Genomic DNA, 68,152 nt, shown 5'->3' on the forward strand with positions numbered 1-68,152 from the left:
CTTCTTCTTCTCATCTTTTCCGTTTCTCTCACTCCCATCCTCATTACTCCCACTCGAAGATGAATCGTGATCCGTGTCGAACTCTTCCCCGACGTCGGATCCTCCCGAAGCCTGCAATATAAGCTCAGTGTCATACTCCCCGTGAGTTCTTGGAGAGCTCCAGGATTCTCGCGTAGGCTCGATAAGCATAAGTTTACAACCGGGGTGCTCCGAGAGACCTACCTTGTCGGGGTTGAAGTCGTCATCGCTTTCGTCTTCATCATCATCGTCGTCATGCTCTCGTTTCTTTGCCGCGCTTTTCACCCTGTGCAAGTAGGCGTCTGGACCGGAGTCGGCTTCCTGGTCCGAATCGTACATGACCTCGTTGGCAAAGGTTTCTTCGGCTCCACGCTGTTTGTTGCCGATCTTGAGCTTCTTGCTCTTGGCAAACTCGTACAGTCGATCGTACTCGTCTTTCTCAATCGACGAGAATACATGAGTTATCTGATTCCGCAACTGTACTTCGATATCAAAGGATCGGGTCGAACCGCCGGACCGAGCGAAATAGACTGACGAGATCTCCTCGAATCGGATATGAACTGGAGGTTTGTGGACGTACATGAAGCCCTTTTCAAGCGGGTACAGTAATCCATAGGACGATTTGTAAGTGCACGTGATAGCCGGTGTGCCATTCATGCTCTTGTAGTTTCCAGGCGTTGTGATCTTCCGGTGGACCACAGCCTTGACGATTCGACTGAGGGTCTCAAAAACGGGTCCACTCATCTCCTTTCGAGTTTGCCATCATACTTCTCCTTGAGATCGCCAGCGCTCATAGAAAGTGTTATATCTTCTTCGTCCTCTTTGTTGAACATCAATATCAAGAAGTGGTATCTTGTTTGACCTTGCTTTATCGGGGGATCGAGACTGAGAACAAAGTGCATCTGACGTCCATCCTTGTGAGGGAGAAGAAAAATACGGAGTATCGTACTGACAGGTATTTTGTAATCGAAGGTTTTTCCATGGAGCTGGATGAAAGTCGTGAATATCTTGATGTCGTAGCGACCTGGAAGTGCGAAAGGGACCTATAGCGGCGCGAAATGAATCCTCCAGAGAGTAGATATGTATCGATCCTCGATCGCCGTTCTCACCTCTCGGCGTGAGGCACTGAACGCCATTGAAGTTGGCAATCGCGTCTCCCGTAGCTTGTGTGATGCCAGCCCTCGACATGACTATTAGCTTTGAAGGCCTCGACGGCATCGACGTCTGGATTCGGATCCGTAGGGACGTAAAACCGCATCTCCATCATGCACGAGGGAGCGTCATCGTTCGGTTGGAACTCGAGAGTGACTTCATTCTTGCTCGTCGAACAATTCGACACGTACGCCAGCGGAATCTGCGCGAAGTTCCGAGAAAGAGTCAGAATATCGGCTGGTTCCGATTCTGAAAACAAGCTTGCGGGATAGGAGGATCACTTACCTCGAAAGCTGGTACTTTGTCGATATCGAAGGACAATACTACCGGATCGAAGTTAACTGTGCCCCAGTTTCGACCCGTTAGAGAGAATTCCTTAGTCTTCATATCCAAATTATAAAACTCCTATAGGAGAAGGATGAATTAGTCAGCTCATGAATCTCAGAAGCCCAAAGTACTCGGCGGTATTTTCTCAGCCGTGAGGACGGCATACGTTCAAGCTTCTTCGTTGGGGAATCAGCCATTGGAATGATACCTTGAAGAACTCTCTCAGTTTCCCTCTCTCGTCATTCTGGAAACCTCCGAATCGATAGAGGGACGGGTTTTTCGTCTGTATTCTGAGACCGTATGCACCGGCTAGTCTCTGCCAAAAGACACTTTTGACCTGGTGGGGAAATGGAGAGCTCAATACCAAAATGCCCAAAGGGATCTCACCGAGTAAATTTTGCGGGCCGACCTCGATGAGTTCCCCACCCGAGCTTCCGAATCCTCGGGACAGCGATATAAGATGAAATACTCTATTATTAATCGTTATCACTTGGGAATTTGATTGGAGCTGACCTCGCCATTATTTATCTGGTCCACCTTGCCAGTCTTGGCGTTTTTGAACACGATGTTCTGGTCGGTGAGCTTCAACTTTCCCGGGGCCATAGCGCCTCGATCCTCTTTCCAAACATAGCCGTATTCGAATATGGAGTTCACCATCTGAAAAATCGAGAGTTCTGATAAAGCGTGGCAGGAAGCGCTTCCCTTTTTCGCTGATCCTCGAGCCCCGGCGCTAGAAGCCGTCACAACTTTCACAATCCTTGCAGAATAATCAGGACTGAGCGGAAACTAACGACTACTAGAAGCGACTACGAGAAGCGATGCATGAATGAGCGAGCTTAAGCGAGCAAGGAAAGAGCTCGGATCCCCTCTTGTGCGGTCAGGTATGGAAAGTGATTTGAGAGGAGGAAGACTTGAGTATTGAAGGTATCTTATAGGAAAAGCGAATCCCGGTCAATGCGAATCGATCTTTTCCATAAATCTTCAGCGGCTGCCCAGTGCGAGGGGAAATCTGGCAGGATGGGCAGGTAATCAGGAATAATGGCCGCTCCCACAACCACTTGCCCGAATTCGGCGTACATGGTTATTCCGTTCTCTCCGCGAGGGCGAATTGGCTGAGGAACGTCAGGGAGAACTCTCGTTTGAGACCCATGAATGCCATACTGGCAGACCGTCGCAGGTATGAATGAGCCCTAGAGATCAGGGGCAGGAATCCCGATAGCTCCCTCGTCCTCCAAGATGATAGCGGAGGATACTTACTGTCAGATTTTGTGCTCTAGTCAGTGCTGGCACTTATCGGGAGTAGAGGTTCAGACCTCACGAGAAGTAGTGATGAAATAGACACAGGGATTGAGGTTAGGATACCTGAGAGCGGACAGTGATTTATTCTGTGGTTCGGATGTCTTTATGTACCTATCGAATGAGAGAGGACCCTGCGAGGGGTACAGTGATGAATGAACAGAAGCCTGTCTATTTAATTGATTCTATCTAGGGGTTCTTATGACTCTACGATGCGGGGTTCGAGTTCTGGACGGTCTGGAGGATACAGACGGGGTGAATGTTAGCTGGGGTTCTGATGAGGCGTGGTTCCGGGGTTACTTGATTGATGCAGGCGAAGTATGGATTGATGAGGGGTCGGATTGAGACGGGGACTGAGATTCACCATATTCACTGTCGTTCATTTTTAACAGCCGCTCTGATGGTGAAATCGAAGGCCGAATGATTTCTTTGAGCGTTGATTGATTGAGTGAGGAATTTGACCTGGTAATCCTGATTGATTGATTGATTTTATTTCGATCTTCCATATGCATATATATATGGTCCCTTTCATTTCAGGGGTAAATTTTTTTGCATTCACAGATCATTCATCCGCCCACTTCGTCAAGATATTTTTCGTCCTCCTTAGATCATTCGCGGTAGTACCAGGGTGAAGTCCAAGTCGGTACGAATATTCTTGCGGGTCGAATCCTCCTTCCTCGCATTCCAGAACGATGTGGGTGTCTGTCTCTGGAGCTCCGCATTTGGGGCAGCTTTCGTCGATACCGAATACGTGCGAAGGCTTCTCCGAAGAATCAAACTGGCGTAGCCTTCGCACGACGTTTGCTTTGCCTCTCAAAGGCGATGTAATTCACAGCATACATCGGATGTGAACTTATCATAGGACCGAAGCCTCATAATAATGCTCATAGCCTTCAATCAGGTGCAGATCTCAGCCGTTCTCGAAGGATCGTTATCGGCCCGAGGTCCGTCATCTGAGAATGGGGCATTCAAGCTGCCGCGACACGAATGAAAATTATGATCATTGCAGCATGCTACACCGCTGATTGCTGCCCAATCAATGAGTATTTTGTATTTTCTGACCCTTTGACCCGACACAGCACTTCAGCGCTCCCTCACAGACTTGCAATCTCACACTATGCTCTCGTGCAGATGGCCAAATGGGCACATGGAATTGTCCGAGGCCGTGATCTTCTCAAATGGTCGGCGCATTAATCTTGGAGTCGTTGTGATTGAAATAGCGACATCATCAAGGGACATGTGTTTCTGATACGAAATCAGAGCTCCCCGATATGAGTTCTTTCCGGAATTTTTGTGTTCCTTTCCGCGCTGCTTCGAGGAGCTCCTCACATGAGCTTCTTTTCGAGAGGTAATCTTCCACAAAGAGGTACTTCGTGAATCTCTCATCGACTTGCCTCTTCTGACAGTATCTACTGGCGTGTCGTGCCTTGCTGAGGGCGCATTCCGCTTGAACGCTGGTCGCGTGTGGGGTTCTCAAGGTTTGTACGAGGGCGACTGGCAGGGCTGTGTGACCTTTCTTGTGGTACCTGATCACTTACTCCGATGTTGGCGGTCGCCGTACTCAGCTTTACTCTTCGCGGTCGCTATCAGCGAACGTCTCGTAAACGTCTCGAGGCCCTTCTTCCTCTTCCCTAGCGACCCCTTTCGAGCGATGGCCCGGCTCCTCCTCTTACTCTCCGTCTGTATTTCGCGATTTCTTGCGACATGCTCCCTGGATCGAGGAACGTACGAAGCAGACGTTCATCACCGCGCTCGATTATCTCTTCTCTGGCTCGAAATAGCAATCTATCGAGGTCAGTGACCTCTTCCCTTCTGTGGGTGGGTCGCGCTAGCCTCCAAGTGACCCGTCGTCTTCGCAATATTCTGATGCAGAGAGCTCGATAGAGTGTTCTTGCGAAGTCCGACGACTCAGTCCGACCTAACCTAACTTTGCCCATCATCGCCCGCAGGATGAATATTAGTTTCCCGAGTGGCTCTATGCGAAAATAGGCTGAACTTAACTGGATACCTGGATGGGCGGAATGTTACCTCGAGAGCCAGATCGGCTCTCCTTATGGTCGTAACCTTGCGTGACAGCTGCAGCACAGCTTCCTTAACGTGGCCTGGAGCCTTCATGATTTCCTCGAGAGTGAGCATCTCAGCCGACGTGATGGGAAACGTGAGGTTCCGCCTGCTGTAGAACCTTCGTGAAGCATGCTCCTGTTTGACGAAGTTGCGCACCATTCGGAAGGTCGAGTTCCACCTGGTCTTGACGTCGAGGAGCGGACTCACTCCCGAAGCCCCAGATTCCTTCAGGAATTCATCCTTCGAAGCGTGGCTCGACGTGAAGACTCGGGTTCCATCTCGGACCCTGGCGATGAGGTTTCCGGCATCACTTTGATATACCGGCGGTCCTGCAGCTAGTCTTCATCGAGCTCCTCGAGGAGGATTTCTGTAGAATTCAACGAAGGAACCGCGTTCGCGTCAGGTTGGAACAAATGAACGAATGAGCATTGTCTTTTCGAGTCGCATTCGACTGCGTTCCCTCACAAAATGACGCAAAATACCTACTTTCTTGCTCGACGTCGCTTTTCGATATCCCGGCAAGGCTCCAATTCGATGGCTCCGTCCCGGTAGTCTCGTCCTTCTGAGCTGCTGCTTGAGTGTTACCTTTCAAGGCATCGAGGACCGCAAGATGCAGCCCATGCGCAAGGCCTAGCTGAAGATAGAAAATGTCGGGAGCGACGCGTCTCGCCAAAATGGAGGCCAGCTTCTTCATGACGGCCGCTCCGTCTGTGGTGATTCCTTTCACGTCACCTATTGAGAGTCCGAGCCTGCTCAAGGCACCGAAAAGGATCTCATCGAGATTCTCCGCGGTCGCACGCTCTCGGAAACGCGACAGCACCTCTACGGAAGTGTGGTTCACGCACGGAATAATCTCGGAACAATGCAGCGTTATCCCTGCAACCAACGGGGAGCGCTATCAGGATTGAGGAAGGGACTGAGGAAACCCGGACTACATGCGAACCGCGCTACATGTGGTTGTATGAAGCTCTCAGGTTCGGAGGACCCTCAAGAGAGGAAAAGGCTCCGCGAGGACGTATATCACGTGCTGAACCCCGCCGAGGAGGAATTCGAATGATAGTGGGTTCATCTGACCAGAAACTTCTTCCTGGGGCGCCTGCTCATCTCCAACCGTTGACAAAAGTACCAATCTATGAGCAAGGCACACCAACACCCACCCAAAAATCTTCGGTTTCGCCATGTCCAGAGGGACGTCCAGAGCTTCGTGAGCGGGAACGACGTGTGCCCTCTCCGTCTTCGTCCCGCGACTGAACATAACCTTGAAGGAACAAAAGGCACAACATTCACTTCGAAAGAAAGGAAGAATTCAAAAAGTAGAAGCAACGACCTTGAAAATGATCATGATAATGATCGATGAGGCCTCCCCAAGAAAGCAGAGACAAGGTGCGGAAGACGCTGTCCTACCCCGAGTCCGGCGGTCTTGAAACGAAATAACCCCTCCTTTCTTCGCCATTCGACTCCTGGCGACCTGAAAAAAACACAAGGCGAGACGCACGGAGGACAATTGAATCATGTATTTTCAAAACATCCTAAGTCCACTCCAAAAAAAAGACGACGAAGTGAAACCTGTCTGTAGTTTGCCCTAGAAGGTATCGATCCAGGCTCGTGGGGTCATTTGTGAAAGCCCTCGCGGAGAGCTTTCAGAAAAAAAAATATGAGACCTTACTCCCTCTCTATGTGTGTCTTCAATAAATAAAATGAGCCATTGGACTTGGGATGTTTTGAAAATACATTTTTTTTTCAACTCAAATCTGCTCTGGAATCTTCCAGTCCTCCAGAATGGTCGTAGGAGGCATTCTCAAAACGCCTGTAACTTCCGACCGAGTGGACCAATAGGGTCGAACGGGGCGGCGTTGGAAAGCTGGTGAGCTAGGCTACATTTTGAAAGGAAAACAAGCCTCCTGCGACTATCCTGAAGGATTTTACGGCGATTTTGAGATGAGGGAAAAATTCATCCTGGGAAGTTTTCAATCCAATGTTATCTCCATGAGGGAGGGGCCTAATCTTAAAAGGGCTGTAACTCCCGAACGGGCGGAGGTACAGTGTCGAACGGGGCGGCGTTGGGAAGCTGAGGACCTGAGCTACATTTTGAAAAAAAATCAGCCTCCCACGACTATCCTGGGAGATTCCAGAGCAGATTCGAGTTGAAAAAAAAATGTATTTCCAAAACATCCCAAGTCCAAAGACTCATTTCATTTATTGAAGACACACATAGAGAGGGAGTAAGGTCTCACATTTTTTTTCTGAAAGCTCTCCGCGAGGGCTTCCAAAAATGACCCCACAAGCCTGGATCGGTATATTCTAGGGGAAACTACAGACAGGTTTCACTTCGTCGTCTTTTTTTTGGAGTGGACTTGGGATGTTTTGAAAATACATGATTCAATTCATGAGTCGGGTACAGGGATACGAGACAGAAAGCAGAGGAAGCTATCCCGCTACCTATATTCTTCGCGGCAGCCTTCACACGACGGTCGGCGCGTCTTGAGGGGGAAAGACTCGTTCCCTCATCGGCGCTCAATTTGAGGTTACCTGAACGGGAGAGTTAAGAGTTTGATCACTCCGGAAATGAGATCTTTCCAGACGGCAATACACATGTGTGCCGACGAGGGGAAAATGATCACGACAATGATCGATGAGGTCTCTCCTAGGAAGCAGGGACAAGGTGCGAGGTGCGGAAGCCGCTGTCCTACCCCATTCATTTTCCGCAAAAGCCACGTAGTCGAGTCCGGCAATTTTGAAGCGGGAGCGACCGCTCCTTTCTATGCCACTGGACTCCTGGCTACCTGTAAGGGACACAAGGCGCAACATTCGCGTCGTATAAAACGAGAAATTATCCGAGGGGAACCTCAGACGGGAGCGGGAGAATATTGGATCATGAGTTCGTAGAGGTGATAGCAGAGTAACACTTGAAGTGAGGACGAGGCTTCCCCCTTACCATCATCCATCGCGGAAACCGTCATACGACATCGGGCGCCACTGAAACGGGATCAACTAGCTCCTCGTCTATCTCCCGAGTCTAGGCGACCTGAAAGGGAGGGGTCCAAGCGCTAAAGGGAGAGGATATGGAACCAACTAGAAAGGAGCGGTACACCCCATTTGGCCGCGGGACGTTTGGCCGCGACCGTTTGGCCGCGGGACCGTTTGGTCGCGGGACCGTTTGGCCGCGAGACGTTTGGACGCGAGACTGTTTGGCCGCGGGACCGTTTGGTCGCGGTACCGTTTGGCCGCAGGACCGTTTGGCCGCCGTGGGAGGACTTGAGAAAATGAGCGATCGGAGGGGACGGCTCTCAGGAATTTTGTGCGAAAGATCTATGAGGGAAGGCTTCAGGGTTTGTTACAACGAGGAAGTCGGCTTCGTGGTCGGGATGCAGAATACGGATGTATCTCCCTGAATGTATGGGTATTCAGCTCGTCTCTATACATGGCATACCAGAGAAGACCCGAGTCGAGTATCCAAGCGTTGCGATTTTCAGCAACCTCAATCCTGGTCTCGGTAGCTGAGGTTCTCAACAAGTGGAACGTCCCCAGCTTCCTTTGGGAAGCGTGCATGCCACAATTGACGGCATCAACAAAAACACGCAAAGTTCAGCAACATCCAAACATTTGAACCGAAGTCCTGAGCTAGGAATCCTCCAACCCGTTTTCTAATCTCCTAGAAGCAGCATGTCTGAGTGCCCGACAATAGTCAAGTCTTCCCGCGGGAAAGACAAGCTTTGACACCAGGGTTTCATGTATGTTTTCGATAGGGTCAGTGCCGATCAGAGCACACAATTCTGGCGCTGTCAATTCAGACGGGAGTGCAAGGTTCGTTTACGCCGAGAAGTAGCCACCGGTGAAGTTATCGAGATCTCCGGATCACACAGTGATCCCTCAGATGCGGCTGCCGTGGAGGTTGCTCACAGACGCACCGAAATGAAACGTCGGGCCGAGGAGACTCAAGAGACTCCAGCCCAACTCATCGACCATGTTCAGAGTGGGGCGTCTGCAGCCGTGCAGATGGAGTTCCCGTCGCGCCGTACTCTGGCCTAGGCGGTGAATCCTGTGAGGAAAGCCTGCGCCAGTGCGCCTGCTTTACCGACGGACCGCAGTAGGATATTGATCCCCGACGAATACGCAGTGTACGAGTCGGCACCAGGGCACTCAGAGTCGTTCCTGATTGCGGATTCCGGGTACGGCGATGAAGATCGCATCCTAATTTTCGGTCGTCAGTCCGTAGCTGAGTGGATCGGTCTGGTAGAAAAAATATACGTCGACGGGACATTCAGCTTGTCGCCTAAGCTCTTCCAGCAAGTATTCGTTGTTCACGCAGAGCGGTCGGGCTTCGTCTTCCCCGTCTGCTACGCGCTCCTGCCGAATAAGAGCCAGGCTTCATACACGCGCATGATTCAACTACTTTGTACCGCTTGGCCCCACTTCAAGCCGACCAAAGTCTCTTTGGACTTCGAACTCGGCTTGAGCAACGCCTTCAGAACCACCTTCCCCGATGCCGAGATGAACGGTTGTTTGTTCCACTTGGTTAAGAACATGAAGGGGAAGTTGATGGATCTCGGCCTCATGAAACGCTATAACCAAGACGCGGAGTTCGCTCTATACGCCCGTATGATACCAGCCGTGGCATTCGTTCCCCCGGAGCACGTTGACGTTGCCATAAGTGAACTGGCACCGGAGTTACCCGAAGAACTCATGCCAGTCCTCAATTACTTCGAAGACAACTATGTTGGTCGCCTAAGATTGGCACCCCGTAGAGAAGTATCTCGCGCCGATCCGCGTTTTCCGATCGCTATGTGGTCCGTATATCAACGCACTCTGGATGGGGATGGCCGAACGAACAATTTTGCCGAAGCCGCCCATCGGCGGCTGCAAGGCGAGTTCGGAGTAGACCACCCGAGCCTGTGGAAATCAAATCGATGGTTTGCGAAACGTCCAGCAGGCTCGGGACGTCGACTACGGACGTTTCGTGGCTGGTCATCAACCGGACCCGAAACGGAGAAAGTATATCGCAGCTGACGAGCGCATCCTGAAGGTTGTCAATGAATACAACAACCGAACGACGATCGACTTCTTGCGGGGGGTAGCGAAAAATTTTAGGATGGAGGCGTCCAACGCGATAGGGGCTGGGGCTGGGGCTTCGATGCGCTAAGGCATCCACGTTTCAAGTTGGGGTTTGAAACCTCCATCGTGTTTTCTTTGTGGACGATGACCGATGATTAGTGTAGCCACTTCTTCTTGTTAATCGATGTGGTTGTGATAGCCTTTGAAACGTGACTGCGCACACGTACAAATCTTTGTGTGAAATCAAGCATTCCAAAAAGTATGGATTGCTTTGTTGATAAGAGCAATAAATTAAAGGACAGAAATTTCATTGCCGCTCGAAAGTTAGTATTCTTCGAAAGGTCCCGTGAAGACTTGTTCATGATGGAAAGGAGAGTGGATCGCGCTTAGTTCGACCGTAATCGGTCAGCCTGAGCGCATACGCGCACCAAGTCATTGCATCCGAGAAAGGGATTACCGTTCGGAATCCACGGGTATGCAGTATAGGCACTCGATAAACTTTCCCAAGCTAGGATCCATGATGATATCGCCGTACTCACTGGAAAGTGTCTATACTCCGGAGAAAGTATCTGTTCAAGTCAGCGCTCGGAGGGAGAGGTTTGGTCAAACCACATTTCACGTCACGAAATCGATGCACGTTGGCATAAACACGAAGGGAATCTCGTTCGATTTCATGCACATCAAACGTGACATGAGCGCTACATTCCGCATCATATCACCGCTCATGTTTTTTCGCGTGGAAGGTCTCCAAAACCTCTGCGGGTATTTCCACCCATTCCAGACCGCGGCCAAACGGTTCCGCGGCCAAAGGGTCCCGCGACCAAACGGTCCCGCGACCAAACGGTCCCGCGACCAAAGGGTCCCGCGACCAAACGGTCCCGCGGCCAAATGGTCCCGCGGCCAAACGGTCCCGCGGCCAAAAGGTCCCGCGGCCAAACGGTCGCGGCCAAACGTCTCGCGGCCAAACGGTCGCGGCCAAATGGGGCGCTCCGGAGCAAGGCCGATGTTAACAACTCTGGCAGTCAACGAATAAGAGCCTCCGCGAAGCGGTGAGTTTTCTCGATTAAACCTTCCGATATTGTTGGAACGTCGCGCGTCGTTCGAGCGGGGAGAACAATGAATGCATGTTCGATGACGGATTTTCAATTGTTGGCTACGGGTAGTATAAGTCAGGCCTTCTACCCAACCGTCCCTAACTTGACGCCAGTAGCGGGGAACCGTGAATTAGGCCGTGCCTGTTTACTTTCAAAGATTTCCCGGGTACTAGAAGAGTGCTTTCTACAACGATGAACTCGGTAGGCTTGACATTTTTTGGTCGCGACCCCTAATAAAGAGTTGGTGATTTCTATGCCATCCAAGGACGATGAGGACTGCAAAGTCACTTTCCGCGGGGCGCGTCGGACACCCACGTGAATTATTGCGGAGCCGTAGGATGCCGAGGTGACTCATTCCGGAGCGCATAGGGCATAGGATACCCAATTGACTTCACATCTTTTCATGAGATTAGATTCATAAATTTGTCATAACGAGATATTTTCCATGATCGACGACAGACCACCTCCATGAAAAAAAGTTCCCAAATCTTTGAAAATGTGGAGAAATAAGACGACCACAAACTTATTCCAGCCTCTCCTGGGTTACGGACCCATCCTCCTCTGCATCTTGATAGTGATCATCGCGTTGTTCGCACCGAGAGGTGAGTGAAAACCGTATTTCGAGAGAACGAGCTCATACTTGAAATATTATGCCCCTTTTCCCAGCGCAAAGTTGTCGTGGAAAGTATGTCATTAAGCTAAGGACAGATTATTTTTCCCTCCCAGCCCAGGTCCACGGCTCGCGTCGCTCATCCCACTTCTGACACCATGTAATGATATGAACTACGGAGGAACGGAAGACACAATGGAGACGATTGAGTGATCGAGGTAGAATGATTTATTGTCTGCTTCTTGTTGTCAACCTACGACGAGTGTGGTTGGTGTGTGGGATTCCAGAAGCCCACTCCAGAGCTCTACATTAAAGGATGTATATCACATTTTCACTCGTAGAACGAGTTATTGAAATTATTGGCCACTCGAGCCCTACTGAAGATCTTCAAAAACAGCACCCAAACGAACCTTGTTCGGTTGAAACCGATAGTTTGCTCGCGTTCTCTACAAGCTGCTTGAGAGAAAGCTCTCGCGGCGCACTGATCTGTTTCTGCGGACTGACTTTCAAGCCGACCTGGAACACGAGCGAGAGGAACGTCTCGTTTTGAAGAGCTTGGGACTGCTGGCAAGAGAAATCAACCACCGGCGTGTCGCGATCCAACAAGAAACTATACATCGATAAAGCTTCGATCGGAGAGCGCATCGACGGTCGTTTGTATTGGTTGACTGAAAGAAGGGAAAAGATCAATCATGGCGAAAGCCACATTGAAGGATCTTTTCAGAAGCCCAAGCCGGTAGGCGGTGCGGGGCGAATGATATTCTTCCGGTATACGTATTCTCGACTCCGGGAACTTACTCAGCTTATGTGGGTCATCTCGAGAAGGACCTTCTGTATCCAGAGCACGTCTGGGGTCCTGCCTTGCTTGCCAAGGTTCTCGAGGATAGCCTCCAAGCTCAACTGCGGTCGAGGTCTTCCGCTATGTGAGGTGTCGTTGTCAGATTCCGAAGCGCAACTCCTCATCGGTCTGCCATCGAAGCTGGTGTTCGAACCCTGAGAGCTGGATGAGTCTTCGGTCTCGAAGAGCAGTTGATTGATATCGTTGGAGATCATCTGCTCTCTATGTGATTCCATTTGGAGATGCATCACTTTCTCCAAGACTTCAACTCGTTCCAGATGAATTCCTTTCTCCCGGTAGTGATCGATCACTGATCCTATGGGATCTTCGTTCTTCGAGAATTTCTGATAATTCTCGAGGAGTCTGTGCAGGGTCTTGTTCCGTTCTGGCTCGTTCTCGAACGCATCGTCTTCTCGATCTCGATCGTTCGAGTCGCCGTGGTTATTTGAGTTTCTACGGTTGAGACTCGACGTGCTGCCGTTCGAACTCGAATCCGTGGACATATTGGATTCTGAATTATTGGTGTTGGAATTCTGTCCGTCCAAGGATCTCTGTTCACAGCCGGGTGTCGACGGACGCGGATGTCTATTCAACTTGAGGTAACGATTGATCATCGCGTTCATGAAGTCTCCAAAGCGCTGCAAGAACATCTGGTTTGAAGAATTCTGATGTTGTCTCGCACCCCTCCGACTACCATATGGATATTGAAGACACCGTAAAATCCTGAAATGGCACGGTAGGGTGGACGGTGGACTGGATGATTCGTGGACCCCGGAGTAGACCTCCGTGCGAGTCCGATCACCACGAGTAACTACCTCTGTTCCATGATGGCGACCCATCACCGAACTCACGACGACGAAGTTATGCGCCGCGCGTAACTGCAGGTTTCCGTCCTCCGTACACCGTCCCGTGATATATTTATTGAACCTCCTTATGGAAGATTATATCAGTTTCATGCAGAATATCTTATGTTTTATGCTGACCTCCGAAGAGCTCAACGACCATGTATGACGTCCGAGCGCAAACCGGCAGGGTTCGCGACATCAGCATGCACCGGCGGACAGGATATCTTATCATGGAATTCGGCACCACGACCCACAACGGATTGGGGTCGCAATCGGTTTAGTCCAAACCTATGGAGATATTGCGTCGAGGCGGAACTTTCCGCAGAAGCCGGAAATTACGTATTCATCAGAAGAGCTTCGATTATCGGACATTTTCAAGCTAGAAGCGAACATAGAACATAAGTGTCCGGTAAAATCGAAGCTCCACTCGTCAGTCATGTGGTGGGCATGGAGTAGACTTTCCCGACTTTCTAGTCACAGGGGAAACTGTAGTTCGCGATTACTACGACTACTCATTCGGAATTTCGATCCGGTAGTATATGAATACGTCAGGCTTCCCGAATCGACAGATGGGGACTGCACTCGATGAAATGCCGTAAGGAGTCGCCAACGTTAGTAAGCCAATGCTGGACTACGGAGTAGTAGGCGGATCTCGATGCGCGGCCGACTACTCCAAGGCCATATTCCTAAGCGCATGTTTGAAACATGAGCATGCCATTCCCTGGCACACACTGACGTGAGTCTTGCGATCTCCTTTTTTTCAAACTCGATCGAATGAATAGATCCTTCACTTGAAAATAATGAATCTCTTCTGTCGGAGTTTCTTCAAAAAAGGATTGATGGTATGGTAGTCTGCAGATACATATGTGATTGTGTGTTTATGGATATATGGATATCTTTCCGGTCAGTGCTCCGCTCTCTTTGAACGGAGAAGAGTGAGGGCGGTCTTAGTCGCGATCCTGGAAGTTCTAAATTGATACAACGTCGGTGAGTCGTTCCGTCCGATTGAATCTGAGTATAGGCCCTGCGATAGCTGTAGTATTGCAGCTTTAGATAAAGTCGTTCGGACTCGCGTCATCTGTCGGCGGAAGATTGGCTCAGAAAATTTCGAGGAGAAGGAAAGACATTCTGGGTCAGAGGCGATACGTGAGGAAGCTACACCCATGACTTTATGATTGTCTCGCAGCGGCGAGAGATCTCTAGTGCGGGCTTTGTTAGCCGACTCCCTCCAATCCAGATCGAGCGGATTCTCCAGGGGGAATAGTCAGCAATTCGTTAGGCGTCGCCCTGAGGGCGATCGGATGTTTGTACTCGTGTAGCGCTTCATGAGGGCTTACACATCCCCCTCCCAATCCTGAGATATAACCTGGAGGTGACGTCAGACGGAACTCCTCTAGACACATACAGGTTTGCTCTCTGTACTGTGGGTACTCTCCTCCCCTGCTCAATGACGTTCATCAAAAAGAAATTTCTCGATTGGAAGTGAAAGCAAAGGGATGTAAGACATACCTACATAGAGGGTCCAGTCTCTTTCAATTGTTTCATTTTGGACTCCGGGAAACCTCAGAAGTCGCGGAACCTTTACGTGGAGAAAATAAATTCCCTCCAAGGTCTTCGGGTCTTTGAGTTCTTCAACCCGAGTAAATGTGAATCATGAAAGATTCCTCCAGGCACTGGGCCTCGATTCTTAGCGCCTGCGATCCGTGTACAGTTCCGTCTTGCTGTGGGTCCTATCAGTCGCTACTCACTCAAGTAGAAAGAAATAATGAGCGCGATCTCTACTGCGCCTTCGCTCCAATGACCGCGTTCCAAGGACGCTTATCTGCAGCACTCCCGTAACGAATTCGCTCATGTAGTGTAAGATCGATCGTGTCAGGGAGTCTTCGATGCTTCGAAGAAACTCGTTTGAATGGAGCAAAAATTCTCAGTCATCCTGGAGAGGCGAACATCGGAAAGCTGTTCTTCTAAGCGCGGTCAGTCAGCGCGTTTCTGCAATGCCGAAAGCGATCGACAGCGGAGGCAGAGACCACGCGTGATTTGGCGGATGACATCGAGCGCCACGATGCTTGACCTGTTCCGGCTGAAATAACTCATCTCATTGGGATTCCCGAGAGCCCGCGGAAAGCGGCGCGAAATTTTCGAGGATCTTGCGAACCTCTCCGGGGGTTCAAATTTGGCGCGTTACTCTCCTCCATCGAGAGGGGTTCGATCTTCCCTCTCTTCAGCTCGAGTTATCATCCTCGTCGTCTTCGTGGTTGTCAACGTCGTGTTCGCGGATGAGACATTTGTTGCCGTTCCCCTCACTCAGGATTCCGTAATTTCTCTGGGGCGATCGGCCGTGGCCAGCTTGCCCGTCGGCTTGCTTGCCCATCTATCCGTCCGTCTGCCCGCCTACAGCCGCCCGCTTACCATCCTTTCTCCCACCCTGGACAGACAAAACGGACATCGACGGCAGAGCGGTGCCACACTAGCTGCTGGATGTCAGGCGTAGTCGCTGCGGCGGCTGTGAGCGGCAAGCGACCACTATTGAACTCTTTCCCCTCGAACGAAGGAAAGAGAATTTGTTCTTCAAGCAGCTGAGCTGTCAAAAAAGTGCTCTGCCCGCCGGATGCAGCAGCTCGTCCCGTACGTCGGACTCGTGTCGTGCGGTGAGTGACGTGACGTTAGTGACCCGCGTACCGGCCAGTGGACGTACCCCCGCCGCTCAAGCATTCAACCGTGCCTGTCGGCTCTCGATCCGGCAATCAGCTGACACGGAATTCGTATGCTATGCGACTCTTCCGACTCCGATCCGGCTAGAGCAAATGGTGAGTCTCACTCAGAACCGGTTGGTGAACCGCTCCTCAACTATCGGGTCACCGCGACAAGCCGGGGTGCCCAGACATCGACGTGATGCCGCATGTCAGGTGTTTTTTTAAGCAAAATTTAGGGAGTTTGAATTTCCTGTTCCCCTGGGCCATCGCTGGAATCATCTGAGGAATTTCTCGGCTCCAGGTGGAATGGACGTTACGCGAGTTCCGTGACGGTATCGGTTGTTTCCAAAGCGGAAAATTCCCGCCGAGACGCTGCCAGTGACCGTTTTCTCGGCCTCTACCGCTTGGAGACACGGATGAACTCAGATCGTGAATGGTTTCTCTCGGTGCATTCGAAAGCAGTATGTGGTTTGTCGGCATTATCATGAGATGTCAGCGCCTGAAGTCCTCCTTCGCTGTAGGTACATCGAACCGAAGAGATCATCTGTCTAACGAGCGCTAGTGGGGTTAATTTTTCCCTCGGATCCCTGAGCGGCGCTTCCGAGAGCGTCCGACTTTTACTCGGGCCCGGTGACCTTCTGATGGTAGTGATCACAGCGGAATCACACTTCGATCACCGAGATGGGAACCATCTGTTGCTGTCGGTCCCTCGATAATGTCCTCGGTCGATCTATAATTCAAATCAGTGACTCTATTTAAGCTATCTCGCTCCGTTCCGGGAAGACTTCGAAAGTGAGAAGGGGAGCTTTTAGTCCCAAATCCGACGCCGCGAGTTAGATATTGTGGGATTCTCTCATCGGGTCGCGGCTCAACTTCCAACAAAGTGCCAAGTCGAATTCCCACTCCGCGATGCCTTCAGTTTGGGCTTTCTGAAGTTGAACTCTCGATGACCGACGGACGGGAGAAAAACGCAGTTTCACATCCTCACCGTGTCGATATCAACAGTGATAGCCGACGAAACTACTTTCTCATCGTTTCATCGGTGAATCTTCCGCACTGTGACATCATGCGGTCCCTATTCTTTTAGAAATCCGATGGTGAAATTCGTTCCTCACTTTGGGCTGTACGAGCTAGAAGATCTTCAATCCGTCTTCCTAAAGCTTTCCTTAAGCTCAAACTCGTGTGTGCTGTATCGTATGCGACGAAAAGCTGTCACTATGCCTCGTGTCGGAGTCGATTATGTAACAGAACAGATTAGCCTCCCAAACAATGGACGCGTTTCCTTTTCACACGGCCTCTCCGCATAGTTGCCCGATATGCAGACATCCTGATGACATCATAAAGTATCCTAGAGTTCCAAGCATCGCTTTAAGCGTGATTATGGCTCCTACTTGGGCTGTGGAATCTCGAGGTTCTCCTTCGTATGGAATTGATTTGGAGCGTTCGCGTGGCGCGTATTTCTCCATCTATAAGCTATCGATGCGCTGAATCCTCGGTCGAGGTCGCGTTTCTCTCGGCACTCACGAAACCCGCGCGCAACCATGAGGACGAGGCTCTGGAAAAAAATCTGACAGTCCGAAATCCGAGGTCGAGTCAATGATGATTCTGAGGGCTCTTGGAGACCCACCCCGTCGGGAATTCCGATGATCCGTGCACCACGATTCCACATTGTGGGCGGCTCCTGATGATCGGGCAATCGTACTCCCTGATCGGAGCATCTATGATTGCATCTCATGAAGCCCGGATCTGAAGATTTTCCAGCACAAATTCCTGCTTCGATGCTGGATTCCTCGAATGAGCAAAGCAGAAAGATCGAGTAGCCAAAGAATATCACCCGAGAGGCTTCTTCGACGCCGGGAAAGCTTCCACGTTCAAGTATCATGTTCGAATCCCTAAGAGTCCGCCCGGAGCCCCGCGGAACACTCGCATGGATTCCTGCGATTCCTGAGTTTTTTGGGATTCTCGAAGCGAATCCCATGGATATACATACCTATATTCAGATGGAGTTTCAAGCAGACAAAGGACATCAAGTCATCAGCGCATTTGTACGGCGGTCCGTCGTATTCTCGTAGAACGATCGGGCGATGAATGACAAGAAGAGGTCCCCAAATGTATTTTCTCCGATGTCACATGCCTCAAGTGACTAGTCGGAAGGATCGTCTGCGACGTGATCGAAGGACGTTCGGGTGAGCGTGTCGAATCCCGCGTCTGTGAGTTACGCACGACTCGATAGAATTCCATCCGATCCCATCTTCCGCGAACAGGCCGTCTCTGTCCGATGTTTTCGCCCACGCGGGAAGGAATCTCGTAGACTAATTGACAATCGAGAGGTATCTATTCATTTGAGAACGACATTCCCGACCTAGGTAGCCGGACTAGATCTGATTACAGCCTCGGAGGCACTCTGATCTCGAATTCATTCGGCGACTCCTGTCGCTGAGAGATCTCGGAGCGGACAATTTGCGTGGAAGTTCCCGAGCTTGAGTTGCAAAGCGATCCCTACAATTTTTCATTGACATGGTGATATCGGCGAAGGCAAGCATTTATTCAAACTGAGTTTGACTGAGCAAAACGGATTTCTGTTCAACAAAAGGAATCTTCCACTGAGGACTCGTAGACGCGAGCAAGAGTTCTTCAATTCGGTGAATGAGCGGGTCAACGAACTGCGAACGTTTATAATGGGGAAGCCAGAGCAGAGGCGACGCTCCCGTGTTTGTCTGCTGGTCCTTCTATCCGTCCGTGCGTCCGTCTTTCTGCTTGTCACTAAACCGCATTCAGAGACCGCATCCCGTGGAAATGAAAAACTGCTCATATCCGAAGTTCCCGGCGATAGAAGCCTGCAGCAGTGCTCTATGGCATAGCAAACCTACGACCTATGACAGAATATGCGAGAAACTTTGCACCGGGCAGAAGCTCGACAGAACAACACCGTCCAGTACACAGTACATTATCGATATGAGCCTTGGATAGCCAAATATGGCCTTTAGAGCCTCGGACATGTGCTTCACCCATAAACCACACCTCGTGAGCCGGAACTCGCACCCGCAGAGAGCTTTCCAGCCTTCTTTGAGCTCCCAGGTGGAAGCTTCGGCGGATGCGAAATGTATTACGCTCGTAAATCCCGGAACTCGTTTCCCCGGATAAACAGGCAACCGTAACCTTCCGATGAGTGGCGATGAGGCTAGGGAAGGCCTGGTTGAATCGAGCCGCGGATGCGTCGATCAGTTCACCGACTCCAGTTTTCGGGATCGTAAGACATTCATCTCGTTTCCGGTTGTCTTGACAGAAAATCGCCGTCTCCAATCACGAAGGAAAATCAATTGATCCTATCTCGACAGAGTGACGAGAACAGAACTGTTGGCTTGATCCATTCCTGAGTGCTCCCGCAAAATCTTCATCAAGAGACACCTGCAGATGACATGGAAATTCCTGAAACCAATCCTGAACGAGAAGCCCTTTCCGAAGGATAACCTGTCCTCTCCTTCCTCCTCCCCGTGAGCCTTCGGTCTGCATGGGATCTGCTCAGCGAGCGCCACAGAAGTCATCCATTAATTTGATTGATCTGTTCATTACCGGGGCCGCGGATTCACTGCCACCCACAGATAATTCCTGATTGAGAGCGTTTGTCGCCAAGATGGGGCCGCCGCGATTCACTCCGGGACTGTTCCGAGTGGAATCAATGAGCTCGGAGCAATCTCCGACGACTCTGTTCTCTCCTCCCAGGAAACCAGTCCTGCCTTATCTGAAGCCGAAGCGGATCTCATACTTGAGACCAAACAGATCCCCACGCGGACGATAATTTTTTTCAATCTGGCTCCGGCCGCCTGGAGCTCGCGGCTTGTGAAAAAGTCGAGATTTCATGCAGCGAGCTCCACAAGAAGCCGTTTTTCAACGATGAGTCTCCTGAAATTTCGTCTCAACGATATGGCGGGGTCGAGCTCATTCACGACAGCGTGTTCTGCAGACTTCCTTCGTATTGAAGCCGAAGGATCTCGCTTCTCGCGACGCTGCGCCGTTTGGAAGATGAATGTTCGACACGGACGTCACAGATGGCGATTCCTATCACGACTGACGACTATAGCGACTACCGTGGTCATGAGCTCTCCCATGGTCGTGATTGATGTTCCGACCTTTCTAATGAAATTCGTAAGTAGCCGGCAGAGGATGTTCCGAGGATGAGGTTGCGTGTAGAGAGACGCGAGCAACCTGCGCTCGCGGTAAAGCTGACTGAGAGACCGCAGAAGTGAAGGTCAAAGTCGAGGGGTTCCGCATCTCTTTGAATCATCTCGTGCTTCTCCTTTCGGCCATGAGGTGAATCAGGAATCTGAAATGTCCGTTGGAGCAGCCTCAAAGCCCTCGTCAGCGCCGGATATATTTTAAGGATGCGAAGATTATTCGGTATGGCCACTTGTTAGCTTTCCAGCCACGACGCCGGCGGTCGCCTGCATGTCTGAAACTGCAAATCACGTCCCGAACTTCGGTCGTAGGGGCGTGATTCCAAAAGTCGTCTGCGTGTCTATTAATATCAACTTATGATGAGAGACTAATTAAGAACGTTCCCTACCACGTACACGCGTGAGCCACCGACATTCGCATTAGAGAGTGGAATTTTTCAGGAGCTATGTGGGGAGCCAGAGGAGATTGTTGTTTACCCCGAGTTCACAGACAACACGGAAGAGTTCCGAGAGCTTTGAATCCCTGGAATCCTAAGGTTTCCTGGAATCGATTGTTTTTTTCGAAGTTCGCTCCTCCGGAGTTCCGAAGTTCCAAAGTCCAGCTCCCCAGCCGCAGGGATCAGGTTGGACAACCAAATTAAATCCAGGAGAATCTTTTTGAGCCTTCCGTCTCGTGAATACTTTTCCGACGAACTCCTCCAGTAACCGGGTTCTCTCACCCGGAACAAGGCTCGAGGGCACGGCAGTAAGCCTCTCGAATAAAATCCTCCACAGCTGTTCGTCCCTCGTCTCCTTTGTCAGGGTTATCAGCAGAGCGGGGAAGTTCGAAGCAAGATTGGATTTTCACCCTTGCTAAGGAAAGTCACTGTCACAATGCATCTCGCTCATACTTGGTTTTCGGTTCGGAGAGGAAGATGAATATCGAGATCCCCCGCAAAGAGGTCAACCCTCGCCTCTCCGTAAGCTACGAGGGGAAGGGGGTCTCTATCGCGGAACAAGGAAGGATTCCTCCAACGTATATCGGCTGAGTCGGCCGCTAGGGGCAAGTTGGGGAACGACTAATTGAGTCGTCTTCCCTCTGACAGAACTCAGCCCCGCCAGGAGTCCTCGATGATGAGGGTAGCAGGTGTCGCTACCAGTGTCGGATCCAAGAATTATTTCAATCTGAGAAAGAGCGTCCTCTTGGGCTTCATGAGCACGGGAGGTGGATGGAGTCCATCCTTGGGGTCTCTGTTGCCCCCATATCCCATCCCGCGTTTCAGCTGGTGGTGGCTCTATAAAATTACGATTGTGATGGCAGCAGTGAACGTAATGGGCAGTTCTCATCCCAACAACCAGCCCGGACCGGCCCATCATGTGCGGTCCCGTCCGCCTGGTGGGAGATGTTTTCCCCTTGTTCCCGGAGGATGGTCTCTGATGCTTCGCTGCGAGTATCCCGCGTCCCCGAGCAGGCAAATACCCCCAGAGCAGCTTATATCCACAGTAACTAGACGGGAATATCCTGCAGATGAGCCTGCGTTCATAAGCTTCTCACTCAGTGGGAATATTCGAAGAGACCCGCTGGGGATCCGTCGTCTCTCAGTCAGACGCCAAGAGTCTCTTCCCGGGAGCGAACAGGATGCTCCATAGAGACAACTAATCTCATCGGTCGATGTACGGAATTCTCCGGAGACCAGCCTGATTCTTCACCGCAGAAGTATTCAGTGCCGGAAGTGGCGCCCAGAAAATGGGTTCTGATTGTACAGAGGAACCCCGCTTAACGACCCTAATCCGTTTCGCGGGAAGGTTCGCTGAGCGGATAGTTCGTTGAGCAGAACAGGATTCTCCATAGGAACCCATGTTGAAGAAGTTAATCCGTTCTGAGAGAACATGATGGGTAGACGAAAAACGGTCGCACAAATGGTCAAGTTCATTAATACATCATTTGAACATAGCTTTGTTTCATGTTTCATCATACGTTTCGAAATCTCTGGACTCGACAATTGCCCCGAAGAATCGATCTAATGTACCTCGCCCGTAGGTGTGACTTGACCTCGTCGATCAAGTTTCTGTTCGTGGGATCCAACGTTCGTTGAGTAATTGTGGTTTCGGAGTGCCATCTGAGGAGTAGATATCATACCTCCTCCCAATGACTGATGATGTTTTTCAAATCGGTCGCTGGGGCTTCCTCGAGGCCGACCTCGTCACCATACTCATCGCTCGATGAAAAATGTTCGAGATTTTCCTGCCTTTCTCGCTGCAGCTGTCTCAGATCTTCTACGATTAGGTCTTGATGCGGCTCGTCAATGAGCTCTCGAACATCCTCACCATCGACATCAAAACCCAACGACGAAGGGTGCGATTACATAGCTGTCATCCTTCGGCTGAATCGACACCTCCGTTTCGTCTTCGGAGCTGTGATCGACTTGGCAGTTCGGCCAGAGAAGCTTCCACGCGGCCCTCAGAGTTTGTACAGGGACTTCTGCCCAGGATTGAACGACGAGTTTAACTCAATGGACAATGTTGAAGTGATTCTTCCAGAAGTCTTGAAGGCTTAGACCTGTACCCGCGTCAACGTCGGATACTTTCTGGAGTAGGGCGGTCGTGTGAAGTTTCTTGAACGAGGCAATGATTTGTTGATCCATTGGTTGCAGTAAGGGCGTTGTGTTTGGGGGTGAAATCTTGATTTCGATGAAATGACACCTATGCAAGCCCTCCCGCAAATTTGAATCATGGCCTAGAGCATTGTCCATAGGGAAATGTTCGCTAAGCGAGTCGTTTCTTAAGCGAGGTTTCACTGTATATGCAAAACAGGCGACTGATTCGACATTGGGTCACATCCAGGACCTGGCTCTCTCACACAAATAATGCGAAATCCTGACAGGTATCATTCAGGGCGCGGTCACTGAATTCAACAACACTCTCCCGGAAAGAGGACGGTATTCTCAGGTTCCTCTGTGCTCGGCAGCCGAGGAGGAGATATTTGATCACAGCTCGAAATCTCCGGCCTAGCTCTGGCCGAGGTTTTTGGGAGATTCCGGAGAGATTCGGAATCGAGTTCCCAACCTCCCAGTGATTTCTCCGGATTCACCGCGAGTTCAGAGGCGGCTCTCTCTATCAATCTGCGGAACCGAGGCGGTAGCGCGTGTCAATGGATCCTAATGTTCAAGCACGCGAGTCTCAGATGCTCTCTTTGTCTACAGCATGTTTCTTGTTCGTAACTGGTCGATTTCACGCCGAAAAGAAAGTGAGTTTCTGATTATTAAGCAAGCTGCTCCTGTTCATGTCGCGCTCTGCCTCATCCATTGATTCATATTTTCATCCATTTCTCATTCTTGTCTTCGAAGGCAAACGCGATATTTTTCTGGCGAAGCTGGCCACGCCTGCTCGAGGCTCAGGGAGAGTCTTCCCCGGGCAGCTCTGCATACAGTCGATGGCTTTCGACTTATCCGAGCCGATGGCCTACATATGTCTCGAGACCCTCCACCTTCGCGCCAGGAAGTAGAGGGAGTCCGAAGCTCCAAAAATCAAGGAAAAGGCTTCGACCACGAGAAGGGGTCGGAGCCGAAAATCGGGGTTGAAGTCAGTTTCGACGCCCGCGCCGCGCCGACGGAGAACCTTCGAGAGATTCTTCCCTGAATCTCTCGGGCCGCGCCCCGGAGTGCGTCTGTGTAAATAGTCAGGGTGCAATTCGCATCAGATGGGACTTCGATACCGTTCACACCCAGGCAGGAGTAAGGAGGGCCGACAATTAGCGCCGTGTGGGCCTTCCGATCAAGGCACAATATCCAGTACGTGCACGCCATTGTATCAGCTCTGGTGAATCCCCGCTCGTCTCTTTGTCAGCGTTCCCTCCTCGCAAATCTTCATTCATTACAATCGAACGTGGCGTGACCTCCTAGTCTCATTTTATGGACTGTTGTTGAAATCACGCCATGCTGCTCGAGCTGACGTTTTTTTTTCGCAGCTCGTTTGCCCCCGTTTTCTGAAAAGTGACACGTGACACGTCCCTTACACGCGACGGATCCGACTCGTGAAATCCCACGGTCCTCTGGAGCAGGAGGAAAGAACATTTTTGCTGATTTCCGGCCAGAACTGATCGCGCAATGATGTTCTGACCGAATCTGTGCGCATGGCCAATTACCTTCACCGTCTAGGACAGTGGTTCCCGAATTTTTTCGGCCCGTGGCCCCCCTATGAGCCTCAAGCATGGAATCCGTTGACCCCTGTGGCTCCCTTCCATAGGATCTTATGGAGGTCCGAGGATCGCCGTGGCTCCCAAGGGGACCACATGGCTCACTTTGGGAAACACTGGTCTAGGACGATCGAGACCGGTGCTCAACTGAGCTGGTGGCTCCGAGAAGCTTGCGTGTCAATCGCTCGGGATTGCGCGCGAAAATCCGGAATTTCGGAGCGTTTTTACGAACTTACCCTTGTCAGATTGACGATGGAATTTCCCCGGCACTTTCCCGCGCTCGGAGGACATTGCTAGACTCGAGAGCTCTCGGGAACTCACCGGTTGGAATCCCTAAATCTCCCGAGCTTTGCCGTTACGGAGCGACCCATGGACAAGATGAGGCGACGACGTTAAATGGAGCTGGGAACAAGATTATGTGCGTGGGTGTAAGCATCGAGTACGCATGGTGACACGTTTCGCCGAGCAGAAGATATATCGGATGGAGGAGCTTGTCCTGGGTAAATACGCGGATATGTGTACTCAGGCACAGTGGCAACAAATAACTTTGTACTAAGACTAGTGGATCCCTCTTACTCGCGAAGACTGGGAACGGAACACATGGACGAGAAGGAATTGGGTCCTCCGAGTGAAAGACTCGGTCCTAGTATGTGCCTTGCCGCTCCGAGCGTCGAATGAGATGCGGCATTCCCATGGGAGTTTCTGTCGGAGGGATCCCCATTCTTCCGTTTCCTGATGTTCAACTTTCCTTGGATCATTCCCATGCTTCCCCTCGTCTTCCAGGCCGACGCCTAGTCTTGATCGGGGGCACTGATTTTTGACCCACGAGCAACCCCACTCTCTCAAACATTGAGAACAGAATCGGAGTCACTCCCCGAACAGATCCATATACTGCAGAGTCTCGCGGTATCAGCCCAGCCGGTGTTCTATCTCGGAGTGTGGAGATTGGGACAGATCAAAATTCCACCGGGTTACTCGGTCGAGAGGTTTCACTCAGAGGACCTGAAAACCCGACAGTTCCCGCTTCAGCGGGTCAGGATTCGGACAACGCCGCGGCGACGTACGCTGGATGGGGAGCTTCTCGTTGTGCTTCGACGGAATGGGTCGCTGTGAAACGCTGCGAGATGTCTCTGTGTCCATGCTCCTGACTCGTGATCTTCAATCTCGAGTGAAAGAAAATCTTTCAGACTGAGTCGACCAATTTGGATCGGCAGTGCTCGGAGACTACTATTTCGCCATAGCTGGAAGCTTCCCTAAGCCGCTTTTGTGCGCAGAAAGTCGATGGCGTATCCCATTCAGATCGAGAGCACCTGGGAAATGTCATCACGAACCGATGAAGACTCACTGCATTGCGGGACTCCATCATCCGACCGTATGGTCAGAGAACGCAATTATTGCAGTAGACCTCGCCGTGGAACATTTTACACTATCTCATTTACGAGCAATCTCCGAGATTATTGAGAACTATACCTCGAGCTAGACGTTGATGAGGTCAAGGTTTTCAATAATAGTTGACCACAATCTGTTATTGTTATTCTCCGTCGCCGCGACCCGCTCCACAAGGCGACACTCCATTCGAGTGGGTCTCTGTTATCACGGCATCCATGGGACAAAGAGTATTTGTCGCGATGGCGTGAGCTCCGGCGCAGCTTGCCGCTCTCCTGTCGGAGCAGGCTCATCAGATGACAGAAGCAGGAGCGGAAAATCAAACCTCGCGGACTCGATGAATTGGCTCAGCTCGACCAGGGCTGACACATGTGTGAACTCGTTCAACAGTGAACAAATGCCTAGTGGAATTGCGGCGGCGACGTCGAACACGGCGAGTCAGATCGAGGCGTCTGCGTAGTTACAGTGTTTCCACGTGGGCAGCTGTCGCGCAGCACAATGCGAGTGTCAATAGGTTCTGCGTAGTTTCTCGAGAGTACTCTCCGCGAGGCGGCTCGTACTGAATATTTCAGACACCAGAGCACCGAAGAGTCTAGTTAAGCCTCCAGAATGGAGAGGACGTCATCTGATGGTATGCGGGGTCTTGATCTGTTCATCCACGGTATAAGCGGATTCCGACCGCCTCTATCCTCTATGTTAGAGGAGGACCAAGGTATCGATCCGTCCCGTCAGAGGCTTCTGATTAGCGCTGCCCATGTTCAGCTCATCGGTAAAATCTGACACATATCGAACGGTCCCCATACCTAGCCCTGGGTGTAGATTACAGCCCGTCCTCGATCAGGGTTGGGATGCTGCCTGACGACGGGACGTCTCCTGAAATCGGATGGAGGGCGGCTGGGCGCAAGGCGCATCCATCGGATGATTGAGTCGATTGTCGTCTGAAAATTTGCCCGGGCATTCGATTGACGGAACTCAGTTTCCGAATGCCAAGTCTTAGGCATTCTATGAGCGAGTATATGAATTCTCGAGGAAATGGTTCGAGAAATGGAATTAGGAAACGCGGAAACGAATCCCGACGCCTCACACCGGAGTCGCCTCCTTGGTGAATGGGTAGGCCCTTCAAGGTTGAATTAGCCGCGCCAAGCGGACAATTTTCTGCTGAAAAGCGTCGCCTCAAAAGTCCGCCTTTGTCGCTCCGTAGAGATTTCGATGGCCCCTTTCACGCATCGTGAGAAAGAACGCGCAGCCATCATTCTGTTCAGCCGGGAACGTAGGAGAGCTAAAGGAATGGAGTCAAAAAGTCATACGAAGCACCGTACCGCTCGATCCCTAACAGGCCTACCCTGGATGAGAGTCCACGATCGGATGGCATGCAGCTGCAAGGAACTCATTTTCCGAGTCCGATCGAGCAGGCAACTCCATTTCCCGGGAAAATAACGAAGCTCGATTGAGTTTCGGCCCAGATGACTAGAAGCCAGCGAAACGTTTCGGAACTTTGTTGCCTATATGCTTCGCGCAGCAGGAAGCACGGTTGATCTCTGAGGGAATCGGTTCCCCACAGGGCAGTATAGTGATCGTGGAGACGGCGACAAAAATCGTGACAGCATCTGGGATACATCTTGATAGCGTAAGAATCATGTTAGAATGATCAAATGAGCTCGGCCAGATCCCTGCCTGGTGATCGCCTCGCCGCGCCGTTGGGTCTGTCCGACAAAATGAGACGAAATCCGACGGAAAGGCCTCTCCCATGAAGGAACTTTCGGAATGAATAGTCATCCCCGTAAAGGAGAGCGTATTTTTCGAGAAAGGTCCCCCTCGGACGAAAATTAGATAGGGGACAGGGGCGGGAAGGATATGGCGATGGAAGGAATGAGGGACGAGAAGGCTGGAAATGGGGATCGAAACCAGAACGCATGGGCTATTTCCTCGGAGCTCTCTATCCCTGTGCGGTTGAATTCATTTATAGCTGCTTTGTCTGAGGAGGTATCGCCATTGGAGAAAATTTCAAAATTTCTGCTTCCGCGAGTGTGTCGCCCGAACAGAAGCTCTTGTATAGACTTGGAATTAGAGACAGACAGGAGCATATGGCATCCGTTCGCTCCGAAATCGCATTAGCGCCGACGTGAACGGGGTTTCAAAGCGCCTCTACCTTGATGGATCTCCGGTCCCTGCTGCTCTGGCGACTTACTTGCTGAGGCGGCGGGAGCTAAGAGCAAAGATCTGAAGACATCCTGGCCTCGATGCCGCTGGCTTATCACTGTAATTTCTTTATTCCAGTCTACCCGGAGGTTTCCACGAGCACCTCTTGTCTGCTTCGGCAGTCTTCAACGAAGCGAGCGCGCGAGGCTCACGCTGAGGTTCCCAGAGGATGTTGAAGAACTCGCTGTCTCTCGTTGACGAATGTCGGATTCCACTCTCGTCGAGTCTCGACCTAAGCAGCTGTAAATTCAACAAAATGAGACACTCCGGAGCAGCACCCCTCCCAATCCTAATCCTACATTCGCGGAGATGGACGGTTCTGTCAGTCATCCTGATAACAATCTTAGGATTTTATTTCTTGTTTCCTTCGGAGGCCTTCTGTAAAGAAGGTGGTCTCCTGCGATCGAGCCAGGTGAGTTTGGGGGGAAGAATCAGAGCTGACACTGATCTCTTGGACTATTTCGATCGATTGGAATATCCGCTGACGTCAGTGTGAGTGGAATTTTGAATTGCAGAGAATCCTCGTAGATTCGATGGGTGGTCGCGCAACATACGATAATGACATGCCTTTGATATTCATCGGCGGGATGCCGCGAAGTGGTACCACATTGGTGCGAGTGCTGCTCGACGCTCATCCGGACGTCCGTTGTGGTGAAGAGACCAGGATCATCCCGAGGTTGCTCAGTATGAAGCAGCAATGGACGAAAAACCCAGTCGAAATGAACCGGCTTCTCGAAGCTGGAATCACGGACGAGGTCGTCGATCGAGCTGTTTCTTCTTTCATCCTAGAGGTGAACAGAGTTCTTAGGAATCCGGCGTGACCCTGGGCGGCGGTTTGACCCGAGATTGGATTTCTCGTCGAAGAATATTGCGATTCGATCGAGAGCAGGCCGGGGGTCCATCGACGACTATTCTCGAGTTCCTGCTAAGAGTGTCCTCTCGGTCCTCAGGTGATTATTGGTCACGGTAAACCTGCTCCTCGACTCTGCAACAAAGACCCGTTCACTCTCCGAGCTGCGACTTATTTACATAAAATATTCCCAAAAGCCAAGTATATTTTGATGATCCGGGACGGACGTGCTGTTGTGCATTCCATTATCACTCGGAAGGTGAGCTGCGACAGCGGAGAAAATTCAGCCAAGAGTCGACGTGCATCAGCCGAGAGTCCTCGACTTCATGAAGGCTAAGAAATCAACTCAGCGGCAAAATGAACGTGCCCCTTGATTTTCAGGTGACTATCTCGGGTTATGATCTGACGAGCTATCGCCAATGCCTCAAGAAATGGAACCAGGCGATGATGAGCATGTATAGTCAATGCCAACACCTAGGAACAGAATGGTAAGCGAATTTACTTCTCCTATCTGGAAAAAGCGCAGAGACGCATTCATGTTCGCTAGACCCTAAGAGAAAAGCAGTACTACTCATACAATCACAAGTGGTTCGGAGAACTTGATTCAGATGGCGTATTCGACGCCGTCGTTAGCGTTTCACGGCGACGGAGAACAAAGTCGAGGGAGCGTAGAGATCTATTCCATGGAATCCAGCATCAAGCTATCCCACGTCAGGCGTCTCATAGACACAACTTCCCAGGTGTCTACCAGTGCATTACGAACAATTAGTTCTGCATCCGAAACCATGGTTGGAAAAAATTCTCCAATTCCTCGACATTCCATGGAGTGATACTGTTCTCCACCACGACAAACTCGTCAACAAACCAGGCGGGATTTCTTTGTCAATGTGAGTAAGGTGGTGGAGAAATGGAGTGAAGGCTTAATCTCCATCAATCGTCAGCCTATTCCGTGCGACGAAATTTCTCCTATGGCCCCCGAGCTGCGATTGATACAGATCGTGTGGAAATCTAAACGAATCTGAGTCGAGCTAGAACCTAAAAATCACACACGACGCGTTCGTGCTCTTGTTGTTGACTCAGCGCCCCGGCCGTGGATCATCCTGTCTACTGACTTTCGTGGATCTGTCACAGACAGACGAGAAGTCACTGATTTAGCTGAGCCTGCTTCGTTGTAGGGAACTGATTGCAATTTTCTCGCTGGAGCACTACTAAGCTGAGAATTGTCCGATGCAGGTTGGAACGGTCGACTGACCAAGTGATCAAGCCGATCAACATAGAGGCCCTCTCAAAATGGGTGGGAGCCATACCCCAAGACGTCGTCAGAGACATGGCCGAAGTTGCTCCGATGCTCGAATTTTTAGGTGAGACGCGCGAACTTCGGTGGCCCCCGAGGTTCCATCGGGATTTCGGACATGAATAGAGTCTAACTCCCCGGAATTTCCTATTCAGGTTACGACCCGAAAGCGAACCCACCCGACTACGGGAAACCGGACTCCTTCGTCATGAACAACACCGCGCAGATAAAAGAAAATCTGAACGAGTGGCGAGCGAAGGAGGGGATGGTTGAGAAAGAACGTGAGGCCTTGCGCAAGAGGATCGCCGAGAATCGCGAGCCACGCGTGGATGACGCCGGAAAAGATTGATACAGTCGGAAGGAGCATCAATCGCACCTCATGAAGCTCTTCGGAGCCAGCTTCGGCCTCACGCGGGCTGGTCCCTGACGAAGCGTATTGAGATCCCTCTCTCCCTCGGATGATGTCTCGGCATCCGCTTTGTCTCCTGATTCACGGTTCTACCTCCTCAAATCAAGTGAGACAGTCATCGACCGTCGGAAGACATCAGCTCATTATCTGTCATGCTCTTCCGGAAACCCCGTTCATGTACATGGAGGCAGTTTCGTTTCGCACGGGGCATTAGCGTCGATTTCAACCTTCATGATTGGATACTCGTCTCGAATTTCAAATTGTGCGAAAGGTGGCAGGGAAACTGACGCGAGATATCTCCAGTTAATTTTGTGATGCCGATCTCAGGCCAGATCCTCGCACAAACCTACCGAGAGTTCCATCTACTGGTGGCTTGGCACGATATACACAGATAATAAACTCGAAGTCGATCGAATTGAGCGCATGGCGCTGAGAGAGGGACAGGGATCCAGAGAGTGGGTCGTCATACCATGGACCGACTTCGACAGCGAGCTATCAAACTGAATTCGGGAATTGCCGCGAATAGCTGACAGATTCGAATCTCGTGTGATTTGAAATGAATGATGAATGCTTGGCGAAAGGTCCTTATGTGTTTCCTCTGAGCAGATTGAAACGTTCACCCAGATACGCAGGATTGAGTCGAGGGGCTTACTGGATATCGTCATCTATTCGGGCCGTGTGGAAGAGTTCGACTACATGATGGAAGGAAAGGTGTCAGCCCGCAACCGAGTCGCGGTTTATTTATGTCATTCCAGCTTTTCGCGATACCTGACTCGGAAGGATCTTCCTCTTCGACTCGGACATGCTGGGAAACAGCTGGCGGTCCTTGAGTGAGTCTGCTGCCTTTGCTCGAGAGACCGGTAAGGAAACCGGTAATTCCGCTGCGGAGATCACTTCCCCGAAACTGCGCTCATATCATCTCGCATGGAGAGATTATTAGGTCGAAAGGCATAATGTGACTCGCGATCGCTGTTTCTTGAGAAAGCAGCTGCCATGGCGGGCAGAAAGTCGATTTTCAAGGGTCTCTTGATCGATTTAGACACCTCTTCAATCGAGCAACACTTGTCCCATCAGAACTGCTTTTGTTCCGCGATCATCGAGTCCACAATTGTTGTTTTGTATGTTCGCCTTTCGTCGGGCAAGATGTAGCCGGACCAGCTGCATACATCTTTATGGGAGCTGTGGGAATCTTCATGGAATCATCGACCATGTCAATCACTATTCGGAAAGTGAGTGCTGAAGTGATTTCGCGGCTGGATCGCTGCGTGTGCGTGGCGATAAATCAAGAGAGTTGTGTATTTCGCGACCGTGGAAGAATTCAGGGACCTTCGAATCGATATTCCCGATGGGAACTTCTCGTCGGCGTGACAAGCTACGCAGAGTACGAACTTCTTACCAGCAGGGTTTTGCGCGGCGGTGCGGTCGGTATACCGATTCGACAGGCCCGGAAAATTCGCTGAATTCGCGATGAGTTCGAATATTGAGCGGAAAGTCTCGAAAACCCCCGAGACCGTATGGGGAGGGGAAACTTGTTGAGTGCCTACCACAAAGTCTACGGAGCTGCTGTGAATAAGCCGAGTGTTGGATGTTACGCCAGGAACTTGTACCATGGAGAGCGATGATTGTGTGTCTCGATAATAAACAGTTGAAACGTTGGAATCATTCTGCCAGAAGGTGTTCTATTGATCGGAGTTCTGTTTTACGCGGTTAGAATGTCACACTCTCGCTCGAACAACGGTGTGGTCTAGTCATTCCACTGATAATGAGAAAATCATCATCACTTATCGCATCATCATCATCTGCTATAATTGACTAGCTGGGCACAAGTTCTTTCCGTCCCGGAATCTGACCATCAGAATTCAGGCCGAACGCTTTGCTTTCATCTGAGTGGATTCTTTGCCGCAAGTTTCACCGAGGACTTCAGCGACCCGTCGACGTCTGAATTGACGCCGCTAACACCGCGGCCGGCGTTGCCGTTTTCCGTCGTCGACGCACTCTCCTAGTTTTATGGCTGACTCGCTCAACATGGAAACTCAGAAACGCACTCTCACACTCACTGGAACAGTTTGCCGCTGTGGCCGTAGTTGAGAACAAGTGCAGCTCGCCGCGGAAATGTTGCCAGGTAGGTAAGTCAGCGATCAGCTCGATTCGGCTCGAGAGTCGTAATCTCCAACAGTCCGGTCACGATTTCGCTGTCACGCACGGAACCGAATTAGTAGTGAGAGGGGTCACGGCAGCTTTTCAAATCATGGATATTGAAACGACGGAGATCACAAACCCGAACGAGCACAAAGCTCTTCTTTCGGCTGCGAATGGGTATCGATTCCCCCATCCGCGATATCGATTCGTGTCGCACTCATACACAACGGACCTCGGACCATAGGAACATCCGTTGATAGCACGCAGAAAATCTTCCACGGCAGACGGAAGATTTCTTGATACTTTCTCCGGGTATACGCGGAAAACGAAAGAAAGCCGCAAATCATTAGTTACGCTCCCTTGACAGAAACTAAGCCGTTCCACAACGACTGCTGTCAATGCCGCGTAGGTGTCTTTACACTCTCCCGTCATTGGAAAAGCGAATCCTACAACGCTTCTACGCGTTGTCACGATCAATCCGCGGAAGCTGTCCGGCCACCGCAGTAGGTCTACATATGCTCCGGGCTACATTCGAGCGAAAAGTATGTCGCACTCGCAGATACTCCCGTTTTGCTCCAAGGCTCAGACTCCCAATTTCTCGGAAATATCCGGTCGACGATGGAGATACAATCACGGAATGGGTGGAGAGATCTCTCTGGTGAGAAACTATTCTAATTGAGTCGTCAATTGAGCGTTTCGCGCCCAATAAGGCAGACCGGCGACTTATTTGATGTAGGAGAGCCTCCCCTCTCTGACAATGTCCGACAGTCGATTTCAGCCGAGATAAAGGTTCCTCTCAAATTATTCCTCTTCGCTGCGAATATGCCTGTTGGAGGTTGGACAGTACTCATTGTCAGATGTACATCACTACAGTATATCATTATTCATTTACCTCCTCTCTTGAAGACTAAGTGCTTATTGACGCAAACTCTCGATATGCGTCTGCCAAGACGCCCCACATAGGGGTGGGGATGGAGGCATTGAAATTTCTAAAATCCATATTTTGCAATACTCGAATATTCGACCCGGAACAAGAAGTACGTGCATCCATCTCAAGGACCATTGACCATTTTCAGCATCTGTTGCAGGCTTCCGTTACGTTGGCTATAGCCTGCTGGCTGGTGGAACCTCGTCAGCGACCTCTTCAGCGACTCGTCTTCGTGAGTACAGACCTCGTTACGAAGATTAGGCTTCAAATTCGCCCCAGCCATCTCCGGCAACGGAAGGGCGTCTCTTTGCCCTATCAAGTCCGCCCGCCATGCTGATGATTGAATAGCTCGAGCCGTGTAGGTCATTCTGCCACGGGAACGACGGTCCGCGCCTGATATCACCAATTGACTCGAGAAAAGTTATCTTTATCCGTGAGGATGCGACTGCAGTTCCGCGCGAAAGTACTCGCTGTAATGCCGAGTCCCCGACACCGAAAACTAATGATGGCGCTTACACGGCGAAAAACCGAGAAGTCAGAAAATGAGAACATCATCCCCGAATCCGAGCTTTGGGTGCAAAGAGCTCCGGCCCTGTTCGGCGGAGGAGGCGAGGAAACGAAAACTCCGAGCCTGACTTCGATGGAGCCGTGGAGTCGTTGTTATGCTCGCCTCCGAAGCGTCGATACGGAGACCGAGCTGGACCTAAATGAGCGCGGAATTCGGTCAGAATTAATTGCTAGGCAATGTTCTGCGCGATCCGAAATCGAATATCTCTCGATCACCTCCTCCAAGTCTCTTGGACCATAGGCGTAGGGTTGGCGATTACCACCGGTGTCGGTCGACTCTTCCTCTTCTCGGGGTCGGAATCTACCCGTTTGTCCAGATGATGAGGGTAGTAGTGGCGATGATAGTGGTGGTAGCAGTGCCCGAAAAGCAATCAGAGGGTTTTGATTTGTCGAGCTCGGCTTCGTTCGCTAGTTTGTGCTCCTAGCCTGCCATGGGCGCCTTACTAAGTCGTCAACATGGCTTGGCGGATGGCGAGGAAGCGAACAACAGTTTTGTGTATAGGTATCCACCGAAAAACGGTGAGTCTCTAGCGACACTTCCGTGAAACGCCTTATGTCGCCTGACCGTTCCTCGGGTGATTCCCCGAACCTTCCGAGATTCCCCCCGGGCGCTGATGGATGCAGCCGTCTCTGGTAGTGGGAGTCGGGGTCAAGCATTCCCGGCGGTGGGATGGCAGCTCGCTCCGGAGTCAAGCAGGGAGCAGGGCTTCGAAACTACCGCACTAACTGAAACCGAATGAATCCTTGGGAACATGGTTGTTGCGAAACTTGAACTGGAACTTCGCTGCGAGCTGCCGTAACTCTTTTCTGGGTGCTGAGAGCTCGTGGAACTTGCATTCGACGAGAAAGAATTTTGATACTCTTCATGTATCAAAATAGCTCAACTTTGCTCGTGGTCTCATGGATTCCGTAGAGCTTCCATTTGGTCGACTGTTTTCCGTCTTTCTGGGTAGGGCTCTTCCTGTTTCTGAGACGAGCGATCGTTGCTGAGAGTCGATGGATGAAAAACCGTATTATTGCTGTTAGTAACCCATGGATATGACAGACATAACCGCAATGAATGGGGGGGAAACCGATACGCTCGTCTCGCGGATTGCATGACCTGGCAAACGGATATCGTCGTCAATCGCCAGACAGATTCCCGCGTTCTCGGTGGACGTTGAATCCATTGTACTCTTTGAAGTGCAGGAGAATCAACTACAACGGTCACAATCAGGATCGAACTTCCGTTACTCTTCTGAAGGCTTGACCGCTGTAGCGGATCTATAGTTTACTGACCCAGGACTTCCCTCTTCGCAAGACTCGATTTCCCGGCTATAATGAGAGGAGTTCTGCTCCCTAGGACTACTAGGAACAACGAATATGCCGGGAAATATCATCGATCGACGAGATCGATCCTCTCTATGAGTGACCTCCAAGGGAAACCTTTCCGGGAACGACCACCCACCGCCAAAGTCCCATCCCGCTTCCCCTCGCAGCGCTGCGCCGGCCGCGGCTTCAGATCCCCCCTTCCCCCGATTTCTCTGAGACTGTTCCTTTTGGCTCGACCAATTAGGACGAAGACCAATCAATCGGCCAATCAATTTTCCAGGAAATTACTTCGCGTCTCATTTTATCATGGGAGGTGAGCGATTCGATGCCTCGCAGCCTGAAGCATATCTCTTCGGGGAGAATTCCGATCTGAACTTTCTCGGCAGTCGTCCGATGCCGTTTCCGTACCCAGCGCCGCAACCGAACGAGCCAACGAGACCTCTGCGGTGTCTAATCAACATCAGGAAAGAATCTCTCCGTTTCATCAGGTTCGTTGGCCGCCCAATACGGAGCCTACCTGGCATTTCAAAACCCAGGATCTGCAGGATTGCAGACTCGTACACTAGAATTTTCCTGCTCGATTTGAGGAAATCAACGAAATTTCCAGGGTCAAGGACAAGGAAAACTCTTGTCCGAACGGACTTTCCGAAGAGGAGTCGAACAAGAGCCCTCAGACTCCCTCCACGAGGTACAATCTGGAATTCGTTTTCGACTCGGAGTGCCGATGCGCCATCACTGTCCATTATTTTTGTACGGAGGAAGTAACGCCCAATGGCATAACGTGAGTGGATCTACGGTTATCTAGGAAGGAATGCTCCTCAGCGAGATGAAGAAGCGAGCGATAGCAACCGAGGCTCGTATTCCGCATGCACAAGTTCTTTAAATTGAGTTTTGATTGAAATCAGGTACTCGCCTCGTTTCCCGACCATGTCCTCAGAAACGTATCATTACAAACGAGGATGTAATCAGCAATTCCAACAAAGTTCACATGTTTTCGATCCGTCGAAGTATTCCGACTCCGAACTCACCTACAATAATTACACCTTACTAGCGGAGTATCAAGGTGAGTGATCAAGCCATGATCAGCCTATCATAGCTCAGCGATGATCCGCCAATAATCTCACTCAATCAGACGGATATCTTTATGAGCATCCGGTATGAAATCTCAGGTATAACCGCTGAGCGTACGACTGCGATGCCCGATGGCGGTGAAGTGTTCCCGGTTGTAATCCAATGCGTTGCCGAAGAAGGTGAAGAACCTAGACAAAGTCACGTTTTGCTTGCCGGTGAGTCTTCTTCCTGAATCCACTAATCGCCCACTATCCATTCCGTCCGATTCTTCCCTGTCTACAAACGGAGCGGTGAATACCTCCGGCAACCAGGGGGACCGTAATCCTAATGAGCTGCCTCTATTCATTTGCAGTCGTCGAACGCGCTAGCGCAGCCCTCGGATCTACGGTCGATTCAGTTACGTACACCTTAAAACCTCTCAAACAGAAGCTCTTTGTGGACGGCCTCGTGTATCTGCTGCAGGAGATTTACGGCATCGAAAACAAGAACATCACACCTCACGTAAGTCCTGCGACGCCCGAAATAGCTCGACGTGAAGGCGTTATGGGATTGATTCAGACTTACGGATAGGTCCCCCTCGGTCCCCCTTCTTACGACCGGATCGCTCTTTGCAGCCGGACGATGAAGCGGCCAACGGTGCGGTCGAGGACAGCGATTGTGAAGAGGGCGGTTGTGAGTGCGTGATTTGCATGAGTGAAGCGCGGGACACACTGATCCTGCCGTGCAAGCATCTGTGTCTATGTTCGGCTTGTGCCGACTCTCTTCGATATCAAGCAAACAACTGCCCCATTTGTCGCGCCCCCTTCAGAGCCCTTCTGCAGATCAGGGCAGTCCGCAAGATGCTCCTGAGTTCTCATCCTTCGGCACAAATTAGCGAACTTCAACAAGTTGGGCAGGACGTCCCTGCGGGCTACGAGAGTATCCCTCTGATTGAGGCTCTCAACGGCCCGACGAGTCAGAACCCAACCTTGACGGTTCCTCACGATCGGGAGACCACCGGCAAAAAATCGAAAATGCATCGCAACAAATCAAGCTCCGCCGGATCGCTCCGGCATCAGAACGACAATCTCCAAGTTCCAACGGAGGGAACTGTGACCGTGGCGGGTGGACCGAAGGAGTCTCCGAGGAATCGGAATCTCCAGCACCACCATCGGAGTTCCTCGGGAACCGTGACCGACGCTGGAGCTCTGACGAGAGCGGAAACAGCGCCTCCCGGGAGACATCGCAAGCATAAGCCGCACGGAAAAACGAAGAACTCAGCTCTGAGACCTCATACTGCTCAGCCCAGCACGACTTCTCTGGCTGTGAGTACCGAAAACAATTCCTTCCCTCGTGAAATAGTCTTCTTTTGCATGTTTCGTCGCGACCCTCCCAATAGAAGCTTATCGATTTCAAAATAGTCTATGCTCTTTAAATCCCCGCACAGTTCATCCGTGAGTATCGAGGACGCGTCTAGTCGTCATTTCTAACTTTAATCCGCTGTTATTTCACATTCGGAAATCGGGACTTCTCAGATCTCACTGAATTCTTCGCAGGATACGTCCTTGTCTCCGGAGAGCAAATCTCTTCTTGAGGGCCAGAATCATGACGAGCCTGGGAAGAGCTTGAAAGAGGAGGTTTCGTCGGATAATGACCTCGATACCGACATTCCAACAGTAATCACAGTGGATCAGGCGACGGACACTAGCTTGGATAATCGGTGAGTCGACTCGTTCAGGGCCGCGTTGCTCCTCCTAGGATTCTCCGAGACAGTCTCAGGATGTCGCTCGATATAATTTACCAACGTTCCGTCTCTGCTGTAGGGATCATCTGCACGGATCGCGGGAAGAGAATTCAGAGATGAATATGCTTTTCCACCGACGCAAGGCTTTCCCGGACCAGAGTGAGTGATTTGAGTCTTACTCCAATCGGCGTCTCGAGCTGATCCTAGTGATGATGATAAAATATCAACATGGCTCTCATTCCGCAACTTGCAGCCTGTCGCGACAGTGGCGATGCGCCAAATGACCGAATTAGAGAGCTGGAGCTCCTCGAAAAAACCTGTTCCCTGAATCTCAAGACCTCCGTCCCCCAAGTGCCCAGTCCTTCAAATTCTGTTCCTGGTGAGTAGGTTCCCGAGGAACATAAATATAATGTACTGACAGAAAGCACAAATCAAATTCGTCGAAAGGGGACAGAGACCCTCTGCTTAAACACTCGTATTATGCTCGTAACTACTCGTATTAATTCAGAGCAGGCTCTTCGGAGACAGGTCTGATGACGCATGTTTTTTTCCAAAGGTACTCCAGACGGCTCAGCGCGTTCGAGCGCAGAGAGCTTCTCGAGTTCCAGCTCTGGGACTAGACTCCTGGTGAACTCACAGCCCGCGACGCCAGGTAAGAAGAAACCGCGAGCTATCGAAATTCGGAAATTTTTTCCTCGAGGAAGTCACCGGGTTAGGATGTCTATGCCTATTAATCCGGCATTGAACCGAAAAATTGTTCCAGGCTGTCTGTGCAGTAATCCCGTGACTGTGGTCACGATACAGAGCTCGAAGAATTGCATTTGCCTACCACCGAAAGCATGTCTCTGCTCTAGCCCGACGAAAAGTGCAACGACGTCACCGAGCTCAAGGACGTGCATTTGTGTCCCGAACACTTCGTCACTGCCGGTACCAGGAGACACTGAGGAGGTGTAGACCAGACTCCCAGAAGCAGGAAGACCACCCGAAATATCATTCCGGGATTCGAGACCCAACCCGGAAAACACGGAGAAGGTCGCGTTTCTCGGAAGAGTCCGCCAAAGCACCGCGACTCTCGGTACCAAAAACGTTCACGAAGGGATTGTGAGGGAAATAGCTCGATTCGGAATGATCTAGATTCCTCGTAACGCGGAAGAGCGTTCCGGAAACGGCGCTCACAGGAATCTCACTGAAAAAGACAGAAGGCGAAAGAGGTGGAGGGGGCTCATGGAATTCCTCCGAAGTCCCACTCTACCCGTGATGAATTCTCCAGGACTTAGATAATGGTGTATATACAATATTGTAGTATCGTGGAGGGCGGTACCTGCAGAACAGACCCATGAAGATGCTGGCTGTATTATCGCAGTTCCTCTCGCAGAGTGAGTTTTTGCAAAATTGGCGAACCGCGAAGAAGTCTTGACGAGTATGCTGTGTTATGAGTTTTGAGGTAATGGCAGGACGAGGATAACGTCGAGAGCCCCCACGAGGTTTTCTATGAAGTTTCAATTAATCGGTAGAACTCTCGATTCGAGTAGTGATGCTGTAATCTCGGAACTTTTAGCTGTGATTGGGAGCATATTCTTGTATCTTGATACGGGAGATCAGCAACATATGAGATGTTGTTGTAGATTCAGCAACCTTGGAGACGAAGACGGTTCTCTCCAACTCGACAGTACGAAACTTCCAGACGCGTGGACTGAGAGCGGGCAGAAGAGAATTCGATGAGAGGAAATGACCGTCGCGTCGGTGATTCCTCTTGAAGAATCTCAGGAATGCTCCCTGTCCGCTGACCCACAAATAAATTTATGGATCGAATACCGAATTGTTTTTCTTCGATTTCTAGTCGCCGACGGAACTCGCTACTGGGTTCGTTTCCGATGATAATCATCGATTCCTCCTCGGAAAGCTCAGCTTCGCGCATTATCTCCTAAGTCGAGCGTCTCTTAAAATCGGGAATCTCGGACCGACTTCTCATCCCGGTCGGCGGGTCACAGGATCAGTACTCCCCTTGTCAAAAAATCCGACGTGGGAGCGAAGACAAATTAATTAGTACTCGAACGAGGTCATGTCCATACCAGCGTGATTTTATTCTGTCCTCGATCAACCGGGTTCGATTGGCTTCCCTGCCTCAATTAAAGAAGACGCTGCGCCGTCGGACGGATGGACAAACGATCCGATTCGCGATCTGACACCGTCGATGCAGACCTAACGTTACTATGTGTGCATATTGCTACGGATAGAATCTTCTATCAGATACGGGGATCCTCAGACATGATCTCTACCATCGCAGTCAATCGGTCGCATTTTCTCTCACTACAATCGATCTCTTCAGGTTTGTACAGTAGCCGGCCAATTGAAAATCGGAATATTGAAACCACGCTGCAACAAGACGAGCTTCTCAATGAGAGAAGTTCTGCTCGCTCCACCCCACCTCTGAAGTCATTCAATCTCAGAATTTTCCTCTCGAATTCTCTCGCTTCGTCTAAACTATGCCGATGGCATACACTTGAGTCTGTCGAATGCTTGTTTCTCGAGACTTTCTCTGTGATTGGGATGAGCAATGTTGATGAGGGCGTGAGCACGCTGGCGGATCGACTTCCCGAAAAGGGACGCGATTCCGTGCTCCGTTACGATGTAGTGCGCATGAGCTCTGGTCGTGACGACCCCAGATCCCAGTTTGTTGAAGACAGAGATCTTCGACTCTCCCTTCGTAGTTTGCGAGGGCATGGCGAGAATCGGTTTTCCGCGTCCGTCCTGACAGATGGCAGCACCCCGAAGGAAATCGACTTGTCCTCCGAAGCCGGAATAGATTCGGGGTCCGATCGAGTCGGAGACGACCTGTCCAGTTATGTCGACTTCGATGCAGGAATTAATTGCGGTCACTTTAGGATTCTGGCAGATGATCTGTTTGGGTGAAAAGGAATTAATATGAATATCAATCGATTTGGACCCATGTGGCGAGGTGACCTCGTCCCTGTTGGGTGCAGCCATCAGCACGAATAGCGAAACGAAATGATTCTACCAGAAACTCCGAGACGTACTTGAGGATTGTTCGTGTAGCCGACATCCAACATGAGGAGCGACGGGTTATTGTGCATCCAGTTGAAGAGTTTCTTGGTCCCGATGGTGAATGACGATACCAACTTGCCCTGATGAATGACTTTGTGGTTGTTGGTGATTGCGCCCGTTTCCATGAGATCGACGACGCCATCGGAGAACATTTCCGAATGGACTCCGAGGTCTTTATGGTTTCCGAGTTGTGCCAATACAGCATCGGGAATCGATCCGATACCCATCTGCGGAGAGAAGGTGGACCTTATCATTCAGCGGGAATACATTACCCCCAACTCGACTTCCAGACCCGCCCTTGAGGGTCTGGACCGACAGATCGAGAGCCGGAGTATCGCGGAATCTCTCGGGGAAACGCAACTCGGAACCTACCTGCAGGGTCGCCCCATCCTCAACAAGATTCTGTGCGATATGTTTTCCAATAGCCACTTCAACGTCGGTCAACGCGGCAGCTTTGTGCTCCGGCATCGGAACGTGACCCTCGACGAGGGAGTCGAAGTGAGAAACATGAACCGAGGCATCTCCGAAAGTTCGCGGCATGTTCTTGTTGACCTGCGGAAGAAATTGTTCCTCGATTCTCTTCCTCGTGTTTCCTTTGGACATCGTCGTTCCGACTAGCTCGCGTTCTCCTTACCTGTCCAACAATGTGCTTGGCATGAATGAGCGCAGCTCTGGCGGTGTCGACGGAGGTTCCCAGAGAGCAATAACCGTGGTCGTCTGGAGGACTGACAGAAACCAGCGCAACATCCACCGGCATGATCTTCCGGTGGAAGACGAGAGGTATCTCATTCAGAAATATAGGCACGAAATCTCCGCGACCCTCAGCGATAGCTTTTCGGCAATTAGCCCCGGTGAAGAACGAGTAGGACCTGAGAATCAATCACAAAATGAAGTTTTCTCAGAGGCGTCCCATCAGGACTGGCAGTGGGGATTTGCGTTTCGCTGCCATCCCGATCTTATTCCGATAGTCAAAGGCGCCGAATGTTCAGTATGCATGGTACGGAACATGACGCTCGAACTCGCCTCGAAAGCAGATCGCTCTCCTACTCACCGGAAGACCCCGTCGAAGCTCGGATCGTTATACTCGGCGGCACCTTCTGTATGGATGTGACAGACGGTGACTCCCTTCAGACCGGCCTTCTTTCCATGTTCTGCGAGGGCTGGTACGAGGACCCTCGGGGTAGCAGCGGCGCCGTGAACGAAAACTGTGTCACCTGGAAATACGATTCGCTCAGAGTGCAGATCCTGACCCACCACAAGATGTCTTGGTCTGTACAACTGAACATTTCTTAGGTCATGAAGCGATCGCCCAGGGATCGATCCATGCTTTATGATTCGAATAAGTCCCAGGCTTCTGCAGAGAAGATATGTCCGCGACCTTGAGATATTCGGTGACGTCAGTTAAGCTCAGAGAAACCTCGACCCTCGAAGTAAATCAAAGTCACTCAAAGACCCTCTCCTCTATAAATAGATGACACGATTGAACTCGAGATTTCCAAAGCATCTGACAACGCGGCTCTCTGACACCTCTCTCATCGAGAATCATCAAACGTCATCTCAAGGACGACTGTCGAGCTATCTCAGCCTTTCTGACTCATTTTGCAATCAGAGCAGGTCTGCTGTGGCATGTGGAGTCGGCAACTCCCGGACGGTTCCTGTCCCTCGGAATCATTCTTATTCCGAAGCCTGCTCAAGTTGACTCAAGTTCGTCAATTCTGCGTCGTATTCGAGAACTTCGGGATGGGGCACACGAGAGAGCGGAATGTAAGGGTGAGCGCAATACAGGGGGAAGAACGCGGGCTGTTGATCACGGTCTGGGTGGCCTCTCTCTGGACCGGGAAACTCAAACATCCGAGCCAAACGGTGGAAAACTACTTTTCGAATGTCTGCGAGGGAATGGCATCGAAGTATGAAGCCAGTCTTGAAGTGAGCGATCTACTCGAGGCCTGAGATAGAATCCGACGTCCAACTTCCTAAGGAGATGATTTTCACGGGCGACGCGCCAAGAGACGGTGCTTGCTCGTGCGCGATGTGGGACGCTGCGAGCACCGATAGAGCAACTAGATCAGATAGCGAGCAATAAGGAGCATAGTCACAAGTGCTTCAGCCTAATGGCAGCAGGCCGCCTCCGTAGACGTATAAAACGAGCAAACAACGCATTTTCAAGCCTCGGAGATCAATTTCGTAGGTCCACCATCCTTCCTCATGCTTAAGAGAACTTGCTAGAATCCACGTCGGAAACGGATCGTGCTCTCAGTTTTGGTACTCCCGAACGTCGTAGGGCTCTTAGAAGCCTCGTAAGCGACGTCTACGGCCGATGGAATGTCCGCGGGAGACGAACGTGGATCCGGACCGCCGTGAGACACCATCGGCCATGAGACTCGGGATCTTTTCCCGATGGTTTGTCCGAGACGCAGTACTTCTGTTCTCGCTCACTATGGAAAGCTTTCGATGCTGCGATGCCGATGGACAGATCCATTCGAGATACCCTTCCCATCGTCGACGTTCCGGAACGGAAGAACACAACTACTGTGTTCTCGGATTTTCCCTGAGTATTCTGGAAAGCGCATGGTGCCGTTCAGGATCATCGCTCAAGAACCGAAGTTCCTTGTCCAGCTCTTCGAGACCAGGGAGACAAGAAGGGAGCAAAAGGTCACCGATTCCATTGTGTTGGTCCACGCTCGATAGGCGGAGGACCAATGATAATAATCGAACGCCGAAACGCCAGGATCAACACCGTGAACGCAACAATCCCGCAAGAACCTTGCTCGCACATTGAGTAGGTGCGTAATTCCACGAGGGGACGACTCGGTCAGTCAGAGTCTCCGGCGGTGATCTTTGACAGGGTTTCTCCGCGATATTTACCCACAGATAGACCACCGTTTCGCCTCCCGTCAAATCATAACTGCGCTCGGGGTCACCTTGGCGCTCGAAACGTAATCAAAGATCGCTACGATGTAGGTTCCATGGACGATGGTCCTCGATTAGGGATTCTCATCGTAAAATCTTCGGGGAGATGCGGTGCATTAAACCAATGCGATGGTGCTCTCGGGTGCTCACCGGACTTGACGACACTGAGGGCCTCCTCTGCGCTCACAGTTTTGGGCTGACGATCGAGGGCCATGAACGGTTCTCTCGAATAACTGTAGAAGGATCGTATAGCCGAGCGACTGCCCGAAAGACCGCGCTGAACAGCTCCCAGCATTTTGCCTCGGTCGGAGAATCCACCTCACGAAAAACCTCTGATGGCAAACACCAACTTTCGACCACCACCAGCAGCACCACTAGTGCTGCGCTTGTTCGAGCAGACGATGTTTCAGAAGGAGCCGCCAAGCACTCGAAAACGGAGAGGGACGGCAACACCACAACACGCGCTAGTCTTTGTCTCCCAGTTCCAGCTGGTTATCCGACAGCTGAGATTGCGCGGAACTCGCTCAGGTTGAACATCTGCTCGCGCGTGGCTCTTGCAGCCGTCAACGTGGCTCGAACTGCCTCTCTCATGCATCCGATGGAATGTGGAGTTCTTCACGGGATTCCTCCCCCTCGGCAGTCTGTTCGGAGAACGAGAGCATGGACTCGTAGGGCAAGCGCTCATATGTACGTAATATGAAACCGTGCATTTATGTGAACTGACCGACGACTGGATATCGACGCTAGGGATGTGCGAAGGAGTGGCGATGATAGGAGAGGCATTCCTGAGATTTCTCGCATGGTTTCTCGAGAATCCCTTGACGACTCCTCCTCGCTTGTAGAATGATAGGTTTCACGAAGGATTGAGGAACATGACAAGTCGCAACCGCACTCATCAAGCGCCTGCAGTCGGCATGGCCTCCGCGCGAAAGCGGACCCAGAACGCTTTCGGCCGGGGAGCAATGGACGCCTCGGGGAAAAGGGGAGGCATTTGGGAAAACCCTTCCGTGCCGTGAGTGACTCCGCAGCATAGAAATTCGCCTCCAAGTCTCTCGGAGCTCTACTGCAGCATCGGTGCTTCCGCCGTCCTCCCATGCGAGAAGATCTCTCATAGGACGCCTCGGAGCAAAAGGGGAGATATCTGGGGAATCCCAATCCCGTACTGCGAGACCTAGAAATTCCGGACCCGTGTCAAACCCACCCACAGCGGAAAAAGGCGCTCAGAGAATGTTCTCGTTCTCACCTAATAGAAGTACGAGGGTTGCCGTGAGTGAGGCCGCAGCATAGGGATTTGCCTTCAAGTCTCTCGGAGCTCAACTGCAGTAATGGCGATTCTGCCGTCCTCCAATGCGGGGAAATCTTTCGTAGATTCGCCACTGGTTTCCGATGCGCCCGATAGATTCATCTAGAATACAGGTAAACCTACAGGATTCTTCCGGATAGCGCAGCCCGCACGGAATGGCGCTCTCTTATCAATGTCAATACGCATATGCATATGTCACACCAACGAGATGCCTTCATACATCGATGATTACGCTGCAACTTCATTTTACGGGGGGCTCTCTGTCCGGGAAATCCATCATGCGAGGCCTCCGCGATATGGAGACTGTATTCTCAGCAATCGGGGGGAGAAATTCCGACCATCCTCTCTGTGTTGGGGTTTGAATAAATATGCCGCCGTATTTTCATCATTTATACCTAGGTGCGCGACTTCTCGCGTCCACGAAAGGTGACGTCTAATCATCATCAGCTGCGTATGTGAAATGTCTGAGTCGCTTGTGGGAGTTAGCTATTGCGTCAGGTCACTCGAGAATGAACCCATTTAAGAATCAGAAATTCTCCTCTCCGCACTACGTAACTCCATCCGCTGTTTAATCGAGAGTGCTCCGTGTCTATGGAACATGCGAACAGCCGGGAATCATTGAGACCGCAGTCGAATGCGACGGCGTCGATCGATTCTGATTTTCCCTCTAAGCACACCCCTGATCCTTGCGATCCACTCTGACTCGACAAATCCAAATTCACGACGTTCGGAGCGATGAGCATACGAATACCTAGAGATGGTCCCCGACGATATCCCAGTCAATGGCGGCTCTCTGAGAATAGGTAGGATTTGGGCGCCTCTGTGCGATGATTCGGCTGCGCTGGAACAAATCATCTATAGACTGCTCGTGAATTTCGGGGCATCCCGTAAGCCTGATGGAATGAAGCAGTCGGACTTCCTAAATTCATGTTGGATGCCTGTCTTCTTGCTTGCTCGAGTTGGTGCAAGTGATCCCGTCGATTTAGGTCCTGTTTTCTTGCCTGTTCCTGTTGGAGCCAGAGATCCCGCTGATTCGGTTCCTGTTTCCTCGTTTGCTCGTGGTGGAGCACTTGGTTCCGTCGATTCCAGTCCTGTATCGGATCATTCATGCGAGCTATCTTCGGTTCTTTGTGAGATGTCTGCTGCGGGGGTTGAGCCGCAATCCGTTGAGGATAAGCCGTCCCTCGAGCGCCATACCCCGAAGATTCGTGCAAAGTCGATGTATAGGCTCGTGGATCAGCTGCGGATGCGTGTGGATTGACCGCAGGATATCGTCGCACAGCCGCGGGGGCTTGTGGGACAGCCGCGGGAACTCGTTTCATACCCCCGGTGGCCTGTTGGAGAACCGCGGGAGCTTGTGGGACAACCACGGGAACTCGTCGCACAGCCGCCGGAGCTTGTGGAACAACCGCGGAAACTCGTTGCATACCACCGGGAGCTTGTGGAACAGCCACGGGATTTCGTCGCACAGCCGCGGGAGCTCGTGGAACAGCTGCAGGAGCTCGTGAAACGGCCGCAGGAGCTCGTGGAACGGCCGCAGGAGCTCGTGGAACGGCCGCGGGAGCTCGTGGGACAGCTGCGGGAGCTCCTTGCTCGACCCAGCCGATGTTCTGATCAAATTGCTGATTCGGGCGATTGTTAGACTTCCTCGGATCGATCGGTCGGTGATCAACAGGATCAGGTTCCCGCAGGTGGGCATCCAATCCCGCCTCTTGTAAAGCCCGAGTCTGCTCCCGCATCGGTGCGGCTCCGAGTTGCCATCCATCTTCCCCAACATATTGAGTGCCGTCTCGGCATTCGGCGCCTCTCGTATTGTTGATCCCAATGATGTCTGACGGCGCCCCGTCAGAATCTTCATCACTATGTTCTGTGAGAAATTCTTCGATGGCGTCCTCTGTCTTAATCGCTCTGAGCGCGTCCAGCCTAGAGGCGAACTTCGGACTTGGTATTCTGTTCTCAGCCATCGACTGGTTCAATTTTGACCTGAGAGAGAGAGAATTAATTTGAAACTTCATTTGATGATATGGAGATTCGGGGGAATCCAAAGTTCTAGAGAGACCAATGCGGCCCATCCCAGACTGCGAAAATTCCAAGTCAGTATGCCACGGGAAGCATCGAGAGGAACCTCACAGGAATTTTTCGCCTCTCCGCTGAAGGAGATCCAGTCTCTTCGTTTCAGAGTCGACTCGACGCGCCTGTTCAGAAGCAGCTTGCACTCTTTCTTCCAATCTGTCCGCGAAGAGCTGTTTCAGTCGCACCTGCGTCTCATTCGCCTGCGATCAAATGGAAACATCAGCCGTCGATGCGACAGATCTATCGATGAAATATACATGCGATCAAACAACGACAGATATATCAAGCGGATGCGGAAACCAAGCTCCGCACTCGGAAGTCTGTGTGGGACGACTTAGCCTCGAGAATACGTATCAACGTACGAGGAGGAGCTGGATCGCCGGGGGATGATGATATATATGGGAAGTACAATCATTGGCCTAGACAACTCACCTTTAGGATAAGCGCAACGATATCCCTCGGCATCCGCATTATAGCGCGCAGTGCCTCCGGAGGATCACTGGCGTTGATTTCGAGAGATGCACGAGATCTCTTGCGACACACTTGGCAAGCGAAGACAGCATTGTGATCTGGAATTTCCGTCACGACTCAAACCTTTAGTGGGATCGAGTGGCTGACAAGGAGCGAATAGATTCTTCTCGGCGTTCCCGATTGGAATATAGAGGCTTGTCAACCCTGACTCGCCAGGGGACTGGCATCTCCGAAACTGGATGGAATGGGTGAATCAACTTCGGCAAGACTTGGCTCCCGTGATCCCTTACCGACTTGAGTGCAACGCGTACAGAGGAGGTGATCGCATTCCGTGAGCAGAAGAACGTGGCCGTCGGCGTCACCCAGGCCGCAAATCATACAGAACAGACCCTTGGGACAGATAGCTCGAAGTTCGTCTTCCTCCTTCTGTTCCTCCATGTTCCGGTATTTCCACGGGCTCGCAGTAATTTGTGTGATTAGAGCTGGAAAAGAGGTGAGAGCATGGCGGGTTTTTAAGCTGATATTGGCGGTCGAGTCGCTCGAGGTGAAGAATACACCACGAAGCACGACTGATCGCAGTGCAGTCCCCGATAAAGGAGAGCATTCGCGAAATCGCAGTGGGTGGGGCACTCGTTTCCGAAGGGATCGTATTATCGCTCGCTCGGGCGATCAGATAGGATTGACGGCACAGGAGCCAGGGTAGGAGGCATGCAATCCAGTCGTCAGATACGCAGATTTATATTTGTAGACGGAAACACGAATCGACGGGGAGAACCTCCGATTGAGAAATAATCGAACCGCTCGATTTTTTCCGTCGGCTCAGTATGCCGTCTGTCGAAGAGCAGCTGTGAAATCTGATTCGATTCCGATCGATCCCGACTCGAACACCGCATAACTCACCATACAAGGAACTTTCGCTCAGCACCGAACTGAGAAAATGAGAATATGACCCATTCCACCGTATTTCTGATCTTTCAGCTTTAGCGCATTCGCTTATATCAACAGGAGCCCTAAGTTGACAGAACACGAGTTCCCCGCGGGAGGAGGAAAGAATAATTATTGACTCCTCCTCGCAGGGGAACGGAGCGAAGGATGAGCAGTACTCACATTATTCCGGAGCTCCATGAAACCGCTCCCAAGGTTTGCGACCACAATGTTGTGGATCCTCGGATCATACTTCTATTCGGGGATAAAGAGAATATGATCCGAATGTGACTAATATTGTACATATCGGAGCTCGTGACTTGAAGATGGTCTCTCGCTTGAGAAGGGAAATTCGGAGTGGAGAAATCGCGTCTCTCGACCACTTATGGAGCGAATTACATACCCCATTAGAGGCTACCGGTGGCTGCACCCGATCTGCGATAAGGAAAAAATATAGCATATCACGAGATATGAGATTAGCGATCCAGTAATGAGATGCAGATTATCGACCGAGAGTCTCGTCAGATTCCGCTGTCCGTCAGTCCAGAGACAGAGAATTCAACCTTTAGAGAGACGCTTCTTACGAGATCCCGAGTAATCGATGTTACCCCAATTCACGGTGAGGTCGGACGCAAACAACGAGTCCTGTTTTATTTATGACTGATCGATGCTGCACCACTGAAGTGTTCTCGGAGTCTCGAACTCATACGCATCGAAACAGCGCGGAACGTGCTTCCGAAGCTCAACGGAGTATCTCGGCTCATACCTAAAGTTGTGGATTTCTTGCAGTGAGTGAGAGCGATTTCGTCTCCTGAGTGTGACTCGAGTGTTGGAGTCGATTGCTCGCTCGTCTGAAGCCGGACGGCTCGCATTCCCACGGGCCGGTGGGGACGTTCCGCTTTGCTCGTGATGGTTCGCGCCTCGTCCTTCCTGCCTCCCAACTTTCGGAAGGAGCACGTTGTTCGAAGCGGGCACCCCCATTGAGCAGGAAGGACCTGGTGGTGCCGAACGGATGCGGAACTATTACGCAGCGAGAGCGGCTAATTTTATCGTAGGCTCTTCGATTGCAGACCAAGCATAACGCCTACGGCGACGCTAACATTCTCACGGCTAACCTCGCGTGCGAGCTTCTATGCCCCCTTCCATATCTGGGTTGGTATTCATTGAAAATCAATAACATCTCGGAGAATGGCGAAGTCTCCGCCACGCTGACACACTTTCGATAACTGGGCAAGGGATATTGACAAGCTTCATATGCACTTTGACTTCGCATCGGAGCTCCACTCAGAATCGAGAAGTGGATTTGTGCAACGGCCCCTCAAGAGTTCCGCCACCACGAAAAAAAGAATTCAGGTACATCGACGTCCGAACCAGGGTGAGACAATATTTCCGATTAGTACCTAATCAACTCCCGCACCGATTTCAAGAATCCGCGTGACAAGCACACGCGGGTCGCGAGCCCCCTTGCCTCGCACTGAGTCTCGGATGAGGAATATCTCGTCAGAATCGTTCTCGTCAATAGGGGCTCATAGCTGCCTCAAAATCCGTGGGCCATTGGAACCCGATCTCAAGGTTTCACGGTTGCCTTCGCTGTTTGGATTCGCGCAGTCTCTTGACTCGACCAGTTCGATGCCGATTACGATTCCGACGTGCAAGGGCTTAGCTGATCGAGAATAACGGGTGGTATTGGTCTTCTCAGCGCTTTTTTTGATGACCGACTGAGTTGAGACATTCGGAGTGAAACTGGGGTGCAGCCCATCACATCCGCCTCCGGAGGAGGAGAAGCTGTCGGGGAACAAGGACATCCTGAAAGCTCCCGAAATCATCGCTGGCGACCACGACGAGCTCAACGGAAACATTATAAAGCAGGACGGCGGAAAGCCAGACACGAAAGTGAGTCTCTCTTACACCTGATTCGCGGTCGTAGATGATGAAGCAGAAATACTCCGATCGGTGTGTGACGCGCGGTTTCACGTCTCGGCGTAAGGGACCGAGTCCCGTCGGGAAACTCCCAGATTAAGAGTTCGATCGCTATATTTCCCGAGTGAAGCTACGGTTTCGGAGGCAGGTGCAGGGGGCGAAGCTCGTCGAGCGTGACCCGGATTCGGCCCGTGTAATTAGTAGCTTGCTTGCTAGGAGCCTGTAAGCCGGATTGATTTTTGTCAAGCCGCAGAACATTAGGACACAATGTCGAGGTTTATTGATTGGCAGTATCGTCTCGCCCGAAAGACTATCATGCTTGTCGGTAGGTTGGTCGGTCGGTCGGTCTGCCTATCGCTCTCCGGGTAGCGCAGCCATCTCGTCGTCGGGCTAGACGACGTGCCTGCTACCGACTCGAGACAAGGGAGCGAACCTTTCGTCTGTAACCATGGCTACCTAGATGATACGGCAAGTCAGCTCTATTTGAACTTTAGCTGAAGCTCTTTCGAGCCAGAGCAGGACGTTTGCGCGGATACCTCAGCGGGAGTTCCCGAAGAATCGAGAGCATAGCCGAAGGAGCTGGTTTTGCTTGTGACGTCCCCCTGGACAAGCATTTGAGTGAGTCCGTGACCAGAGTTGGAAAAGCACAAGGATGCAGATTCGTCCGGCATCTGCATCTACAGGTGGTTCTGAACTCGAGATTCTGACCTCGCTCGTGATGCCGCGGTCCCGACGGTACTCGGCGCTCATAAGACTCAGGAACGGCGTCGGGGCATCGGAGTCGCTGTTGTTGTTCTCGCAGCGGTCCAACCGAGTTCCTGTCCCTCGGAGAAGCTGATCGATTGACTCAGATCGGAATCGTGAATAAGAATGTACGTCAGCTTGGAGCTAAAGCATTCCCTTGTCGGACGTTGCAGCTTTCGGACAACTCGAGTGTGAAATCTGAGAAAATGACCGTTCTGTATCACACTGATGGAAGCGCTCCCTGTCGAGCGGTGAGGATGCTCGCGAAAGAGATCGGTGTCGAGCTGGAACTCAGGAGCTTGGATCTCTTCGCCGGCGACAACATGAAACCCGAATTTCTCGAGGTGAGTCGCTTGCCACCCACGGCATTGGCCCTGAAGGCTCACCTGGAACTCTCGCGCGAATCGTCACTTGTCGTCGTTCCTCAGCCTCTCAATTGATGCTTCTCGTCGCAGATAAACCCACAGCATACCGTGCCCACGATTGTGGAAGACGACTTCGTCCTGACAGAGAGTCGAGCTATCATGACGTATCTGATGAACAAGCACGCACCCGAGAGTTCTCTCTACCCTCAGGTAGCTAACAGATCCGATCGACTTGCGACTTCTCCGATAATCCGGAGGAGGTACATATCTGCCTGTAATCATTCCCCTCGATTTCCATGATCTTTACAGGAACCGAGAGACCGCGCACAAGTTGAGAAATACCTCTATTACGATATGGGAGTATTGTACAAATCAGTCCTTGACCTTTTCGTGAGTTTCGCGCTTCGATCTCACCATTCTCCGTTTCTGAATACGGCTCGAAAATACCATGGTGATTTCGGATGCGTAACTGGGTGCCAATGAACTTTGGCTCAAGTTTTGCCCGACTGATTCCGACCTCGATTTTTCTCAATGTTTTCAGCTCGCTCCGCTCTTCGGACGGCCCTGCCCCGAGGATGCCGAGGAACGGCTCAAGAGCGTGCTCGTATTCCTGGAGGAACATGTGCTCGGTGATAAGGAATACATCACAGGTGGGTACTCTATGCATCCGACCAGGCAAGGCAGAGGCCGTCTCGTTCAACAAAAAATGAAAATACCATCGAGACAATTTCTCGTGGCAATCTCATCTCCGCTGCTTCCCCGATAGAAAAATCTCGGCGTTTCAGGGGAAAACTTCACCATCGCGGACATCTGCATAGGTGCAACCCTAACCTGTCTCGAAGTAGGTATACCTTCTTCGCCATCTCCGGAATCCGAACAATGACCGGGGGGAATCGGAATGGCGATCAGAATGTACGTTCATAATATGAAGTCGCGCACTCTCCTGCTCGCCAACTGATTCAAATTCAATCTCTTGAAGGCTTTCGAATTCGGATTTCCCGATGCTCCCCGTTTAGAGAAGTACTACACGGAGAAGATCAAAGCGCTCCCCTATTTCGATGAGATCAATGGGCCCGGTATCGAACTACTGAAAAGCATCAAATCGTGAGTTATCCCATCTTGGTCGATCGGGAGGAGAATGCTTAACGCTATCCTCGTGCGTAAAAAATGACTTGGAATGAATTCGCTCGTAATATGAAGTCGGTGTCTCGTCTCCCGAATTGTGGAGCGGGAAGGCATCTCAGTCAGCGCTCCGATTCCTCCCCTCGCTAGAAGAGCTTCAGATCTCGACAGCATGCGAATGTCCGGAGAGTGCATCTCCTTGACCAAAGATGCCACGCTGAGCTTCCACTATAGGCGTGTGGGTTTGCAGGTGGAAGTTCCCATGGCGCTCGAAGCGAACGCCCCGAGCGCCAACCCCTGACGTGAAGTCGACAAAGCTCCACAACAACGGATATCGCAGACACTCAGTACTGCTTATTTGCAGGACTGAGGAAGCGACCCCCGAAGAGGAGCAAGAAGGAGGGGCGGCTGACGAAGAGGCGGGTGAAAATACTGCAGAAGCGGATGCGAATGAGTAACACGTCGAGGCATTCCCTAGAACTTCCTGAGGATGGCAGAACCCCTGGCAAGCATTTAGATTCGCTTCGATATCAATATGGCTGAACGTTCTTCGTTTCGGCAGAGAATGTGGGGAGTATCTTTTTGATATGCCGCAGCGAACAAACCTACACTTCAGAGTTGATAGAAAAAATACAAAGAAACATAGAAGACACGCTGTTTGAAAATAAAATAATCTCCCGCTGCTATCGTTTTCTCTCGCGGAAGTAGTTTATTTTTTCTTCCTGGAATTATTTACAACGATGATGTTCTGACGAGCGCGACTGTATATTCCTGAGAAGGAATGAATTCGTCATTACTAGGGATCGTTAAGGTTGGGAGAGTGATGGATTCTGTCTTCCGCGTTCCGCTCAGCAGCTCAGATTGATCGTGAGCTCGGGATTTGAACTCGGTCCTTTCTTGAGCACATTTCTCAAAAATTGTGCGGAGTCACGTCAGCCTTGAGGTTCCTCCCTCAATTTCTTCCCGTGCCCACGTATCAGGGTTAAATCTGTTTTTTTTTGTATGATCCCGGGAGGAACATGACGCGAAGAGACATTCGTATATGTGGAATGCGATGTTGATCTGGCCTAAATAATCGGTACAGAGAGCTTTATTTCGTGTAGAACGGAGGAGTCGTCGGCGGATACGGTGTCGTCAATGTGCACTGTCCTGTGCTTTGGAGGATTTCAGGACAGACGCAGCTCCTCCCGTATCGGTCCGATGGCAGACACATGTAGTCGCAATCCCCTCGCCTCGTCTCGCACGACGTATTGACTGCGAAACATTGGAACGCGTATTAATATTGCGGGAACGGATCGATCGTTCAATTACTATAATTGATCGCTTCTGCGCTCGGATCTGCTGCTCTCAGACCGACGGGGGGCATGTACGCGGGAGATTAACATGGAGGAGCTTACTTTGCGGACATTGTTTGGGGATCACTGCGACTGAATATAATCTCGAGCTGCCGAGTCCCGCTTGCGGATATTTACGGGGGCTGAGCTCTGTCGCGTTCGTTCGATCGAGCATCTGGAGATATGGCACGTTCCAGTCGGTCCAATACACGCGGTGTCCTGGGGAGAAGGCGGTACGTCATTCGAAGTTTCGACGCATCTTTCTAACGGGGACGTCTCGAGCGACTCGTCGCCTCATGAATATGAGAATGAGGCTTACTGTGCAGAGCGATGCCGAAGATCTTGCTGTCAAACTCGTTTGAGCTGTGGATCACTCGGCGCGATCTGACGGTCGGAACCACCGTCGGGTCGAGAGAGACGCACTCAATGGTCTTGCGTCCGGCGTCGGTCCAGCATAACTCATCGGACTGGAAAGTCGAAAGGGAAATGTGATTTGAGCATCTACCGGGATCCTCATGTTCCGGAACATTCTTCAGGATTCTCCACGAGATTCACCTCGACATCGACGGCCAACATGTTCGGGACGACTAGCTCGTGACCGACGATTGTCGTTCGGTCGTTGCCATCCATGGAGACTGACTCTATTCGAGGATATTCCAGACTTCTATCCGAGAAATACACTTTCCTGAAACAAAAAGAAAATATCTCTCCGTACACTCGTTTTTGGTGGAGCCTCGAGGCTCCGGGGCTGATCGTGTCAATCGATTATAGCGATCCTCGCTCATGGCCTCGAGCGGATGGATGTTGATCAATGAATAATGTGGGGACGTCGGAGCTTCTGGCGTGGGGTGCTTGTGATAATTCGCTCATTTAGGATGTTTCGATAAAACATTATCTATAGAGAGAGTGAGGAGAATTCTGACTCACCCTTTCTTGGGATGGACAGCAATTCCACGAGGTTTATCGAGGTCGTCATCGACAATGGTGTAAGTGTACTGGAAGTTATGCATCGAAGCGACTTGGATTTTCTTTGCCCCGGAGTCGACCCAGAAGATATTTCCCGATTTATAATCAACCGCGATGCCTTCGGGATTCATGAGGCCTGCAATAATAATCGATCCATGTAGTCATCATAGAATACGCAGAAGGAAGCGAGCCGTTCAGCATGGCATTCGGCTCTTCCCTTGTTTGGAATTGGTTATACATATTATGCAACGGCTCATTCGAGGAAGTTTAGTTGAAATCTCAAGCGCATGGAAGTTCTGAGGAAATTACCTGAAACAACTTCCTCCCGCTGCTTGCCATCCGTTCCAACTCTGAAAATTTTCCCGTTTATCGTATCCGTATAGTAGATTTTTTCGTGAGCGCAATCCACAGCGACTCCCACGATCTATTGGGAGCAAGAAGAGAAATTCAAGGGTGAAAACCAGCGATAGATACCGGCCATGACAAAGAATAAGTCCCGAATTAAACTCCAGAGTGGCGGAAAACCAATAAAAAATACCAGGAAGAATGTCTAAGAGCAGATACATATATTTCAACGACAAGCTATACCTCCGAAGTGTCGAGCCCCAGGCCGAGAAGCCGGGCTGTAGATGCGGGAGTAGGTACGGACGGTACTTGGAGAATCGTCATTCCTGGGAGAGAAGCGAAATTTCAGCCATATAGTCAAAATGCTAGATATCTCGGGAGCCATCGGAATATCGGGGGTTTTTTACTGACCGCGAGCGAACACAACTCGATCAGAATCGCTGTCGAGCGTTCGTCGAGTGCAAGAGGTTCCGTCTCCGACGTAACCGCGGTCGCATCTGTAATTAGCAATAATTAATCACATGAGAATTATTCTACCTATCCCGATATGGTCTCCGAGATCATGATGCTGATCTGGAGGGCCAAGATATACGCGCACTACGATCGACACTCACACGCATGTTCGATTTACGCAACGAGCGTTCCTTGGACATTTTCCAGGATCTTCTTCGCAAGAGATCGTTCGACAGTCACGAACGCCGTCACCGACCGTTCCTGTGAATTACGTAAAGCGATGTGAAGGGAGTCGCGACGACTAACCGCCCGCCTTTCCCGAATTCTCATCTTCCTGAGCTCGATAGCTAACCTTGCATGCAGAGACAAGCGAAGACCCCTCGGGCATCTCTGACGCAGGACGCCATTGGGTGACACGGACGGGAGCATCTGTCCTCCATACTCCCGGGCTGCTGGATCGTTTGGATAGGCTCGCAGAACTGACCGTTGTGCTGGAAGCCTTGGTTGCAACGACAGTCGGGGCCATAAGCCGTATCTATGCAATGAGAGTTCTGTGCGCAGGCGATCGATGTGCTCGCACAAGTTCGCGGGATCGCGACTGCTAATTCTGCTGCGAATCGGGAAAAAACTCGGTTATGTTCCTTCCTCCGTAAGGGAATTGAATTGCCCACGTCAATTCAGGCCATGCCCTTCCTCCAACAATACTCACGAACACAGCGTCCATTCCGAAACTCCGATCCTTGGTTACAGACACAGCGGTAGTCGATGTCCCCGTTCGGGACACACTCGGCCTCACCACAGTCTTTGTTCAAACAGGGGTCTAATGCTGATTTGCCTGTGAAGATCGATCATGGAGTTGGGCTCCCAATGACGCGATCATCGATCGACCCGACGAAGATCCACAAATTAAATTTTTCCTTTCGGAATCACTCACCGATTCTGAAATCAGCTTCGGCATGCATATTCACTCTGCCAGGCGGTGCTCGATCGTCTACACGAACAGTACCACGGTTGACAACAACCCTGAAAGCACGGCACTGATTAGAGGTCTGTCTTTCGAAGAGGAAGAAGGCAGTGACTGAAATCTTCGATAGAGGAACCGCTCCTCCGAATCGTCTACCCACTTGATAGGTGTATCCAGAAGCTCCTCGTCACACGGATTCGCTGTGAACCTGTGAAGTAAAAGAATGATTATTTGACATCAGGCTCGGATACTTGCCGATAGCGAAATTATAATTTGAGTAAGGAGTCAGGAATAAATAAAGATCGATTTCCCGGCGCGCGGCCACGCCACCGCCGAACTCCCGATCGCGAACCCCTCTATACTCTCAGAATATTCTTTCCGTTTCCATTCGGTTCTCGAGTGAGTGAGACCGAGCCTACCTGATCGACTGGTCGACGTTGAAGATGATTGATTCAGCTTGAGGACCTTCCAATACGAATTGGAGACTGGATTTCGACTCGAAAACTCCAGACTCTACTTGACTGAATACATTCACGTACTCGGGCACCTGGGGTGAAAAGCCGAGGATGAATGCGAATTCTCCAGTGTTGTCGCAATCTACTAAAGCGGAAGAGCGGATGGGATCACCTGTAACTGCTGTACTGTCGGAATTCTCGGCAGGTTACCCCGTACTTTGAAACTGGCCTGCAGCGTGTTCGAATAAGTCAACCCTGCAATGGAAATAAAATAATTGAGGCTCTTCATCTATTTTCAATCGTTCCTCCTCGACGGGACGGCCATGATGTGTAGATTCATCCGGAATCGAGAATCCCCTCGTCTCCTCTGATCAGAAGAGCTCCTAAGTGGTAATTCTCCTCACTGTTACCTTGATATTCCTCGTCTATCCGGATCGTGCTGCCGTATCCGGGGAACGAAATCTCCACAGTTCGGTTGAAAACTCCTCCACTCAAGAGCAGACCATTCCCTCCTGAGGATGGACAGTCAGTGTCAATGAATGAGAATTATATTCAGGTACCCTTGAGGATTTCATGGATGCCCACGGCCAACGACTCCAAAATGAACGACAGTGTGAAGTTGGAGTCCGCTCAAGTACTTATGCGGATCTTGGACGAGTTCACGCCGCTGCATGGAATTTCTCCAACTAACGGTCAAGACGCGACTGGGAGAAAACCTCTTGCCGAGGGGCGCCATAGGAAACGAGACGAGCTCAACCTCGCGAAAGCTCGATCATGACCCCTCGCGGAAAGTGCCGACTTCCTTCCGCTCTCGACCTTGTCTTATGGTATCACTCATTGCTCACCAGAGTTGACTTTTCCGAAGAGCCAATGGAGGCCTCCGCTGATGGGATAGAGTGCCTGGGAAGAGGGAATAATTTTTGAATCCCTCATAAGCCTCGCAATGGACAAGTCTCCCACTGGTCGAAGGAATTCGGGTATCGTATGAGACTTCACGAAGAAGCGTCTACGGATACCTGGAGTTCCCTCGCTGTGAACAAGTGGTCTGCTGAGATGGAAAAATAAGAAAGTCCCGAGGTCGAGTTTCCATAGCCGTAAACGTCGGTTGCCTTGATCTCACGCTGATCGAGTGTGCCTTCAAAAGTTCATCCCATCATTCCATGCTGTGTAATATGGCCTAAGACTCGGGGAATTCTTCGAGTGCCCCTCTGATCTTTTACATTGGCCGTAGAGCCCCAGTCCGCATTCATCCACGGATCGAGAAGAAATGTGATCATGAGGAGAGCGGACGAAGGAAATACCCACCCTCGAGTTTTCCTATCACGTGGAACGCCAAATGAGATTTCAGGGGTTCGCAGAAATATCCATTACCAATTGTGCCCGCTGGACAAGTGCAGCAGAAGTGGGACCCGACATCCTGTAGAATTGCGAAAGTTACTTCTCTCGGCACGAACACGGCATTCTCTCCGTGCTAGATCCGACAATGGTCGAGAGCTGTTTCTTTGCTATCGTCTCAATAAGCATCCTACCTGGCATTCCGCTTCAGGATGACAAGGATCGCTATTGTCTTCACACGTGTTGCTCTCTATCCGGAACGGCAATTCGGGTTCTTCAATGGTCCCGTCGACTCTGTACAAGTGAAGCCCATTCTCGAGCGTGTTGCTCCGCCTGAGGAAGAGAATAAGACACGATAGGCATTCCAAGGAGTTTGCGTCGTCAGAGCCTAATTATTTCTGCCTTGGCGAGGAAGTTCTGCGGATTTAGCTTCCACTGAAAGTGTACGGATGTGGTCCGGAGCAGCCGCTGGGAATCGATCAAAATAGGCCGCGATCGATTCTCTTACCTGTCTAGCGAAAGCATTCGCGGTCCCCCAGACTCTCGTAGTGCGACTCCGCCGCCTAAAATGAAGGTGGTCTGTTATCGCGAGCAGCGACCGGAACCGATCCGAGCGTCCTCGTTCCCTGTATCCGTCATATGAGCCTCACCATAGCCGTCGAAAAGTCCTGCTTGAGCCCAAAACTTCGGTCGACCGGGCTGGGTCACGAAATCAGCCCACTGTATTCCCTTTTCAGGGTATGACATGGCAACGAAACTCTTCCCCTCGCTGCTCCCGATCGCGACTTGGAATGTGTTGTACTGCGAATTGTCCATTCGGGGATATCAGATGACGGATCATAATCCTAGCTCATGAGATCTATAGGTATCTAGGCTTTCTATTCCGTCAACTGACCTTGAGAGGAGATTCATCACTGCCCTTGGCTGCCGTGCGGTACCAGGTGACGACGATGAGGGATTTTGTCTCGACGACTTCTTTGAAGTACTTTCGAATGAGATCATCGAACCTTGGATTCGGAAGGGATATATTGAATTCTTCTTCCCACTCGAAATAAATACACTCGCTCTGAGTCTGGGACCGTCGATCGACGATCTGTGGACTTCCGGGTCGCTCTCCGACTCACCTCTCGAGATCATCGGTGTTCTTTGTTTCTTCTCGATAATAAATTTTTCCCTGAGTGGCAACATCGATATCAGCGAAGAATGGCGCGATCGTCGGTGAATGTATATGATTCAATGGTGAGAAGAAAGAGGTAGAGAACTGACGGAGACCTATCAGGCCATTTTCACCAATCTGAAATACCATCGGAAGAATTCAGACTCCCTCCGAGCAAAGTACGGCCAACTCAGGAACAAGAGCGCAATCCCGCCGTTTTCCGATAAGATTGCGCTTGGATGGTGGTGTGAGTGCCGGCTCCCTCCGAAAATCATCACCCTTAACTATGGAACACTTTTCACAGGGAGCCTAAGGGAAGATCCAGGTGATCAGCTGGCGGGGCCAAGGGGAGTATTGACGCGATTTTACTCGAGTTAGACTCAGGCTTATTCTGTCATTCCGACGAGGATATGCAGGAGCTCAGCTCTCTCAGGATCTGATCGCGTGCAACGCTTGGATGTCGCTGACCCTGTGTCCCAAGTGACTTGTGGGTATGGTGCTCGGGGAACGCCGAATGCACAAAGGGTCGTCGAAGGTAGGACCGGTGATTCGACGCCGGAACCTGGCGCCCGGAGACCCACCCGCAGAACTGTCAGATCTGTGTGAGGAATCCAACTGTACTCCACCTCTAACATAGGACTCCTTACTCCTAGGGTAGGAAGTACGAATGGAATCCTGCGGGGAATGAAGGAGGGGAAGAAGGAAATCGGGTTTGAGCAGAGTACCCTCGGGAGATCTCCTTGAGCCAGGGCTTCCCCCTTTCTTCTGTATTACTTCTTCAATGAAAGAATTGGAATTGTTCCTTCTTGGATGAGAATGACCGAAGCATCGAATATTTTACTTCGGTGCGCGCTTCATTCTCTTATCTTCCGAGCTCTTGCTCCCTTAGCGAATATCGGTGCAATCCCGTGCTCTGGAGATATCTCCAAGCAAAGAATAAAGGTACTCAGAACGCTCGAACCGTCAGATTCTCGATAAAGAGACAATCTCCGATTTCCCTCGAAGCTCTCGAGAGTCCCCGGAGGTTCACCTTGTTGTCTAGATTCATATCGTCTCACGTTCGCTCCCTTCTGCTCGAAACTCACAAAAATGGTCCCGTACAGCTTCCGCGCGAAGTTCACCGGGAAACTGAGCTTGACCTCTTGGAGATTATCGGCGGTATCCTCAAGGACCTCGTCATCTTGACCGAAGGCGAACAAAGTTTTAGAATCCTCAAAGGCGTTAGCGACCGACACGGAAGCGAAGACACAACAGAAAAGCAACGTTGTCCGCCGCATTTCTCTGAGCGAACCGCACGACGATGGAACACAACGACAACGCTAGGAGGAAGTCCAGCGCAACCTCTTGAAACGGATTCGATAGCCGATATGCGTTCGGCTGAGACTCGGCGGTGCTCTAGCAAAGAAACTTGTTCTGGAGAGGGTTCTCGAGCGCTCCATCCCCTCGAGTATCGGTCGTTAGCGGCGGCGACGACGACGAAGATGAGTTGTAGACGGACGAACCGTGAATTCGTGGGCGGCGGCCGGCACCCGTACTCGTGTACTCTTTAATCGGTTATCCACGGCGACGACCCCGACGTCGACAGCATGTTCTCGGCTCGTCGTGCGCTCTGTTGCGTGTCGTCCTGAAAAGGGGCGCCAGACATTTATTGTCGAGATGATGATTAGTCCGACGCACCCAATGATGATTCTTCCACAACAAAAAAGCGCTCCGGGACAATTGAGTAATGAGTCCATAATTGCGATCAATAAACGAATGTCAGTTGACTGACGGTGCCACAAATCGCCGGCACAAACAACAGCAGCATGCCGTCGCTGCCGCCATATGGACAAGAAACGACGATGCGTATTAGTTGGGCGTTGGGCGGCAAAGGCTTTCCACCGTAAGAGAGAGCGACCCAGACACGCCAATAGAGCTCCGAACCCACCGATCTTCGCTGTGGGATCAATGACTCGAACCGACTTCATGAACTCCGACTCACGCGGCTACATGAAGCAGAACGAAGAGAAGGTGTCTCTCGATCAGGGCGGCTGATCGCTTCGTCCCTGGGCGGTGCGAAGTCTGAGAGGATGATGCCGCGACCAGATCGCGTGAAAGTTCAGGTGGGCGAGCGTCTTGGTCCTGTCACAAGGTCGGGTAGAGGTCGTCGGCATCGAAGATTTTCGCGCATACTCGAACACGAATTTAAATCGAGATATCGGAGCTCTTTCTCTTGGAGGAAACTCAATCCGTCTCTCAGAGGGAGCACATTCCAGGGAGTCTTCCCATCGAGTTCATTGACTCTCCATCCGCGGGACGGTGCGCGGGCTTCCATCTGGTTGGGTTCCTGGACTGTAGAGTACAGAAGGAACAAGAGAAGGAAGAAATTTTTACTTTCTGGGAACTGACTAGGCATTCATTCTTGCTCAGGCAGCTGCCCCGGCTTCACGCAGCTTTCACGGATACGGAGTGGGTCTCAACGAAGCGTCATCGTATTCCATTGCATATCGAACTGCACATTCCACTCACATTGAGGGTCTGGGAACGGAGAGTGATATCAGTGACTTATCGGATATCTTCGAGTCAAGGGTGCGCCTCTCAAAATATGAGTCGACGATACGCTCGGGAATCCAAGAAAAAATACTTTGACATAGTCTCTCCAAAGATTATCTTCTGCCGGAGCGATTGTGGCGATTCGAATCGTGCCGAGAGTCGAGATCGAGTTATTCAAAGCTTCCGCGATGAGCTCACTATGCGAGGATATTCGTCCCGTTGCGCGGACTGTCCCGAGGGAGTAGGGGAACAGGAAGCGACTAGGAAAGGAAACATCCTTCCACCCAATAAACTCGGTACGGATATTCCTGTTTCGTGGCAGGTCGGTCAGGGAACTTGGGTATGATACCTATGAGTTGATTAGGGAGTCGAAAGCGTCATTGTCTTGACCCGAGTCCGGTAGAAATCACGATGAGGAAAGATTACACATTTACACTCCTCTGAATAGGGGAGTGTAATAGCGATTTTTCATCAAAGAGGTCGCAAGCCGGAGAGCACGGACCTCTGCCCCGACAGTCGGCGCCACACCCGGGAAAAACTCGCTGGGTTCAAGTGCACGGAGCAGGTGCAGAGAGCTCAGAATTTCCGACCTCCGACTTGAATCCGAGCGCGAAATTCCACATGAAGCTCCGTCGTGGGAGGACGGAGTATCCAACATTGCATACCGAAGGTCCGATGCGGTCTGGGGCCAAGTCGAACATCTTGTCAGAGATCGTATTGGAGTGCTTCGCGACTAAGGATTTGGCCGAATGGTATCTGAACTCTCAACCGGCGAGAACTCGGAGGAGTTTGCGGAAAGCGTTCGGGACGCCTCGATCGGCCGGAGAGTGGAGAGCTGGGAAACTATATCGGCATAGGACGAGTCTTGAGTCCTGATTCCCCGCGGAGATTCCTAGAACTCGGAAAAGAAAAGTCCAAAAACCCTCATTTATCAACATCAGAATAGAGTTCTGGATTTATTCTCGTTGGAATTCTCCTCCAATCCTCTCCAACTCTGGAGATACCCGGATTCAACTTACGAAATGTTAGCAGCTAAAACATACATTGTACCGCGGTATCCGATTTTATGACAATCATTTCAGCTTCGGTCGAGATATTCCCCACATAAACATAAGGATCCTTGGGTGTGGATTACGCTTTCTAGGTATTTCCCCCCATAAGTATGTACACACAAGCTACCCACGGGACGCGGGATATTTCGGAGCTCTTCCTGTCTCCTACAATGTTCCCGGGAGGATCTCGGTGCATATCGCCTGGTGACGACAATGATGAATTTTCTTCGCAACTGCGAGCGGATGACAGAGGATGACGGCACTATCATTTGCTCGAAAAAAAATCTGTCCCTTAATCTTCCGTCGGCTGAGGAACCTATTTCATCCTGGCGGTTATCCGTCGAATCGGAAACACCGCCATGAGAGGTGATTCGATCGTCGCCGTCGTTCGGCGCTGGCAAGGAGCTCTGGTCCAGAACCTCGCGACGGGGCCTTCATGGAATCCCCTGTCCTGAGCTCGAGCTTTCGGCGAGCATTGCCCGACGTTGTCCCATTATGGCTATGAATACAGGCATACTGTCCTTCTCTAACGAGTAAAATCCAACGACGGAATTATTCCGGCCTATAGCTCGCGGAAAGAGGTGCTTCCTCACGGTATATTATTCCCCCAGCTATTGGTCTCCTCGCAATATTCATGTATAAACGTATTTAACTCTGATGCTTGACGCCATCAGCATGATGTTTGATGCCTGAATGCCTCAGACTCCGATCTCACCTATACTATGAAAGTACGCATCGTTTGGGCCTGGGATTATTATGAATATGCTCCGACAGTTGAGAGCTCATTCTCCCCTTCTGATGAAGCGTATGCTCTACCATGCCTGATCGATTCCATCTCATCAGTCTGGAGAATCTCCTGAAGAGGGAGCGAGGAAATCTAAAGGAAGGTGGAGAGCGCTACTCAGGTCCATGTAATTCCGACGTGCTCTTCCGGCCGTGGAACCTTCCCGCTGGAACCCGTCTTATCAATCCCGATTTCAATTACTGAAATCTTTCCTGTTCCTGTTGTTGCGCGGCCATTCGAGTCACCATCGAATATTCCTTTTGGTAGCCTTCGATGCAATTCTTCATGGGACGGATGATAAAACTCCGGTCGAACTTTTGTTTCTGATCGGCCCTGCAATGTACGCACATGATCGTTTCTCTCGACATGGGAGTCATCGCAGGATAGCGTACGAGTGGAGGTCTGAAGTCCGCGGTGGACTGAAACAATTACACCCGAAGTCTCGCTACGAGTCAGCGAAAGAAGGTCAGAAGGAAATCAGACCCCTGTCCCCTTTCGAGCAGTCTCCATCCAAGTACGCACACACCCTCACATCCAGGGATACACACTTTCACGACTGACACAACAAGAGCAGTAGCAGCAGCAGCGGCAGCTTTGGTAACATCTCTTCCGGAGTCTGCACCGTACGAACGGATGCCCGAATCTGCGACGGAGACTCATGGAGAATGAAAGACTCATCGACCGGTCAGCGAAGAGCAGAGATAGGATATTTGGAAAGCTCCTCGCGGCGGCCCCAGACTGTATCATCAGAAACTGGTATCAGCCTCGAAGTGGAGCGCCTCTCAGAAGTGAGGAGGAATTCCTGGGTCGACCGGATACGCGTTCCATGAAAATCGTCCCGTTATCCGGAAATCTCTTCCCTAGCGCCTCAAAGACGAATTCGGAATTGACAGAAATTCAAGCTCGGTCACGATTCTGGGCAGGATGGGGCCCCATCATGGACGCTACTGCGGATATGACCTATATACAATAATTGATGAAATTCATCAGAATTTTCAAGATGCAAGCAAACTCGAATACCAGACCAAGGAAGGTTAATCCTTCCCGATTTTCCTTGAAATCGCAATACATGCGAGAATGACTCTGTAGGCAAATGAAAACGGTAAATCACCCGATGTCCCGCATTCAGCTGAAGACTTTTTTTGCCGGAGCGTGAAGGGCGGTGTGAGAAATCCATACTGACAAATCCTGAGCCCTACCGCGGAAGTATGTACATTCCCTATTTCGAGTGCTCCCCACCCTCGACTCGGAAACGTATGCGAAACCATCCCCCCAGGATTTGATCTTTGAAGAAAAACTCAGAACGACTTCACCCTCCAGAGACTCAGTCCATGCACTGATTATCCAAAAAAGAGATACTTTTCATCTGGGTAGTATCTTCCGGCTATCCAGGAGCGGCAGAGCTCCCGGCATGGTGGATGGATCCCGCATGCCGATGATCTCTTTACTGCCGTAGGTCTTATGAGATGAGCGAACACTCTGAGCTGTGAGCCGAGATATCGCAGTCGCGGAGCGGCTGCTCGGACAAGAAGCTATTTCGTCGCAGATAGTAGGAAAAGAGAGGAGGGCAACATGTTTGATATTGTAATAATACACTGACGAGTGCAATTTACTGTAACAGAGACTTGTTTCGGTTGTGATGTAGTTGAAGTAGTCATCGCGGATGGGGAGCTTCGGCAGTCGTCACAGGGTCGCGAGGCATCAGCTAAAATATTCTTCCCCCGATTTGATTGTTCTCGGCCAAGCAATCAAACGAATGACCGGAAGACATTAATCTTTGTATGAAGGAGGCAAGTCTCGTGAGGGATGACAACACTACAATTGCTGTATACCACACCGTATGATGAACCACCACAGATGATGATATCGGGGACGTAAGGAAAATAAAGGAGCGCATTTACATAATACGAACCTAGCACAGTGATCGAGTTTTACCACAATCAGCTCATGATGAATGAGAAACAACGGAATCATGTTTGGATGAGATGGAATAATGAATCGCTTGATCGATTTACAGTTTCGCCGCTTTCGTCCGTCAGAGACGGTAAGAACAAACTCAGGAGGGAATTCAGCGTCGACCGCACAATGTTGTCTCCAGAGTTCCTCGCTTTCTGTCGTTGTTGTCGCGGCTGCTGCTGCTGCCGTGGCTCGTTGGCGGTGCCGGCAGCACCGGTTCATTTAGGCTTGTTTTCCTCTCCCACGAATTTGTTCCTCCTTTTCTTCTCGCTCTCTCACTCTCTTTCATTTTCACATGCACCTACTCTCGTCCAACGGTCGCCAGTTCTCGTCAGGTTTCCGAAATGCCCGACTGCCTTTTCTTACAATTGACCGCGACGCGCTCTCTGGACAATCCGGGAAGTCGAGCACACCTGTGATCCGAGCTCGGCGATTGAATTCTTGGCGGCCGGGCCGAGTCACGACTTCGTCTCGGCATTCAACCGAGGATCACCACAGAAACTACGTACCGTCTCGGAGCACAAGTTAACAGCGAGGGGAGCAATTTGGACACCTATTGTTGTATTTGTTGTTGTTCCGTTAGTTGTTTTTGTTGTTGCTGTAGTTGTTCTAGTTGGGATGGCGGTGGACTACGTTCTACTTCGAGTTGAGCCCGGTGTTCCTGATCCTGTTTTGGTTGTGTGTCTTGTGAGCTTATGTCCTTCTCCTGTAGCAATTTATCTCCTTCTTCCCGTTGAGCTCCTGTCGATGATGCTTTTCTCTCCTGATTATCCTCTAGGAGAGATGTCTGTTCCTGGCGTGGGTCTTGTTGATCTTTCCGAGACTCGCGTTGTTCCTGATCGGGCGTTGGTAGGTGCAGCTGATCCTGCGGCGTTTGTTGAGGCTGTTGTTGTGTGCGGTTGAGAATGTTGCTGTGTTCCTGGTCGTCGACGTTCACGTTCCTCTCGCCATCTTCGCTGTCTGTCGTTGTCGTCGTTCTGCTGTCCTCTTCGGAAGATGATATTTCACTAGCGGCTCTCACGCTACCGTCTTTGCTACCGGAGTTCGCGTCCGAATCATCGTCCTCCTCATCGTCATCACTTTCGTCTTCAACCTCGTCTTCGTCACTGTCTTCTTCGACGTCATCGGCTTGCGGATCCCGATGATGACGAATCCGCTTACGCCGATCGTTTTCCTCCTCGTTTTCATCGTCCCTTGAGGCGCGCCGTCTCCTCCGCGTCGGGGTGAGCTCTTCGGGCTTGGCTTTCTCCTCGTCGTCCTCAGCGTCCTGTCTCAGACGTTTTGAGGGCGGGTCTTCGTCCTCGTCGTCCGCTTCGTCCTCGGCACGGAACTGACCGCCGTTGTTGTGCTGCGTTGAGGTGCTCTGCTGAGGTTGTTCGTCGTCGCTGTCTTCGTCCGGATAGTCGACGAGCTTGACGGCGGTGAGTCCATCTTGACGAGGCGCTCCGTCGTCCAACGCCAGCCGCTCCTCGAGGTCGCTGATGTTCGTCGTTGTCGTCGTCAGCGTATCGTCCTCGGCTTCGAACCATTTTTCCTCGTCTTCGTCAAGCTGACGTGGATCACGCTTGTAGCGAAGTTCCGCCGCGCTCATCATTCCACCGACGTCGTTCACTGAGGGCATTTTCATGCGAGTCCGATCACCTTGCTCGTTGAACTTCGACCGGAGCTCCCTGAACGTTTTCACGTAACTTATGTCTTCGAGCTCCG

At 51.1% G+C, this 68,152-nt stretch overlaps 8 protein-coding genes and 1 pseudogene across 8 annotated transcripts in view; 4 read left to right on the plus strand and 5 right to left on the minus strand.

Moving 5' to 3' along the window:
- Window positions 1-3: 3 nt before the first annotated feature.
- Window positions 4-2,871, minus strand: LOC100909258 (FACT complex subunit Ssrp1-like; annotated as a pseudogene).
- A 5,715-nt stretch (window positions 2,872-8,586) lies between these two features.
- LOC100897149 (uncharacterized) lies at window positions 8,587-9,997 on the plus strand. The gene is made up of 3 exons (XM_018638548.1): window positions 8,587-8,872; window positions 8,975-9,573; window positions 9,788-9,997. Exons 1-3 carry the CDS (start codon window positions 8,587-8,589, stop codon window positions 9,995-9,997), a joined length of 1,095 nt encoding a protein of 364 aa, XP_018494064.1.
- Window positions 9,998-16,081: 6,084 nt separating this feature from the next.
- On the plus strand, window positions 16,082-30,478 carry Tpst (tyrosylprotein sulfotransferase). Its single transcript, XM_003740890.1, has 8 exons — window positions 16,082-16,103; window positions 28,002-28,335; window positions 28,439-28,714; window positions 28,874-29,032; window positions 29,155-29,261; window positions 29,514-29,660; window positions 30,007-30,134; window positions 30,223-30,478. The coding sequence occupies exons 2-8, from the start codon at window positions 28,093-28,095 to the stop codon at window positions 30,414-30,416; spliced, it is 1,254 nt and encodes a 417-aa protein (XP_003740938.1). The 5' UTR covers window positions 16,082-16,103; window positions 28,002-28,092; the 3' UTR covers window positions 30,417-30,478.
- A 4,063-nt stretch (window positions 30,479-34,541) lies between these two features.
- On the plus strand, window positions 34,542-39,169 carry Mrgn1 (Mahogunin ring finger 1). The gene is made up of 12 exons (XM_029110768.1): window positions 34,542-34,629; window positions 35,702-35,909; window positions 36,029-36,202; window positions 36,327-36,471; window positions 36,518-36,707; window positions 36,845-36,997; window positions 37,051-37,796; window positions 38,028-38,191; window positions 38,295-38,374; window positions 38,469-38,594; window positions 38,772-38,867; window positions 38,979-39,169. Exons 1-12 carry the CDS (start codon window positions 34,542-34,544, stop codon window positions 39,167-39,169), a joined length of 2,361 nt encoding a protein of 786 aa, XP_028966601.1.
- Window positions 39,170-40,273: 1,104 nt separating this feature from the next.
- LOC100906874 (4-hydroxybutyrate coenzyme A transferase) lies at window positions 40,274-44,594 on the minus strand. Its single transcript, XM_003740891.1, has 6 exons — window positions 44,342-44,594; window positions 42,333-42,495; window positions 41,916-42,150; window positions 41,654-41,833; window positions 41,254-41,508; window positions 40,274-41,116 (listed from the first exon to the last, which is right to left on the minus strand). The coding sequence occupies exons 1-6, from the start codon at window positions 44,484-44,486 to the stop codon at window positions 40,700-40,702; spliced, it is 1,395 nt and encodes a 464-aa protein (XP_003740939.1). The 5' UTR covers window positions 44,487-44,594; the 3' UTR covers window positions 40,274-40,699.
- Window positions 44,595-47,620: 3,026 nt separating this feature from the next.
- Window positions 47,621-48,476, minus strand: LOC108863888 (uncharacterized). Its single transcript, XM_018638550.1, has 3 exons — window positions 48,329-48,476; window positions 48,000-48,136; window positions 47,621-47,767 (listed from the first exon to the last, which is right to left on the minus strand). Exons 1-3 carry the CDS (start codon window positions 48,474-48,476, stop codon window positions 47,621-47,623), a joined length of 432 nt encoding a protein of 143 aa, XP_018494066.1.
- A 2,920-nt stretch (window positions 48,477-51,396) lies between these two features.
- Window positions 51,397-53,793, plus strand: LOC100907019 (glutathione S-transferase 1-1). The gene is made up of 8 exons (XM_003740892.2): window positions 51,397-51,500; window positions 51,800-51,970; window positions 52,082-52,201; window positions 52,301-52,381; window positions 52,533-52,641; window positions 52,777-52,832; window positions 52,971-53,095; window positions 53,478-53,793. The coding sequence occupies exons 2-8, from the start codon at window positions 51,833-51,835 to the stop codon at window positions 53,569-53,571; spliced, it is 723 nt and encodes a 240-aa protein (XP_003740940.1). The 5' UTR covers window positions 51,397-51,500; window positions 51,800-51,832; the 3' UTR covers window positions 53,572-53,793.
- Window positions 53,794-53,847: 54 nt separating this feature from the next.
- LOC100897438 (nidogen-2) lies at window positions 53,848-61,464 on the minus strand. The gene is given in 25 exon segments (XM_029110769.1): window positions 53,848-54,367; window positions 54,511-54,666; window positions 54,767-54,914; window positions 55,003-55,132; window positions 55,375-55,549; window positions 55,723-55,837; window positions 56,002-56,084; window positions 56,170-56,255; window positions 56,373-56,472; window positions 56,564-56,809; window positions 56,921-57,046; window positions 57,146-57,234; window positions 57,336-57,383; window positions 57,595-57,722; window positions 57,818-57,885; window positions 58,041-58,142; window positions 58,476-58,530; window positions 58,647-58,765; window positions 58,936-59,047; window positions 59,160-59,298; window positions 59,474-59,528; window positions 59,616-59,814; window positions 59,861-59,972; window positions 60,090-60,259; window positions 61,207-61,464. Coding segments are annotated over 25 exon segments (3,117 nt in total). The 5' UTR covers window positions 61,399-61,464; the 3' UTR covers window positions 53,848-54,203.
- Window positions 61,465-66,998: 5,534 nt separating this feature from the next.
- Window positions 66,999-68,152, minus strand: part of flfl (serine/threonine-protein phosphatase 4 regulatory subunit 3 flfl) — a 3,812-nt gene continuing 2,658 nt past the window's right edge. Inside the window, exon 6 of the mRNA XM_018638551.1 lies at window positions 66,999-68,152. This exon is cut by the window's right edge and continues 206 nt beyond it. Within this exon, the coding sequence (XP_018494067.1) occupies window positions 66,999-68,152 (1,154 nt within the window).

The sequence above is a fragment of the Galendromus occidentalis genome, unplaced genomic scaffold (genome assembly GCF_000255335.2).
Source record: "Galendromus occidentalis unplaced genomic scaffold, Mocc_1.1 scf7180000077089, whole genome shotgun sequence".
NCBI lineage: Eukaryota > Metazoa > Arthropoda > Arachnida > Mesostigmata > Phytoseiidae > Galendromus > Galendromus occidentalis.

Bases quoted from the DNA above. Each gene is read 5' to 3' on its own strand.
- LOC100907019 (XM_003740892.2), top strand. From the start codon at position 51,833: ATGACCGTTCTGTATCACACTGATGGAAGCGCTCCCTGTCGAGCGGTG. The intron at 52,202-52,300 runs GTAGCTAACAGA...TGATCTTTACAG, and splicing joins AGAGTTCTCTCTACCCTCAG to GAACCGAGAGACCGCGCACA. The intron at 52,833-52,970 runs GTAGGTATACCT...AATCTCTTGAAG, and splicing joins CAACCCTAACCTGTCTCGAA to GCTTTCGAATTCGGATTTCC.
- LOC108863888 (XM_018638550.1), bottom strand. From the start codon at position 48,476: ATGGAGGAACAGAAGGAGGAAGACGAACTTCGAGCTATCTGTCCCAAG. The intron at 48,137-48,328 runs GTAAGGGATCAC...CGGAAATTCCAG, and splicing joins TACGCGTTGCACTCAAGTCG to ATCACAATGCTGTCTTCGCT. The intron at 47,768-47,999 runs GTGAGTTGTCTA...ATTTGATCGCAG, and splicing joins TCGTTGCGCTTATCCTAAAG to GCGAATGAGACGCAGGTGCG.
- LOC100897149 (XM_018638548.1), top strand. From the start codon at position 8,587: ATGTATGTTTTCGATAGGGTCAGTGCCGATCAGAGCACACAATTCTGG. The intron at 8,873-8,974 runs GTACTCTGGCCT...ACGAATACGCAG, and splicing joins GATGGAGTTCCCGTCGCGCC to TGTACGAGTCGGCACCAGGG. The intron at 9,574-9,787 runs GTTGGTCGCCTA...AACGTCCAGCAG, and splicing joins ATTACTTCGAAGACAACTAT to GCTCGGGACGTCGACTACGG.
- Mrgn1 (XM_029110768.1), top strand. From the start codon at position 34,542: ATGGGCGCCTTACTAAGTCGTCAACATGGCTTGGCGGATGGCGAGGAA. The intron at 37,797-38,027 runs GTGAGTACCGAA...AATTCTTCGCAG, and splicing joins CCAGCACGACTTCTCTGGCT to GATACGTCCTTGTCTCCGGA. The intron at 38,192-38,294 runs GTGAGTCGACTC...TCTCTGCTGTAG, and splicing joins GACACTAGCTTGGATAATCG to GGATCATCTGCACGGATCGC.
- Tpst (XM_003740890.1), top strand. From the start codon at position 28,093: ATGTTGAAGAACTCGCTGTCTCTCGTTGACGAATGTCGGATTCCACTC. The intron at 28,336-28,438 runs GTGAGTTTGGGG...TTTGAATTGCAG, and splicing joins GTCTCCTGCGATCGAGCCAG to AGAATCCTCGTAGATTCGAT. The intron at 29,661-30,006 runs GTGAGTAAGGTG...TGTCCGATGCAG, and splicing joins GGCGGGATTTCTTTGTCAAT to GTTGGAACGGTCGACTGACC.
- LOC100906874 (XM_003740891.1), bottom strand. From the start codon at position 44,486: ATGCTGGGAGCTGTTCAGCGCGGTCTTTCGGGCAGTCGCTCGGCTATA. The intron at 42,496-44,341 runs GTGAGCACCCGA...TCGTATTTCCAG, and splicing joins CCTCAGTGTCGTCAAGTCCG to GTGACACAGTTTTCGTTCAC. The intron at 41,509-41,653 runs GTAGGTTCCGAG...TTCTCTCCGCAG, and splicing joins AGGATGGGGCGACCCTGCAG to ATGGGTATCGGATCGATTCC.